Source organism: Phaethon aethereus (assembly GCF_964289735.1).
Source record: "Phaethon aethereus genome assembly, chromosome: 17".
NCBI lineage: Eukaryota > Metazoa > Chordata > Aves > Phaethontiformes > Phaethontidae > Phaethon > Phaethon aethereus.
Window position 1 is genome coordinate 3,227,202 of NC_138593.1, and position 60,333 is coordinate 3,287,534.

The 60,333-nt window shown below is 40.0% G+C and overlaps 1 protein-coding gene across 2 annotated transcripts; it reads left to right on the forward strand.

Moving 5' to 3' along the window:
• Positions 1–226: 226 nt before the first annotated feature.
• ATP2A2 (ATPase sarcoplasmic/endoplasmic reticulum Ca2+ transporting 2) lies at positions 227–43,668 on the forward strand (the record flags this gene model as incomplete). 2 transcript variants are annotated; one of them, XM_082007655.1, is made up of 20 exons in its annotated part: positions 227–1,365; positions 2,442–2,459; positions 2,556–2,638; positions 10,712–10,816; positions 13,837–13,975; positions 25,889–25,969; positions 27,815–27,900; positions 28,873–29,337; positions 31,970–32,058; positions 35,369–35,471; positions 35,999–36,130; positions 36,223–36,345; positions 36,530–36,748; positions 38,162–38,497; positions 38,723–38,943; positions 39,966–40,168; positions 41,477–41,562; positions 41,970–42,103; positions 43,163–43,280; positions 43,399–43,668. In XM_082007655.1, exons 1-20 carry the CDS (start codon positions 1,248–1,250, stop codon positions 43,666–43,668), a joined length of 3,129 nt encoding a protein of 1,042 aa, XP_081863781.1. In that variant the 5' UTR covers positions 227–1,247. The 2 variants fall into 2 exon arrangements, with proteins under 2 accessions (XP_081863781.1, XP_081863782.1); XM_082007656.1 differs by lacking the exon at positions 10,712–10,816.
• Between the last annotated feature and the right edge of the window lie 16,665 nt (positions 43,669–60,333).

The window sequence follows — 60,333 nt, forward strand, 5'->3', positions numbered from 1 at the left end:
CGCGCAGCCCGGGAGGCGGGCGGCGGGCAGCTTCCCCTCAGCCGGCGCGCGCTGCCGCCAGGGCAGGCCCGCTCCCCCCTCAGCCACCGGGCGCGAGTTGATACCGGGACAGAGAACGGCCGCAGCGGTTCACGCCGGGGCAGGGGGGCGGGAAAACGGCCACCCCACCTGCGGGCCTCTCCCACGGCGGAGCGGAAGCGCTCCCGCCGCCGCATGAGGCCTGCATCACCCGCCTCCGCCTCCTCCGAGCCGAGGGCGGGCGGGCGAGCGGCCGCGCTGCGCAGGGCCGCGCCAGGCGCCGCTGCCGCCGCCTCAGCGCCGCGGGCGGGGCCGCGCCGTACCCCCGCCCCGCGCCGTGTGCCCCGCCAATGAGCGGCGTCCACATGCCGCGGCGGCGAGAGGGGCCCGGGCGGCCCAGCTCCCCTAAGTTACATTAGAGCGGCCGCCGCCGGTGCGCGACGGGAGCGAGCGGGAGCTAGCGGCGAGGCTGGGTGCAGGGGGCGGGCGTGCGAGCAAGACCAAGTCGTGACGGCGACAGCGGCCTGGGCCGGCGAGCGGAGGATCGGGCTGCTAGAGGCGGGGGGGTGCTATTCCGACCCTTCCCGGCAGAGGCGAGGCGTGCAGCGGGGCAACTGCGCCTTTCATCCCCCCACCCTCACCCCCCCCCCCCACCTCCAGAGGCCAGCGGGGTGAGGCGTGCCGTTATCGCCCTCCGCGGGGGCGGCTCGGAGCCTGGTGAGGCGAAGGGAGAGGCCGCTTGGCCACCTGGACGCGGCCCACCCCCGCGCAGGCACCCGCCGAGCCCCCCACACGCCCTCCCGCGCCCCTGAGGCGGCAGCGGAGCCGCCGGCCCGCGCCTCTCTCCGCCCTCTCCTCAGCCGCCCGCCCGGGGCCGGGGGGCGCCTTGCAGCCCCGCTCATCCCCGCCGGAGACGCGGCTCGGCTCCCTCGGAGACCTTGTGGGGCGGGAGGGGGGGGGACTTTTTTCGGACGGCTTTACCTTCGTTTTTTCTTTTTTCTTTTTTTTTAATTTTAAATTTTTCTTCTTTTTTTCTCCCGCCTCCTTCGGGGAGAGTGAGGCGCTGAGGTGGGCTCGGGGGGCTCCTCTCGGTTGCGGGAGGGGTTCTATGGTGATAGCACGGAGGCGGTGGGAGAGAGAGCGAGGGGCTGAGGAGGGGGCTCGCCGCCGCGCCCGCCGCCGCTGAGGAGGAAGAGGCGAGGCACCATTTGCTGCTCCCTGCCCCAGCCATGGAGAACGCGCACACAAAGACTGTGGAGGAAGTTTTGGCTTATTTCGGCGTTAACGAAAGCACCGGGCTCAGCCTGGAGCAAGTGAAGAAGCTGAAGGAGAAATGGGGCTCCAACGGTAGGTGAACCGGCCCCACGCCGCCCGCCTCCCTCCGCCGCGGGGATGCTGTCGCTGGCACTCGTCGCCTTTTCCCCCCTCTGCTCCCTTTTCCACCCCTTTCTCTTTTTCGCTCATCCTTTTCGGGGCCCTGTTTCAAGGCCTAACGTGTATTTGCGAAGCCGGCATCTCTTACAGGACCCGGAATAGGAGCGAGGGAGAGAAGATGGCTGACTTGAACTCCACCTCGTGGGTTTCTTTCATACCCCAAGCTCACAGGGCTGCTTTGGGAAGGAGGATGTCACCTCCGTTTCCTTTCACCTTAACAGTGGGAGATCTTCTTCCATGCTGAAATGAAGCACTTGGGGTTGTTTTATTTTTTTGCCCGTCTTGACCTTCATTTTTCCCTGCTTTTCGGTGTTTTTCTGTCCCTTATTTTACATTCTTACCTTGAGTTGGGGCATAGAATTCAGCCGATAAGGTGTTTCTTTTATTAATCCTTGCTTGGCCTTTTAGTCCCTTTTGAACTCCCATGCCATTGTGTAAAAATGAAAACCTATGGGAAGATTATACGGTGAGGGTTTTTTTTAGCTTTAACACTGCTTTTGTGCCTCTTGAATTAATAGATCTAGTTGCGGGGAAATAAAGGGGAGAGCAGAAATAAGAAAATACTGTTAAAACGGAGGAAGGAATTTGAAGTATTTTGAACCAAGTTAGGTGGTTCGGGTTTTCTTTAAGTGGATTTGGAGGAAGGACCTTTGTCAGCGTTTGAAAAGCATTTTGAGCCTTTGACCCTTTGTGTGCAGCAACAGCAGAAGTCCCACACAGCTGGCTGGAGTGATGACTTAGCTGAATCATAACTCTTAGTACATTCTGGCTAACCTGTATGTGTCTTAAAATGCAAAACTATCGGGCCTATTCAGATGCTCTAATGAAAAGAGCCACCTTAATGGGCCTTTCAGTATGTCTGTCAGATACAACCCAGTTGAGTGTGCAGTTCAGGAACAGTCTCTGGTGAATGCCTTATAATGCTCTAATGTGTTTCTTCAACCATTTATTTTCTTTGACATGCTTCCTGGAAAACCTTTCACTGACAGAGTTACCAGCTGAGGAAGGTAAGCATGTTCATGGAATCTTATGTTAATCCTTGTTGAGAAGTCATCTTTTTTTTTTAAATGTGCATAACTAAATGGCTTTGTTACATATTGCAGGAAAAACCTTACTCGAGCTTGTGATTGAACAATTTGAAGACTTACTAGTTAGAATTTTGTTGCTGGCAGCTTGCATATCTTTTGTAAGTATGATTTTTTTTTTTTTTATTTCATAGGCTTCTGTATTGCCGAATGACATATGTTCCAATGTGTCATAACAGTACATACTGAAGTTATTCTCTTGCTCAAAAGGTAGAAGTATAAGATGCAAAGTAAACTGCTATCTGTTAAACTAGTTGCCTTGTGAAGAGGTTTTTGTATGCCAGAAAACAGAATTTCAGGGTATCTGTCATTGCATGAGTCATAAGTACGTAACTACACTAAACGGGTATTTTAAAAAGTGCTGCTCATTCAGCCCAGTTTGCTTATTTGAGGTGGGATTTCCCAATGCTTTTGTTGGCTTCGAAAACTAACCTTGAGTAAGTAAGTGTTTAACTGGACATTCTTCTTGCCTTTGAGTTAATCGTTATCAAGCTCAATGTATAATCATTGGAAGACATTTTTGGATGCAATGCAGACTGTAAATAGAATTTACATGGCAAATATTGCAGTTGCCTTCCCTTCCTGATAATAGCAAGGTGACAGTTGTTGCTTTTGACAGTGACAAGAATGATGACAGCAGTGATGGCACCACTGTTGACCAAATTTGGTAACTGACCTTTGGATAGTCTAGTCATTAAATGGACATCTTGCTTTGCATACAGGGTTAAAAGAGCAAGAACACTTTTAACTTCATTTTTTTTAAAAAGCATGTTTAGGCGATCTTTTTACATAATGTGTAACGGGTATGTGTTTGCTGAAACTGGAAAACTGACGAAAGGCTAAGTATAGAAGAAAGATGAAGGCTGTATGTCTTGAGGAGCTAGACAATGGAAACAAAAGTGTGCAGAATATTAAATTGTTCAGGTAGGAGTAAAAGTTTGTAGTAGACTTTGCCCTGGAGTTGTCATTAACTACTTTTAAAAAAAAAATAATGCTGCAGGTCTTGGGGGGAGTGGAACTGTGGTGACTATTTAGCTAAGGGCAAGCTAATTACAATGGGCAGAGGAGAGTGTGCTCTGAAGCGGTTCTGTTTGATGAGGGAAGGATTGTCTTCTTGTTGTGGCTGCTGCAGTATGTTGCTGATCCTCCACCAAGAGAGGCTTCATTCTATCCCCACACTGACACCTTCTTCCCAACTGCTTTGGGTTTCAGTATGCATATACCATTACCAGCTCAGCAATGATTGGTAGCATTGATCTTGATCATGGAGACAGATGCACTTTACTGGCTTTTCTGTTTCTTGGGGAGGAAATCAGGCTGGCTATAGAAAATTGAATAAATGGGTCATTCAGAAGCTTTTTCTTCCGCTGTTCTTTCCCATTTTCTCCTTCCAGAGGGTGAGAAGGGGATGTATTTTCGTTCCTGAAAAGTCGGGAGTGTTTCTCTCATCTTATGAGATGAATGACAGTACAGAAATTCGTTAGCCTTTCATGTCAAGGTGCATTTTTTGGTGTTGTTATAACCAAGTAAGTGAAAAAATCATATTCACCAAACTTTAAGCTTTCACTGCTGAATCTAAGTATGATATCAGCCTGACAGAGGTCATATAGTATGCACTGCCAAGCCCTCTTTGAAAACTTGATTAGTAACTGGATTCAGTTTCTTTTTTCAGTATGCTTAATTTTCCTATCTAATTAAGAGGGGACTTAATGGAGTGTGGGATAGATCTGGGATCTCTGCTACTGTGCAACTGGCATGGTATATGACCTTGGGCTACTGCTGTCTTTTCTGTCTCTTACTTAGGAGTTATGGATACCGGCCATAAATTATGTTAGTAGTAGAGATTTTCTCTTTTTAATGAAATGTAAAAGAAAAACCTAGATATATTAATTTTGGTACTTTAAAAGCACTTCCCCTTTGTGTTTGTTTCTGGCTTTTTCCTTGCTCAGAGGGTTGTCGTCTGTTACCTGTTTTTCTTAGGTTTTAACACTTTTTTTGGATGAAAGCATGCTAAAGATTTTTGTAGTAGCTGTAAAAAACTGTTCAGTATGTTGATAGAAAGACTGTATTGCTGCAAAAATTGGATGTAATTAACATCACCTAAATTCTGGTGTGCCTGAAAATGTTTGAATAGAGTATGTAGCTGTGTTAGGCTTGTGGACAGTAATTGTTCCATGAGAACACTTGAAAATATTACATTAAAAACTGGAATTGTACATAATGCTGATCTTATAAATTATGCTAAGTCATTCTTCTGGTAGAACAACTTAATGCTAGAGCTTAACTTCAGTGTGTTTATAATGCTATCTTTTACAAGCCTTAGAAGTTCAGTTTTTCCATTTGTACTGTTGCAAGGCATGCAAAACTCCCAGTACCTTAGACATCTGGAAATGGATAATCAGACTTAAAATGGAGTCAGTTGAATTACGTTGGTTTTGGATGTTGAGTAATACTGTTGAGAGCTGCTCTTTAATGAGTCAAGACTTCTGGCTTTCTGGGGGGCAGTGTCAGATCCCACAGAATCATACTGTGGAACTTGGTGCTGATTCTCGCTTCAGTGACTGTTTTGTACGATGATTTATTATTTGATAGACTGTAAACTGTAGCACTCAAGTAGAAAGGACATGATATAGCATACCAACAGAAGCAAGGTTGGATATGGGCTCCTGTTTGAAATAACTTTCAGCTGAAGACTTCTGGGCTTGGTGTAAGTCCCAAAGGGAATTTTCGTCGAGATGCTCAAATAAGTAGTTTGCTTTGAATGACAAGAGATGGGAAAGGTGGCTTACCAAGGACGAGAACAAATGACCCCAAAAGTCCCCAAGTCTCTGAGTTACTAGTGGGGGCGCTGACTGTTGGAATTGGGCGTGAATGTATAGCTTTAAGGGTTTTTTGTTTTGTTGTTTGTATTTGTTTGGGGTTTTTTTAGTGTGTCACTGAAAACTTACCCTACTTTGAATTTGGGTTTTCTGAAGATCAAATGGAGTATGTATTTTGTGCTAGTGGCAGCAGATTCATAACGTGTTCTTCCAGGAAAAGCATAGGTGCTGTTCGGGCAGTGAATGTAGCGGAGTTCTTCACCAGCTGTACATTGTCAATTTAAAAAAAAAAACAACTGAAGATTCAGGTGTGAGAGGGCATCTTGAGGTATATAGATTATTGTTTTGTGTCGTGGAAGTTTTTCTGGTAATTGTGTTGTGATCGTAAATCGTATTAGATTCTTACTATCATGACTCCACAGAACCAGCTGTCTTTTAACATTGAGATCTGCAGTAGATTTTTTTTTTTCAGAAACATCTCCCCCTTATGTACAATATAAACTTATGTGTTCAAAGTGCCTTTTGTGTCCTCTACTCCCACAGCCCTTGTCAGGTATGTGTCAGTAAAATAAATCAGACTAACAGCTGAATCTGTGTCACCCTAGCTGATTGTAGGGGTCATATGCTGCCTGTTTGTTGGCTGTAGGTACAACAATTCCACATCAGAACTGCTGTTACAGATGTGACTAGTTAGTAACAGCTTAAATTCTTACACTGTTACTTTTTCAGTATTTTTACTGGCCTTAAGTATGGCTTTTGAAGAGAAACCATAGAAATAATTTCTGATGGGGAGTAAATGGGTCTATATATAGCCTTGGACCTTGTCTTGGCATTCTGTTGAATCTGTGAAGCCTATGCAGAAATAAACCTGTAGAGTGTATCTCAGTAGTTCAGGGGCCTTCATAGCCTGACTTCCTAGGTGCAGGAAAGAGGATGTTTAATTTTCCATGAACTGTGGCTTTTAATTCTTGCTACTTTGGTAGCATGTACTCCGATCTACAGTATTTACATAAAAGCTTTGCTGTATAAATGGCTTTGATAAGTTGCAAGATGTTAACTGTGCATCTAATGTAGAATAATTCTTTGGTAAATCATATGATGCTTTAAACAGTGATGTATGCTTAACCATGCAATCTTACCTTTGCATCACACTTAACAGTGAATTTTCTTCTACAAGATTATAGATCTTGCAGCATAGATTATAAACTCTACCAAAAACTTAAGTATTAATTCAGCATCCTAAGAGCACACCCCCCCCGTTATTACTTTGATTCTTAAGCTGACTTAGAAATGAATGTTCTGGGAATGTTTTCTACTAGCAGATACCCACATTTAGATTAAAACAATATGTTGTGATTTAGTCCAGAGATTGTCGCAGCCTGTAAATTAGCATGAGCATAACGTAATCTGTGTTAAAGGGTAAGCAAAGCTACTCTTGGAGGAAGTAAGATGTACAAGTAAAAATGTTTCAGGCTTTGCCCTGAAATCCTCCCAAAAGCTACCTGTTGGGGTCAGTAGCAATGAGTATGTGGCACAAGATAAGGATTGCTGTAGAACATTACACTGGTATGCTTTTAGCTGAACTCTGATTACTCAATAGCACCCAAGATACAAACTGATGGATAGGGGTGATAAAACTGTAAGAAGTAATTGTGATTCCATTTTACTTTGTAGAAATTAAACTGTGGGTGCTATCTATCTTTTTTTCCTTATTGCTACACTAAACAGAGAAATGTGTTTATTTTCAGAAATGTGGACTAGCATATCTGAGTGCTAACAATCTGCTAACTCAGTAAAATTCTTCATTTTGTGCTTTTATGTGTGGTCAAGATCTGTTTTGGGGTTTTGGTTGGGTTTTTTCCCTCCCCTGTCCTTGGGTAGCAAATAAAAAAAATAAATCTCTATTGAATAATGGATTTAAAATTGGGAGGTTTTTCTTTAGTGTTTCCTGGTGTTCAGTATAACTGACATGGAACAAGTATCAGGACTACTAAAATTAATTAATTTTACAATATTTTTTATTGAAAAGAGAAATCGCTAAAAGAGGGTTTTCTGAGTTAGTACTCTGTCCAAAGTGTATTAAATCTTAATTCACAGTCTCCTGTGAGAAGAAAGCGGGCTTAAAAGTAGTCTGTAGTTTTACATGGCCTGCTTTAATTAGTCCAGGGCTTCTTTTTGTTAGGATGAGATCTTACTCTCCCAGCTTGCTTCTAAGTTTCCATTGTCAAAATGAAAAACAAACAAAAAACCTTGTTAGGTTGCTGACAACAAACTGTTTGCTTTTCCTCTGTTAATGGTAAGCGAGTACAGCTTGCTGGGCAACAAAATTCTATCTTGAAACTTCCATTCTTTACTCTGTAATTCTGGTTTTGTTGTTTAATGATAAATAGTCACTTGAGACTACTTGCCTCCATAACTTACCTTACAATACAGAGATAATTAACTTGTGGAAATGCAAAAAGCTGTAAGGACATTTCTGTGCTTTTAACTGTTTTCACCAGTAGTCACTCCATTGCTGTCTGACTTCTGTATTGTACCTCTGCCCCCTTTTTACAAATAACCATGAAAACTAAGTCCTATTTGTCTGTCACTGTGTATTTTTTGACTTAGTGTCCTGCAGGTCCACCCCATCAGGCTTTGATTAAAATAGGCTTCTGCAAGCCATAGCTCTTAGCAGCTGTAAAGCAAATATGCCAAATGAAAGTTGTCCTTTAAGCTGCTTACATTGACTGTTAATACGAGACTTTTATGTCTTGCTATTAATTTTCCTTATATTTTCACACTTGCATTTCTCTTGAGCAATTTTTTTTTTTCTCCCTGCTCTTTTAAGCTTCTTAAATACATAGTAACTTTACTTATTGGCCATACTGCCTGAATAGTACACTGGAGATCAATGGCCTGGAAATTAAGCTGTTCTCCATGTGAGTCTTAAACTGATTAGGGCTGAAATATGGTGGGGCCCTTTTGAGTAGTAGTCAAATAAAAGATCTCTCGTCGTAAACCTCTCCAAGGTCTTAACAGTGTGCTAGGGGAAACTTTCTGACAAGGACTAAATGCCTTGGACAAGAATTGTCTAGTCTCTACCAGGCTTCAGCATATGATTTGTTGCTACTAAAAATGCCTAGTGAAATACTTGTATTCCTTGTTCTACTTTCTCTTTGTTTTTTTACCATGCTTTTGTTTTTACTTCAGACTACTATCAAATAATAAACCTGATCTGTTACAGCATGTGTTGTGTATCACAGGTGTCCTAAATGGAGTGTTAATATAGCTGCAGTCTGCTATAGCAAAACCAAGAACTTGCAATGCATTCTGTTACTTATATGTCTGTATCTACTAAAATGTTCTAGAACTAGAGCTTAGACCTGTTATACTCCTAGTAATCATGTGGAAATGTTTTTGGGGAGAAACGGGTGTTGCCAGCTTCCAGGATTAACTAGATACTTCATTTTAATCTAGTCACAGATTGGTAATTTTTCCCAAAAAACAGCAGTGAAGATCTAAAACATCAGATCTGTACTGTTAGGATCTCTAATCTGAGTTCATCTGCTCTTTTTGAAATAACGGTGTATTGAAAGAAAGGATTCCTTGAAAACTTAATTTTGGTTCTCCTTGACATACTTGGATCTTGCTGTCCTTGTAGCTACTTTCCTTACCTCTTAAAGTTGCAGTCTTTCTCAATGTTATTTTACAACACACGTGGCTTTCAATCTGAAAAGATTACGGGTTAGCATTGTGTAAAGCACATGTTTTATTCCAGTTAACCTTGTAGGTGCCTGCTCTGTTAAGGACATCACAAAATGATTGAATTTACTTGCTTTGTTGGAAGCAAAGTGGACTCTACAGGATTCCAGTAAAGAAAGGGAGGGAAGAAGCACATACTAAGCAGCTTTTCTGATGGCAGCGTGCGACCACATATACGCTAAGAAAAATGGAGATACGCCATTAGCCATTTTTGTAGTTCCACTGGAGGCAGCAGTGCTGGTGCAGAATAAAAGCTGTCCATGATAAAAGGGGTAACGTGTGGAGTGAAGACCACAATGTAGACTGTATGATGGCTCTAACAGGTCAAATGGCAGAAGTTGTCACTGGGGACTGGAGATGAGAAATACCGAGATGTAGAGACTGTAAGAGATCCTAACCAAGTCTCTTCTCCAGAGGGGTTACACAGACCCTTAAAATGTTGTGTTGCCAGTTGGACTGTTTCAGACTTATTAATCATAACCTGGATCTTATAAGTTTATCCTTTTGTAATAAAATTTGTTGTTGCATTGGATTTGCTTGACAGTCTGTTTTCTGCTTGAGGCTTTCCTGCCGCTGCTCCTTCCTTTTAACATCCTGGAGTGTTTCACAATTGAGCAATAGCTCTGAGCAGCATGTTGGTGGAGTTACAGTGATTGCTTTAGTAACGGTTTGCTCGCTGCAGTCTTCCAGTGATTCAGAGTGCTGTTGCCTGACTACCAGCCCTAATTATCTCAATGCGTTGTTCCTATTTACTGTCACTTTCCAGGCTTCCTGTTGCTCAACATGTTGACGAAAAAGCTCTTCCTCTCTGGTCATGTTAGCTTGACTTTTCTTCAGTAACTACAGAACTCTGCAAAGGCCCTGACGTACACCAGTTCAATTCAAGTGAATGGCAGAAGCCTAAAACTAGAGTGTAATTCTGAAGCAAATGAATTTAAGTAAAATCTATATGGAGCCTTTTGAGCAAGTCCTCAAGTTGATTTACTCATAAAAATTCAGTTTTGAGTTTTATCAGCTACTCAGCTCAGAATTCAACTTCAGATGTAACTGTACAATTCACTTAGATGCTTCAGTAAGACACTACTTGCATTTAAATAAGTAGATGCTTATTTTTCACATCTACTCACTGAAAACTTGTAAAGCTGTTTTCATTTGTGTGTCTAAGGTATTGGCAAAGAACAATTAACTTGGTTAAAATTCAGATTCTGGCAAAGCTTTAGTGTTCTGAGTAATCAAACTAATCTGTCTGCATCCTGTTTTAGACAGTAATGAAAAATTTTCTGAAACTTTTCACTGCTGTAGCTGTTGTCACAAGTTTTGCTTTCATTTGTGAAGCAAAAGTAACAATATGTTTCCCAAATAAATAGTTTGCTCCTTTAAAAGAAGAGCAGCCTTGGAAATGAACTTTGTACTACTTCAGTAAATATTTTCTTCTTTTCCATTGCTTATTGCCAACTCATTCATGAACTGCAAAACTACACCTTGGAAGGTTGAGGGGTTTCAAAAATTGCTCAGGTCTAAAGTTGAACCTCAAGCTGAAACTTACTGGGTCTTAAGATTGCAAGGTGTCTGTGTAAATCGGTAATTTAAATCACTGTGTTTCTCTTGCAGGTCCTGGCCTGGTTTGAAGAAGGTGAAGAAACAATCACAGCATTTGTAGAGCCTTTTGTGATCTTACTTATATTAGTAGCCAATGCAATTGTGGGAGTGTGGCAGGTATGCAGATATTTTTACATCGAGTCACAAATGTTTTGGGTGTTTTTTGGCTTAAGAGGAAGAACTGTATAGTGTAACACAGATGCTTCATACAATGCAAGTAATATGTGTTGCTAACCTTAGATTCCTGAGAGTCAACATACCATAAAACTTCTGAACAGAAAGTGTTGACTTAAAAGGTAAAATAAAAGATTCAGAAGTATTGCCAAAAAGGCAAAGTGCCCATCAGTATGTTTGCCCGTATGCTGGTAAACATATGAATTAGGCAGTCCAGAATGAAGGCATAAATTTGGGAAATAAATCAAATCTTGCAAAGCTGAGAAACAATCAGTTGCATCAGCTTGCAAAAAAAAGGGGTTTTGTCCCAACTAAGGAACAAAGGATGGAACACTTGTAATCTAGTTTTTCTGTTTCCTCTTGAGACAAATGCTATGTTTTAGTACATCTATTAATATGTTTAATACAGTATTAATTCTTCCTATTCAATTACTGTAGTACCCATTAAGTGTACATCTGAAGACTGCCTGTCAAAATGCAGAAGTTTCTTCTGCAAACACCTAAATGTCATGAAATTTTTCCTACATTATCAGCGATGAGATTAATTAGATGGCTTTTTCTAAATTGTATTGGCAGTAATATTCGTGACATATTCTAACACTTCTTGAGATGCCAAACTAAAATTGTTCTTATAACTTTAGTTTACTAATTTGATCAGTTCAGGCAGGGCATGTTTTATTAGAATTGTTTTTCTGCAGATGAAAAGCATTGTAGATTTTTAGGGTAATTTAAGTTCTTTGTAAAGTTGGCTTTGTTTTGCTGTTTGGTGTGTTTTTTTTTTTTTTTTTTTTAAGGGATGGTGTTAATGTGACACAATTACTTGCTATCTTAGCATGTTAGGTTTCAGGCTTAAAAAAAAGGCAAACCTGTTCAAAATAGCAGAAATTAAGAGGAGGAGCCCTCTTAACAGGTGGAAACATGTTATAGAGAAGCCTACATGTTGGAAGCCACCAGAAATTGAATGGCATTGCTGCACATTCCTGCGCTCTGCTTTGTGCTAGCCCAAGTAAGCTGGCTGAAGACTAAGCCTCGAAAAATTCAATTTTTATCAGTACCCAGCTTGCTATGCAACTGCTAGAGCTGGTACAGAGGGAAGAGATAATGTCAATCAAAGGATGACAGCGTTGCCCCCTTCACTGTCATTTTCTCTTCAAATCTTCATAAAGAAATTGTGCAAGAATTAATCTTTAACTTGAAACTTTTGAGTTAGTTCTGCATGTACTAATTTTAACCATGAAATGTAAAGTAAAGCTATCTGTATAGTTTGGGGATTTTCTTGTGTAGTTGTATATCCTGTTGTAGGAAATAAACCATTTTTTCAGATGTGACAGTGTGCAAAGAATACATATATATATATATATATATCTATACATGCAGTGAACTTAATTGTGAAACAGAATTACTGTAGAGATTAAATGACTCATTCCTTTGTTTTAATGGGCATGGAAAATAAATCACAGTACATAGTCTCCACCCATACATGTATCTGTTTCTACAGGTACTAGATGTGAGCAACTGAGTCATTGCCTTAGCTCTGCCCTCCTCAACCTTTCCTCTTAGATGCACTTTTCCCAAAGTGCCATCTGCTAGTACGTGAACGGTTGGCAAGATAGACTACCTACCATAACTTAAAGCTAACTGGGAACAAAGAGATATAGTCTAACACTATGAGCTGGTTGTCCTAGCTGAATCATGTTTAATTCTTTCTTATTTCTCCTTTTCGAGGGAAAAGTTACATTTAACTAATGTCCCGTTTGTGGGACTTTCTTTTGTACCTTTAGGGTTTTACCCAGTGTTAACTCTTAGTTAATCCACAGAAAAGCACTGTCAGCATTATTGTGCTGAGGAGCAGAATTAATTTACCTGGTGGAATATGAGGCTAGTATTAATTATAGCTTGATAGGTCTGTGCTGGTGTCTCTGCACTGCCTCGCACTGAGCTGTACCATGCAAATGTTAGTCCTTCAAGGTAGTTTTGGTAATACTGATTTTCAGCTGCATTGTTTTGTGGAAGTACCTAGTACCTCAACCTTGATTTTCTGAAGATCAGGTTTCTACTTTGATACATGCAGGAGGAAGTTTTATTATCTGGAAAGACTGGTATATATTTGAAGGGCAAACATTCTAAAAACTATGTGTACCCTTATAATCATCATGACTATATGTCATTTGTACTTGTCAGTAGGCTGGAAAATAAGTTACTTCTCCAAGAGCTAGAGAAGGACTATTGATAAGCTGTTGGTTTCTTATGTGGTTCTTTGTCTAGGTGACATCACGATGTTGATATCACTCTCTGGTAGTGCTTAGCTGGGAGAACTGCACTTGAGATAGGAAAGCTATTGTGCTTGTGTTAGTGGAAATGCAAAGGTTGTCATGTCGGATTCATCTAAGTTTGTAAATTGTTAAGAGGTCTGGGGAAGCTTCTAGACTGTACGCTTTAATTTCACTTTAGTGTGACTTGATTTGCTGAAATTAAGTTGTTAATATGCTGTTCTAGCTTTGTCTTAACTTGACCCTTGATTTCTCTCAGTAAGTGAAATTCAGTAGTGTTAGTCCACTCCAGTCTGAGCCTAAACTGCTCCAGCTTGTAAGGTACAGCTATGACAAGACTATATCCCTGAGTCTTATTTCTGCTTAGTGCTTTTTTTGTATCAAAAAGCATCCATATGTTACACAGAACTCTGTGTGGCCTACCTGTAACAAGACACAGTGGATATTGTTGATGGGAAATGCTGCAGGGTTTGAATAAACAACTTCTAGGTTCTAAATGCCCACTAGTATCTGAATTATGATGTAATGGTTTCCAGTCAGCAACCTCATAAGGGGAGGAGTCACATAATTTTCTGTATTCATAAATGTAGCTGAGCAGAGTATTCATATGATAGTGCATTTGAAAGGTCAGATTTGACATACGTATTTTTTCCTTGAGGGCTTCTAAAATTACACATTTTTTCTCTCTTTTAGGAAAGAAATGCTGAAAATGCTATTGAAGCTCTTAAAGAATATGAACCAGAAATGGGCAAAGTTTATCGACAAGACCGAAAAAGCGTACAGAGGATTAAAGCAAGAGACATTGTCCCAGGTGACATTGTAGAAGTGGCAGGTAAGATTCATCTATGTAGTACATACATATATTAGCATATTATTGTAAAATTGTTGTGGGGGCCTTGTCTTTAATGATTTGAGGCCCTGGGGGGAGTTTTCAATGATGCCTAAGTATATGCTTCATTTACGAACGATCTTGCTTCTGTTCATCTGTAATTACCTTAAATGTGCATTTGCACTGAGGGGATTGTTTTTCAAATTGCCACTTAGTTTAATTGGTAGGTCTAAAAGCAAAGCACCTTAATTGGAGTACAGGTTTTAACACTTGTCACAACTCTAAAATTTTATTGTCTTCAGTTTCCTTAGGTTCTGGGGTGCAGTCTTTTTTTTTTTTTTGTCACGCTCTGTTCTTTATCTAAGGAAAGATAATTTCATCTGAAGGTTTTTTCCAACTCTTTGACTTCCGTAGTCGCAGTGCCTTTCAACTTGACTTCACAGAGGTCTTCCTCTCTCCTCTCAGCTAGTATGGCTGGCATGTGACATCATTGTTTTCTCATCTTTCATAATTTTTTATTGCTTCTTTTGCCTATTGCTGTATAGGAGACTGCAGATGTAGAGATAACTATACAAAGTAGAGCTTCGTATTTCTCTGGTGTAAGCATTTGAAGTACCAGTCTTTAAAGATTGGACTTTAGCATCGAGCTTTCTAATCACTTAGATTTGCCCTAAAAGGGGTATCTTTATTTGGGAGGAGTGCAAAAATACAAGTATCATGTACTTACAGCTAAAATTCCTTCATTTTGGCGTTAATGCCATACCAATAACTCATTCTAAACTGGACCTCATTCTAAACGTGACTTCAACGTTTCCTGTTCCTTCCCAGATAAAACTAGGTGGTTCTTGTTCAGTGTCAGGAGTGATTGCATACCCATATTTTGTAGGTCATTGTCAACTTAGGGGACAATGTTCCTTTGGGAACAACTTAGGGTATACATCAAACTTTCTTTCCACTAGTGTCACTTTGCTTTTAGAGGTGGTAGCTGTCTCAAGAGGAGATAAATATATACCCGTAAACTTCGCTATCCTTCTATTTTAATTATCAGGCAGAGAGAGTATGCACTCAAAACGAAGTTGGTGTTGGCTGTTTGCCCAGCTTTCATTCCTTGAGAAACTTTAATGTTCGTGGAGCCCTGTCTCAAGCCTCCGTTTTGTGCATAGGATGATTCAACTTGCAGCAGCCCTGGCTAGGGTAATTCAGAGTGTGAATCTCATGAAGGCTGAAGCTAGTTCCCTCTTAGCATCTGATGGTGAAGAACAAGTACAATACAAAGTGCTGATAGCTGAAATAAAGGGTGAATTACGATACCTTGTCACTTACTCTGCTGTTTTGACTCACTACTACTGCACTGTACAGTCAAATCCATGAGTTCTGCAATGAGATTTTGTTTCAGCAGCTGATGTTTTCTGCGTCCTTTTGAGGCAAACAGAACTGTATAAATTGCAGATTCTGCAGTAGGTGTCTAGTCCAAATCTTGATCCTGTTTTTGTCAGCAATAGAATGGTAGTTTTGGAAGCAGTTTGTATCATGGGAATACATTGGAGTTGTGTTTTTTGGTGCTTTAAAGCAGTATTGGTAGAATTGCAAGTTGACTATGTATTGTGTACTGGTTTGAGATATCTCGCTAAGGAAAAAATCCTGGATTTTGCTGCTCTGCCAGGTGTCTAGAGCACAGAAAGTTTTCTGCTTGATTCTTTACTATTTTGGAAGAGGTGGAGATTGCATTTTCATCTTACAGAAAAAGACAAAGCTAAATTTGTATGTGAAACACCTGGGGGATGTGTGGGCTTTTACTTACCTTGCTGTATATTGTCAGTATTAATAAAAACAATTACTTGTGCCATCTCTTTAAAAGGCCTATGTCTGAAGGAGAGAAATGAATTGGAAATAAACTGCTGACTGGCGTACCTATAACACTAGGCTGTCTTTAACAACATGGAACCTTATGAAAAATAGGCTACTTATTGCATTATTTTAAAATCTACTTGTCGAACAGTGTCTGGTAGTCCAACACTAGTCTTAAGCACTCACCATATTTTTCTTATATTGGCGACTACAGTTAACTGCAGCTTCGAGTGAAGGTAAGTGTAAGTCATGTGGATGTTTAATACAGAAATTAGTGCTGCAGTGTAATATGAACTCTGATACTGAACAAGAAATTCTAACTTGTAGATAGACAATGATGAAATTTTAATTGTAATCAAACTCAGAAAAAGCTACCAAGCAAGTAGAGAAGAGCAATACACTATGTACCAGTGTTAGTGTCAAGACCTGGAGGTGAGAGAGACTCTGTGCATGCCTGTGCCTCAAGTGTAAGAGTACTGTGATGGCCTTTGACATGGTGTTTGCAAAAAGATGACCATGTAGGGAAGTGACAGAGCACTTCATACTAGGATACATATCTGGGTATGGAATTCTAGGCGAAGTGCCAATGACATTTGTGTGTCCAGGCAAATATCTTTCAACCGAGTGGCGTAAATAACCAGGTGATAGGTTTCTCCCCTATGCTGATAGCTCATTTTGAACAACTTTCTACAGGTCTTCCATTACAAAATATTTGTATTTAATGCTGTAACAGCTTTGTTAATTTGAAGTAGCTATATGTGGGCCTGACACAGAGGTAACTCTTCATTGCAGGAATAGATAGGTTGGCATTGCAGTTCGGGGGAAGTGATGGAATATATTTGCCTCTTTACATTGCAAGAGTTGTCCGAGAATAAGTAGCATTGAACCACTTCCAAAATCATTTGGTATTTTCAGTAGTTTTGAACCCATTAAAGATAACCTGGTCGGCTTAGTGTAACACAAAGACAGTGCAGTAATGGTTTACACTACTGCTTTTTATTCTGGCTCCTGAGGCTATTTGTAGACTTTGACTGTGTTCATTATATAGACTGTTCAGGCTGCCTCGAGGCCTTCTAAAATAAAGTTCCTGAAAGATACTTTCTTTGATTGATCTGTCAAGAGACAAAAGGGATGCTGCTTTATTTGACTTGAAGTAATAGGGAGAAACTGCAGGGAGTAACCTGAACTAGATTGTCCCTCAAGTGGTAGATAACGTACTGTCTTATGTGTCTCTTGGATCAGTATGCAAACAGATACTGCAGAACACTGTATGAGCAATTACTGGTCCTTACGCCTTGTAGCTAACAAATTGAATGTAAATGCTACACTAAAATTTTGCAGGTATACTAGCAGGCACTGTAGTCCATGTTTGCTTAGAGACGCTGCAGACCTTAATTTCTTAACTGTATATGTTGGCAAGACTTTCTTCCATGTCCACTTGATGAGAGATGGTGGAAAAGATGCTGTAGTACAATCAACAGGAACTCTTTGGGATGAAGTGGGGGTCACAGGTTTGGGACGTGTGCCTTAAATTTGCTTGCAGACCTCTGATGGGCATAGTTCTCAGAACTGTAGTGTATAAGGGTTACTAAGCTGCACTGTTTGTTTCTTAGAATTGATGAACTGAAAAAAAATCCAGATGCTGCCCTTAAATGGCTTTTCAGTTTGCCTGTGTTAAAATGGATTATTGCGCTGCTATAAAAGCCTAAGTTTATCGGAGGAAGCACTCTTAACTTTGTAACTAGTGACTATCTTTAAGATGTCCTTTGTTTTAGTTGAGTTTTTGTTTGCCTTGTTTTTAAGGCATTTAACATTTTTTAAGAGAAACTTAAAACAGCATGGCCTTAGTTCTTAGAAGTTTTGTATGAAGTCCAGTCTGACAAATTGGGATAAACGGGTTGCAAATAATTTATTTTTAAAGGAGGGCATTTGGGAACGGAAATGAGCTTTGTTCACTTCCATTGTATTTTCCTCTGTAACATGTTCTATTTTAGATACAGCATATCTGACTTTCTATAACTGCAACAAATGACCATTCATTCATTAAATCCGTAAGTGACCAAACTGGAGTCACAGGTAGTTCCTCTTTTCCCTGAAGTGCTGAATGATGGTTCTTGTCATCTGTTATTATATTTGTAAGTACTCAACAGCTAAAAAATACACATGGAGTTCCCAGAAGCTGTTGCTTATTAAATTAGTGTATATTCCAGAGGACTTAGTTTTAAGTTTATACCTGGCATTAAGTATGCAAGAACTATTTTCTGAGGCTTTTAATTCTAACTGCAGAGCACTTTAAGGCTCTTCCTAAAGCACAGATGCCTTATAATTGAGGGAAGATAAATTTTGGGTGGAAGAAGATTGGGAAGGAAATTTCTTAAGATGAATTACTTCAAACTCTAGTGTGGTTATGAAGGGCTACCTGTTCTCTCTGATAGTATAAGCAACAAACATTGACGTTGCAGATCTTACTCCAAAACATCTGGGTCCTCATGCCTCTGGTGCTTTTCTAATAAGTAGAATTTATTTTCAGACTCGATGCTAGAGATGCACGTTTACTTTTTTTTTTAAGTATTGAGATTGGGAAAAAAATAAAGACAAGCATGGAGTAAGATTGAAGTCCAGAATGTTCACCTAGTGTCCTAAAAGCATACTGCCAAGAGCATCTCTTGATATGGAAAAAAGTTGACTGCAACTATTTTTTTCTTACCTAGTGCAAGTTGTTGGGTTTGGTTTTTAAAGGTTAAGCACATATTTAGCTTTTTCCATAAGGTGCTGCTTTTGAACCAGAAATAATACGGAAGTAAGATCAATGGTGAATAAATACACAAGTAGTGCATAAATCTGTGGGCTTCAGTGAGCATTTTGGCTGTCAAACTCTTAACACATCACAGGCTGTTTTGAGATAACCAGACGCAATCCAAACTCCATTCCATACTCCACTAGGGAGTTATGCAAGGTTCAAGTCAGGGCACAGCCTAAACTTGTGTCACTTTCAACACACATTTGAAAACGTAGGAAATTAATCTCCAATTTATTTCCAGTTCTTGTGGCTTTTTCCTCCAGAGTTGCCAAACTCTGTTAAGTAAAAATAGTGAAACTAGCTCTGTTTCAGTTGTTAGAATTCAGAGCGTATCTGATGTTCTATACTCTGATTAGAACTGATACTGCAGCGGGGTTTTATTATAAGCACAAATAGTACTGAACAAAATTCTTGAACATCAAGATAATGTTCTGCTAATACCATATTGCCCTGGCAAAGCAAGGATTTTTTTTAAGGCTAAAGGAAATCTGCACTTGGAGTTATACTGCATTTCCAGAATTCTTACTGTTTGTTTTTGTGTTACCCAAGTGCAGCCTAACTTGGAAATGAGACTTCAGCTTTGGTGTGAAGATGTTGTTCTCTACCTGATGTGGCAAAAGTTGAAGCTTAGCTTACCAGTTTCTTTCCGATATTAGGTATTTTTACAGGCTGATCACAGGAGTTTTCAATCTGGAAGACAGTGATATGAGTAGATCCACTGATAAAAAGCTAGAGCTAGACAAATTCAGATTAGAAATAGGTGTAGACTTACAGACAGGGTACCTGTCCATTGGCACATCCTACTTAATGTTCTGGTGATTCAGAACAGAGAATGATACTCAGAGAGAATGATACTCAGAAGTATGTTCTTAAAGAATGAGAAGAAATAAAATAGGAATAGTGAAAGTCTTATGTACTGTTTAATACACTGTATCAATTTTTTCAATATAACCCACGTTTCCAACCTTAAAAAATTTTGCTCCCAGAAAGCTAAGCTTTTTCTGTATTTTTTTGTTTTTATTAATAAGAATGCAATATGTATAAGTGTTTTGTCTGAAATCTTTTTAACTTCTGCCTCTCACAGTTCATAGGTTGGGATAATCACACTTCTGCATATGCTGCACAGTAAGCTCTGTTGATATTTTCTGTCTGTCCAGAATGCAGAACAGCGTATGATAGAGAAGGCTATTTCATGAATGTTGTCTTATCTGTAGCATGCATCCTAAATGCAAAGAATGAATGTATTCAAATGTATTGTTCTGTCATCTTGGCAGTAAAAGAAAATGCTGTCTTGCTATTATGGTTAAAACTGAATGGACCAGTGCTGTTATCTTCGTCTTGGTGGAAAATAAATCTATCTTACTGGTTTAGAGTGGAAACTCAGACCTAAAATATATTTCGTAGTCGCTTCCAATTTTGACAGTTTGACACTCTTGGCCTTGCATGAAAGCATAGACTGACTTAATAAGCTTCCTGTTTTGTAGAGCTTCTGATTTTTGGTAGCATATTATTATACCCTGTTCAGGAAGTGTTAAATACTTAAAACCTATTACTACGGAAGAAAATTTAAGTTTCTGATGGTCTAAGGAAATCAAACACAATAGGAAGACAAGATTGAATGCATGCAAGGGGGGGAAGAGGAATGAAGCTGAGCTCGTGTTAAGGAAGTTTAATATAAAAAAAACCGTTGCACTGCAACAGCTGTACTTCTAAATAGAAGCAATCTATTCTGCTCAGGTGTAAGTTTTAACTATTACTGTCCCCCTGCAGAAACAATATTCAGTTCTGGTTGATCTAAGTATGTAGCATCCCATATGTATTATTTTAAGCCTGCTCGTTTCAATTTTTAAACCTTAAGGTGATACCTATACTTCATGTAGGAAGCTTCAGTTGGCTCAGTTTATTAGTAAATATTCACATAATGGTGTGTCCTCTAATTTACGAGGATAAGAAACTTATTTTTGGGCAAAGGAGGGAGCTTTGAAATAACTGACTCTTAAAGAGGCTAAAGATGTCATTCGGAAAAGTTGTTTAAATAACTGTACCCGTAATAATACGTAATTTTGAAACAGTTAAAGAAAATAGTTGCTAACACTTAATGTTTTTTCCTTTTCCATTTTGATGTATTTTGAATCAGAGGTGTTTTAATAGCAGTGTGGTAGGTTGTATCTGCTGAATTTGATAGTATTTCTGCCCTAGCCTGATGAAATTAGAGCTAAGTAGGAGAAAGACTGTAGTGTCTTAAAAATAAAAATATATGGAATGTGTCAACAATGATCCTTAATTTATTAAGACACTTTAAAAGGGGGGAAAACACAATTTTATACTGTTGTCTCCCCCCTCCCCTCCCCCCCCTTGGTGTTTTATGGAAATTGTTCTGGGGATGTTCTTACTTTCAGGAACTGTTGTTTGTGTTCTCAAATTGTTCAACCATATGTTGAAATAGTATCCCAGTTCTTCACAACTTGTCAGAGTCTGTAACTTTTTTTTAGGCAACGGGCAGAATAGTTTAGAGCTGTACTGATACTCTTTATTGCAAAAGTCCAGTTCCAACCCATGGATAGCAGATACAGGTCAACACTAGCTTTGGTTAATGATAAACATAAATAAGAAAGTGTTAGGTACATGTATATGAAGAACCATTCTAACTTTTACAGGAAAAATAACTTTTTACTGTGACCACGTACATTGGCTTTTTACAAACAGATCACTTTCTTTGCTAAGAAAGTGAATTGCTCTTGTAATGCTTATATTAACATAAAAAGGAAGCAAAACTTTGAACTTTTTATGAAGTACCTGTCTGTAAACCTCCTCTTAGCAAGTCTGCTGCTGCGGGAGGGGTCAGAGGCAGTTAACTGTTGATAGCAGTGTTCAAAGTACGCATTCAAAGTAATAGTTTTGTTTCGAGGACTCTTTATATCATAGTGGCTTTTTGCGGTTAAAGCTAATACTGCTTCCTGAGCCTACAGTCACCAATAATTTTGATTAGAAGATCTGGAATATCATTTGAGATTTGGAAGATAAGTACAGTCCTGTTGCAGTCTAAAGTTCTGTGTTGATATCCAGATGTAGCTGAAAATGTAACAGGGACTGAAATCCACACGGTTGTAATAGTTCATTTTCCCTCCAGCTTCATTGTTCATAGAACATGTGCCCCATCACATCTGCCCGTCTCCCTGGGCTGCTTAAACCACAGGCTGATCTAGTCTGCAACACACTAATAGTGCATTTTGGCTGCAGAGGTCTCCCAGTGAGTGTCTCAGACCATGTTCGGACAGAATGATGAAGTTAAATGTTTAGTAGTATTGTGATCCTGGAAACTGGTAAACTAAAAGGGATATCAGTGCTCATATGAAATACCTAGATAATGAGTTGATCATTTCAGTCTAGGACTTGGTCACTGCTGAGTATTAAATTGGGACTAGCACTACTTCATGTATTGTATATTTGAAGTCGATTTGGAGACTTGAATCATCTTCTTTTTCAAGGCAACTTTGCAAATTGAATAGGGCAGTCTGTATGCTGGATTGGCCTTTAAAGACTTCTGTTCATGAGGAGGTCCCTTCATGCGGAACTGCAATCATTTCTGCAAATGCACACCTGTATTACTTGATGTGCTCTGTTGATAAATAGGGTTGTACTGCACTTAAAATCAAACACACATGTACATACAGAGTGAAAATTGACACTGGGAGGAGTAAGATAAGATGTGGGGAGCTTTGAACTTGAGAAGAAAGGCTAGAGTGTTAGATGTAATCAGTGGGAATCTTGACAAGATAACATTGCTAGATAGACAGCCAAAGAACCCAGTATTTTCAGATGTTAAATTGAATTGTTCATATTTTCAGTGAAGGCATATGGCTTAAAACAATTGACATAAACTTTAAATTCATACTGCAACTAAATATAACTCTGGTTTCTATCAAGGAGTGGGAATTGTAAATTGTCTGATTCAGTATAGACTCATGCACAGCTAAATAAAATCGATTTTTTTTTTTTTTTTTTTTTTTACTTCCTACAGGGACCAGATTGTTTTTAAACAGATTCCTTTATTATGTGCTGAAGCTTAGTATTAAAATTCTAAAATAGTATTCTGTGCATGAATAAAAGGATTCTATGAATAAAGCTGTGATGATTTGAACCAAACCCTACTCTTGCTCTTCCAAGAAACAGTGAATTTTATAGTTAGGAGGGCTGTTTTAATCATTAGTTAATGTTTGGCTACACTACACTTTGAGAACATGTATCTGGGCAGTTTTGAAAGCAGCTGATTTGATTTCTTCAGAGCTGTTGCAGAAATCAAGTGACTATTTAGGATTAAAAACTTTGGTTAAAATAATAGATGAAAGTACTTCTGCAGCTGACTTACCATAGTTTTACATCTAAAATAGTATTATATCCATTTAGAATGTAGCAACTCTGTTCTGAGTAATGCAAATAGATACTCACCTTCTAATTTCTTGTCATCTTTCAAGCCTTGGGTAATACTTTTACTTGTTCTGTGGACTGAAATGAAATTGAATTTAAAAAGCCGCCCCAAAACAAGAAAACCCCTATTTCTTTCCTCTCTTACAGTATATGGAAAAAAAACCTTCTACTTGCAGATGAGATCTGCACTAGAGTGCTCACTAAAAATTTCCTGTGGGTTCCTATCTATCATAGCATGATTTCCTATCTATATTCCATTTCTTTCCTCTCTTACAGTATATGGAAAAAAAACCTTCTACTTGCAGATGAGATCTGCACTAGAGTGCTCACTAAAAATTTCCTGTGGGTTCCTATCTATCATAGCATGATTTCCTATCTATATTCCATTTCAGTTATGCTCATGAAAGTATATTCAAGACTATAAATGACTTAGTGTCATAGCTGTTATTTTGCAAAGAGCTGCTTAAAATAGTTCTGTAATTGATCCTGATATACAGCTTTCCTGCCTATTGGAAATGCCTTGAATATTTTACTACAGCCTTCTCAAATGGAGATGGTGAGTGAATAATGTGTCTTATCTTAAATTGTTGAGATAAACTTAAAAAGCTGTAGTGTCATAATAAATTTAACACTTCAGTTCCCGTGATTTGGGCAATTGATAATGATAGTAGCGGTTTTCATGGAAATACTGATGCTCAAATATCAGTACTATGCGAGAGCAGGGGTCTCTTCTAGTACTTCAGATCTTGTGAATATTGTGTTTGAGCTTGAATAACTTAGAGCTGTTCAGAGGGAGCAGGTTGGGAAATGACTTGTAAACTTTGCCTTATGTTCTATCCAGTTACTTGAACGTTTTAAGATTTTTTTTTTAAATCTTTTTTTTTTAAAAATCTCTTTAAAAGCCTCTTTTTTGTGTTACAGAGTGATTAAGTCTTTAGGAGTGCTGTCGAATGTGGCGGTGTACTTGAGTTGGCTGTAGTTTTCCCGCTGCTTTAAGTACTTTGAAAATATTTATGCAGATTGACGGGCGTTATACCACATTGCACTGAGTTATTGGCCTGTTGTTAGTGATATCTGAAAACCAGCTGCTATTGTATGTCTGCATATAAACCTTATGACATCAGGAGAGCATATTGAATAGTTTTGCCATTTTTGGCCTAGGTCACTGTTTGTCTAATGCTATTTTCTCTTGCTGCTCAAGGGCATTGTGGCTTAAATTAGCCTTCACATGCTATAATGATACAAAAAGGGAATTTGGCTATTTATTGGATCCCTTCATATACATATGCTTACAAAAACATGCTTCTAAGTCTACAAGCAAAACTACACAATCTTTTGCTAGTTTTAATGGTTGGGGGTCTCTTTGACCTTAGAAAAGTCACATGGTGCAACTTTATTTAATGTTTGAAGTAGCACTTAATTCTCCTTTTCAGCCTTCTGTTTCATGGCTTTCCTGTGTGAGTGGCTGTACGCCCTAAGGCTGTAACACCACTGCGGAGTTTTTCGTTGTATTATTTGTAAGCGTGCATTATTGCTATTAGTTGCATAAGCAGTTCCTGCAGGAATTGCAGCTTGTTTTAATTTTACTGCAGGGACACAGAGTCCATCCACTGAGAAGATCAGCTCTTTTTAGATAGTTATTGTCCCTTCTTTGTTTCTTTGCATTATTTTATAATAAAAAAGAAGTTGACACTTGAATGCTTGCAGTGTTAAGTTACATTAGGAATAAGTTTGATATGTATTCATTAGAAATGTTGACATTGAATATAGACACACACACCCCCCGTGAGTCGGAAATACGACTTTCATTAATATGCTTTAGCAAGTTAATTTGCATGCAGCCATTTATTTGCAGTAGTCATAAAATGGTGGAGCTTTAGTTTTCTTAAAAAGAAGGTGGAAGAGTTAATTCTGGGATGATAGAGATGCTGGAGCTAAATGGGCCACACAGCTCTGGCAACTGAATTCATCACACTCTGCCATCTTCAGGAGTGTCCTGTTAACCTCTTGTATCATCTCCTGCCTTGGTGTCTCAAACACTTGCTAGTGGAGCTTTTTTGGTTTGTGGGTTGTTTTTTTGTTTTTCTCCAGTGTTGTCTTCTGCAAGTAGACATATATATGACAAGATAAACATAGCATAGAGTTCTGCAAAACTTTTAACTAGGGTATGGTATATTTTATAGAGTAGCGTTACTGAAAAGTGAAGCTAGTGTATGATCTGAAATTAACTTCCAGCTCTGAATCATCTGGCAGTATTCAAAGTATAACATTAAAAGAACAAATTTGGAGAAGCATATTATTCTCACAATTGGTGCCAAAGGGAAAAAAAGGTACAACTTCTTTTAGTTTCTAAATAAATAAGCATGGGTAACATTCTGATTGTTGGAGAGCAAAAGGCTTACTTTGGGCATAGAGAAAACAACCAGAAGACTTTCCAAGGCAGTTGTTCTGGAAAGGAAGTTTGGTTCACCTTAGCCAAGGGTTTTGGTTACTTACAAATATGTATTCTGAAATTGATATCTTTTTCTTGAGAATGTTTTCCCTGTGCTATCAAGTGGTAGTCATGTGATTAGAAAAACAATCCAGTGATTTACAACTTCGTTCTTTGAGGTTAGGTGGGGTAGAGATCCTGAAGACTGATCTAAATTGCCAAAATATATTGGATACTCAGAAAATTGGAGTACTGCAAACCAGAAAAGCAGTAATAAGCTGTTAGTAATCTTAGTCATATGAACAGTTACTGGAAAATAATTTTCTTGGCTGATAAAGGTAATAGTACGCTTGGTTAGAACTCTGTCAAATAACAAAATTCTAACTTTGTCTTGTTCATTTCTTTGTAGTTGGAGACAAAGTTCCTGCTGATATAAGAATTACTTCTATCAAATCTACAACACTACGGGTAGACCAGTCAATTCTCACAGGTATAATTGCTGTGAATTTTGGATAATAATGTGCATAACTGAACGTGCCTTTTCACTGTCTGTTTAGAATAATCCATTAGAAACAAGCCTGTAGCTATTCAAGCACTGTGTTGCATTCAAGTGCAGTAAATTTCTGATCTAGTAACTTAACTCTCAGCGTAACTGAATGCATTGCTTCATCATTGGCTTTACATGTTTGCTTTAGTGGGATGAACATTCTTACTGAGACTTGTAATGCTTTTTTGGTCCCTGACCGTGTCCCGTCCGTCGTCGTCCTCCCCCTCCCACCAAGAGATGCACACAAGTAACTTGTGGGAAACTGCATTTTTAATTTTTTTATTTTAGTCTTCTAGGTTTGAACATCTTGTCACTGCTCAAATATGAAAGCATGGATATCTTAGTAAACATCTTCTGTAATAGTTATCCATTTTCTCTCACAAGAGAGAATTTTTTTTTTTAATGCAGGCAGCTTTTAAACTGCTGTTACTAAAGATTGGTATACTAAAGCCTTATTTGCTGAAATTCTGTGCATGCACATTCATGTGTTTTCTCATACCACCTCTCAAGTGCAGGAGCTATATTTAGAGCAGCTTTTTGTTGAAAACAAAACAAAGTAGCAGTACTTCTGAATATAGGAAAGAAGCTAGGAATCAACCAAGCATGCTATAACATTTTTCTCTGAGCTGGAACATGAAGATCTGTCTGCCTGTTTCGGTAGCATAAATTAATGTTAACTAGCCCTGAAGTTTAAAACAGTAAAGTATTCATAAGAAACCTATTTTTGATCCTCGAATCTGTCTTGAAACAGGCCCCAAAGTTTCTCAGCACAGATCCTGAATAGCACAGAACTGATCAAACTTGCTTAGGTTTAGCATAAGAAAATGTAGGCACTCCATGTTTGTCAAGCTATCAGAACTGAAATAAGTAGAAGAAATAATCCACCAGAAGTCTATATAAAGAGAATAATTCCTCACTATTGTTTAAATAACAGATTTATTTTTTAAAAGAAAACTTTTTCTGTTTTCAGCCTATTTTAAGTTAATGCTTGAGTCTCTTAGCTAATAAAGTAGGACTGAAGTGTAAGATGCTACTTAAAGCTTCTAAAAGTAGGAAGCTTTGGCTCTCTTGAGCTTACAAGAAGTAGTGTGCTCTTAGCTTCAATCACTGAGTTACCACCTTGTGAAATCTGCTGTAGTAATTAACACTATTTTTCTAGAAAATAAACCTTTCTGTACCTGTGTGACATGTTTATAGAAATTGAGACATTTAAGGTTTTTATGGAAGAGTTCTCTGAAGACTTCCAGCTAGAGTTAATTAACAGATGGCTGCATGACATCTAATTTTTCTGTATTTTTTAAGGTCTGCCAGTATAACTGTGATGTATACCATCACAGATGTATAACTGTGGTAAGACCTAATTATTTAAATGAGAACACACCTCTTACAGTGCATAGAGAACAGAAATGCTCATTACTGCATGAGAAGCATGCAAAAAAACATCTAATTCATGCAGTAGATCTTGCCACACTAAAAGGAGTGGAGTACCAGCTGCTTATTTGACCACTTTTCATGTTCCTTAAAAGACATGGTATATGCTTTATTAAATCTAACTGTATAAAATGCTTACGTAAATCCTTTCCTATATTCATTAAAAGCCAACCATTCAATTTTTTTGGTCAACTGAAATATTTCCTATTTCACTTAAGCAATTACATAAAATCATTTGAGGAAAAAAGTTTGGCATCCTGAAAAATTTTAGGACTGAAGATTATAACTTTTTGATTCCCTACAGGGCTCAAGATGATACATACATATATTCTCTTAAGACTATTATCTTCATTTTAGGTGAATCCGTGTCTGTTATTAAGCATACTGACCCTGTGCCTGATCCTCGTGCTGTAAACCAAGACAAGAAGAATATGCTTTTCTCTGTAAGTTACTACTTCTTTTTAATTTTCAGAACTTCTATAAAATAATACTGAAGCTGATAAACAAATGTACAGAACTTCATTCAGGTCTTCACCACAAAGCTGTATGACTTCTCTGCTCTTTTCTCTATTTGTATCTGCATGTGTGTCTCCAGGTACATCAACCTAAATGAATTAAAACATAGAAGTAACTTTTACTAAAAGCTGTCCTCAAGGAGGATGCTTGTTGAAACAAGTTTATAGGAGGAAACTGATTTTTTCGTGCTTCACAAGAAAGACTTGAAGGCTGGAGTACATGCACTTTTAAAGTGCTTCTGCACTACTTTTCTAAAGTAATAGTTCTTAAGGCTGATAAGAATGCCCACACAAATTGCGGTATTGTGTGGCTAAAATTGACAACTAGCTTTCTATATAGGAATGAAACTGTTTATTCGAATTTGTTTACAGGAAGCATTGAATGCCTTTCAGACAACAACATAACAGTTCTGTTATTGTTGGTAGACTCCTTGTAGAAAATCTAACTGTTCTTTCTTGTATTAAGTATGTTCACACAGGGAGCCTCACGGAACAGATCTATGACAGTAAATATCATTAAATCTGGCAAAACAAAATCCTTATTAAAAAAGGAAAAACACACTTAAGATTCCAGTTAAATACATACTGCTTACTCAGCAGATGAGTTTGACAATGCTGCGTACAATAGATCAGTACTGATTCATGTTGAGCCCATTCTGTAAGCAGAAATTCTACACTGGAGTATTCTCTTACAGATACTGGGGGAATGTCATTCTCTTCCTCTTCACCTTTTTCCATTTCCTAACTGAAATGCAGTCTGGACTTGTATAAGGTGTTTGTTTTGTTCTTGTAATTAAAAAAAAGGCCAAAACAAAACACAACAAAAACAAACAAAAAGCTTGCCATCAAAACATGTTTATAGATTGACCACAAGTTTTCTCCTCTCTTTATTTACATAAGGGTACTAATATTGCTGCTGGTAAAGCTATGGGAGTGGTTATTGCAACAGGCGTAAACACTGAAATTGGCAAAATTCGTGATGAGATGGTGGCAACGGAACAAGAGAGAACCCCGCTCCAACAGAAACTGGATGAGTTTGGAGAGCAGCTGTCTAAAGTCATCTCGCTTATCTGCATCGCTGTTTGGATAATAAACATTGGTCACTTCAATGATCCGGTTCACGGTGGCTCCTGGATTCGAGGTGCTATCTATTACTTTAAAATTGCTGTTGCTCTTGCTGTTGCTGCTATTCCTGAGGGTCTGCCTGCTGTCATTACCACCTGCTTGGCTCTTGGAACTCGGAGAATGGCCAAGAAGAATGCTATTGTTAGAAGTCTTCCCTCTGTGGAAACCTTGGGTTGCACCTCAGTTATTTGTTCTGACAAGACCGGTACTCTGACCACGAATCAGATGTCAGTCTGCAGGGTATGTTGAACTATCTTCTTCTATTTTTCTTTTTCTCCTCAGCCACTCTGAATAGTCAGCATTGCTTGAATTCTTTTGATCGCAAGTCTTTTGGTTCTCATATCATCAAAATCTTGTTTTATTTTCCTAAGATAAGCTTCCACTTTGAATTCAGTTTTCCACTGTGTAGTGTTTAAGGCTTTATCTCTTCCCTTATTTAGTCATGGCCAAAAATAGCTGTACCCGCACTCGATGGAAGTGAAAGTTGTTCGCAAGCAGCTTTCCATTGACTTGTCTGTAAGCCATTCAGTCTACTGGTAATCGTTTAGCGTGATTTATCCCCTGTTTCAGAAAGGTAGGATAGTTGCAGTGTAGAAGCAAGATGTGTGTAAAACACTTATGTCTTTAATTTATCAAGATGACAATGGTGGAGAAACTTAGCAATGAGAAAAAGGTGGAAGATTTACTACAGTAACTTGGATAGTCTTAAGATATTTTCACTACCGAGTGGTTCCACCTTTATTTGGTTACCTTATCTTCAATAGCTCCTGTTGGTCTGACGTAGAACACTGTAGTGTTCTCAGTGTGCAGTATAGTATGACTAATCTGGCAACTTTGGAGGTGCAGTTGATCCTGTAACCAGCATTGCAGGGTCATCTTCAATGTATGGCATAATTTTAGCTAAGTGTAAGTTACGTGCCCCTCCTCCCTTCCCCCCATGTTCTTTCTAGTGTTGATTATTTGGGACTTTTATAGCTAGTCACTTAACATAATGCATGTTCAGTTGCCAGTTCTCTGTGCTTCCCCTGTACTTGATATTCTGTGTAGGAGTTTTACGGAGAAAACATGAAGTTCTTCTGTTTAATAATTGTAGATGTTCAGTGGCATAGCAACTCTATGACATCAAATGTTCAGAGTCATTACATTGGGTTAGAATTACAAATGTGTAAATGTTGAGCACTACACGTCAGTGTTTTTTTGGCAAAAGTTTGTAAGCCTTAAGCACTTTATTGTCATGTGATTGATGGCTTTTTCTTTTTAATTGGTGGTTGACTTGTTCTGCTTCCGCAAGTATTGTAGTATTTATACTTAAGAGACACAAAGCAGCTGCTCATCAGTATTCTAGAGGAGGTTACTTGCAGTAGACTTGCATAACTGCCCTAGTCTTTGCAGGGTTTTTTCGTCATGCAGACACCAAAAGCAGAGGGCTTCCTAGTTAACTCATCATTTAAGTTGTGTTTATTTAAAAGCTCAGAATGCTCTACTCATATTTAGAGGGCTAAGTGTTTTAGATCTTGTGCAGTACAACTTACTTGGTTCCTTGTTAATCTCTGACAGCTACAGAATAACTTTAATTGCAGAATTTTGAAAAACATAGCAAAATCCTAATACATGTAAACAATATGCTTATTCTTGGTTTCACTCTAAGCAGACAGATTGCTTAGTTTTTTTAAGAAGTCTGGTTTACATAATGTCCTCCAGTGGTATCTCCCTCTGAGAATGCATGTACTCTGCTTTGTGGGCTTTTAATTTGTCAATTTGTCCAGCTTTTTGATTTTTAAAATCATTTTGCAGATTATAGGGTTTCCAGACATTGATGCAGATCAATTGCAGAAGACCTAATTATTAGGCTGTATTTTGTGAAGGTGCTTGCCTAAAACATAAGGCAGCACAATGAGGGGAAATAAAGACGTTGCTAAAATATGGTGTGACAAAATGGCTTATACTAACCAACAGGTAAAAAGTTCCATTAAGATATACTATCAATCAGTGAGAAATTATTTTCTTCTCTATTACCACTCCAGCAAGTTGTGATAAGAGTATGACAGCTTCAGGCACTATGTCTTTTATCTCCATCTTCCCACATTTGATTCTGCCTGCAGCTCTTCTAGAAAGGAAACAGAAACAAAGGAAAGACTGAGATGCAGGTGTCTTATGGGGTACAACTGCATCCTTCAAATTGGTGTCTTTATTTGAAGATAACATTTCAGCCTGTGCTACAAGGGCACTTGAGCTGCCTGAATGTTCTTAAGTTACTAGTGTACTGGATTGTAAGATGACTTACAACTGAAAAACCAGGACAGGAAGCACTTGCACTTAGTGGCTGGTGGTAAGGGAAACTGGCCATAGTCTGGTTCTTGCCTAAAGTGTCACCTCATAACTAGAAGCTTCTTCTATTTGTAGATGCTTTTATTTTTACTTTGGGAAGAATTGTCAGATTCTAAGCTGCACTGTGCTGCTTTTGATTGGAACTGCTGTTTCAAACATATGCATGAGAATTAATTTACAAGTTTTTGAAGCCTAGGAGGAGCTTGGGTATAGTCAGAACTGTCAAGCGGATGTGTGAGTAGTCTTCCCAGCTGAAGTTAAGTGTACACAGTTTGTGTTTTCAACTGTTTGATGTATTTGTGCCACAATTCTGTTTTCAAATGAGATCTGTTAAGCAGAAGAGCTGTTTTCTGTACTTCATGCTTCAGTATAGGGAGCCGTTCAAACATCTATGGGATCGAAGTTCAGAGTGTCGTATCTGGCTGTGTCTAGTTTGTTTATTCAACCTGAACTTGCCTCTTGTACCTGCTTGCTTAAGGCCAGTTTAAATCTCTTGCATTAATTATTGTTCAAAGATAGTAACACTTCTAACTCTTAATTTCAGATGTTTGTCCTGGACAGAGTAGAAGGAGATAGCTGTTCTCTGAATGAATTTACTGTAACTGGTTCAACATATGCTCCTATGGGAGAAGTGTAAGTGTTCTATTGAAGTTAAATATTTGTCTATTTTATGCATTGATTGTTAGTTCAGTCTTGAAAAGTGATGTATGTGATATTCAATAGTGATTGTTAATAAATGAAAGCTCAACCAGTGAGAATGCAGACTGAAGGGCTGGTGGGAAAAGTAATTAACAGTAAACAAGTTACGTTTCATGAAGGTTTACTTTTCCAGAATTTATTTAATAGAGTCTCCAATATTGCAGTGTTCCTTTGATAATCTGAAAATAAATTAGGAGTAGGTTGAGAGGATTTATTTTACTGAAATCTTGCTGGACGAAGATTAGCTATCCCAGTGCTTCAAAATGAGGGTTACTTTTGTGGGGTTTGGTTTTTTTTTTTTTTTTAATTAAAAAAACCCCTGCATAAATCTGAAGAGGTGAGCCTCTGTTAATCTGTAAACTCAATGTTTCCAATTCCCCTGCCTCAGAGAAGGCAGAAGATTTTCTTCTAAACCATCTTATGAATGTGTTGAAGTTAATTCTTAAATTCTTGTATATACTGTAAATTCCTGTCCCCTACCCTCAGAAGTTTATTGAACTCGGTGCATCTGTACTTGAGTAGGTGTGTATGTTTGTCTCCAGCCTTTGGTATTTGAGCTGGTATTAAACCCACTCCCTTAGGAAAGGAATGGTAAGTTTGGTTTACTTTCTCAGTTGCAAGTCTCTGCTAGTGGAAAGGTGGTTCATCCTGACAACTTTAGAATTCTTGGGGTTCTGCTTCCAGAAGGGGAGCTTCTTCTTACTGGATTGTTACAGCTCCTTTTACTTGGCCAATCTTTTCATGTGTTTTTAATCTTACCACTTCAGGTTTATTTGTGGAATAGAATTCTACTATGTATGAAGTAGAATTGAGATTCAGTTATTGCAAACATCTCAACCTTGTGGAGTTTCACATGCATGCCTCTGACTCCATGCAGTCTTCATCGATCTCTGTTTAATTTTCGTATCAGTTAAGACCATAGTGTTATCGGCAGCTGGAAATCTTAATTCCCCAATTCTCTTTCGTTTCAAAACTGATTGCTGTCAAAAGCTTATGCTTTCATTTCAGCAGACTGCATTTACTTAGGCAAGGTGACATTCTAGATCTGGTAAAGCATCCAGCTATTATGCTTTAGCTGGTCTCGCAAGAGCTGTAGATAAACAAAATAATAAAATACAGTGTGGTGACAGATGTCGAGTACAATAAGACAGTCATCAATGTATGTTAATGTTCTATTTTTACTTGCTGAAATTGGGGAAATGTGAATAAGCATGTTAATTGCTCTGCATTCGCATAGATAAAGAACATTCTGTGAAAGCGAAATTACCACAGAAGGGCTGTTATTGGACCATAAGGAACAAATACCTAAATTCTCAAACCTTTAGGGCCGGTTTATTTCTGAATTTATGGAATTTTTTTTTTTTTTGAAGTCGATGACTTTAAAGCAAGGTGACTGACTTCACCTCGGATTACAAACTATCACTGAAAACAAAGGTTGATGGAGACCTTAAGAGGCAGTCTAGTCCGTTGCACTGCCCCAAAGCAGGACATGCTCTAGATATGAACCCAGTTCTGACAGATGTTTCTTTGTTGTAATTAACTTCACATACTGTTGTCTTCCACAGCTCTATAGACAGCCTACTCTATTTCATAACCTTTAAGCATTTTTGCAATAAATCAATTTTTTACTCAGTCTTAAAGTACTTGATACATAACTTCCCCTAAGATGCATTGGGAATATAAGATTACAAATATTTCTTACTGAAAAACTAAAATTTTGTAGTGACTTATTTCCCAGGGGTGTTGGGAGATTGTCAAACAGTAGTTTTGTCGGGTCTCAGCATGCACAATGTGCATGCTTGCTTGCAAACTGAGAGCATAAAACTAAAAATAATTAAGAACTGCAGCAAAAGCTAGCAGATTGCATTTGACCTTCAAACGAGTTCATCTTTAGCTAATCAAAAAGCTTGAAGTTTTAAGAAAGAAACCAAAAAACTTTATGCAGAACTGACCCCAGCAACTTAGACTCCATGTGCACTTGCCATTCTTCAGAAACTGTTGACAAGGAACACACAGGCAAGGGAAAAAAAAACAACCTGGTATAACAAGTTGTGGATATTCAAGTGTGCTCGTTTTCTTCAAGTTCAGAACAGGTGAAAGCAGGAAGTATTAGCTGTGATAGATGAGGTGACAAACAGAGAGCTGCTGGGAATTTTAGAGAGTTGAGAGTTTAAAACCACTCTTACGGCTGTAGAATTATATGCAAAATGAAACTTTAAAAACATATTTTTTTTTTTTAAGATGTAGTTTCTTCACATTCTGCGTTATACAACATCGGAATTTATTTGCAGTACAAGAGACTGAACAAAAGCTTACATAATCAGATGTGTCATAGTCTTATGTTTTGAATTCTTGTGGAGTAGTGATCCATGTCTTCCTACCACCAGACCTTTTCTTTTTCCTTCTCGAGAGCTATATTAGTTATGTCTTGCTAATTGGGGGGGGGGGGGAGTAAATAACAGTATTGGACGCTATCTTGGTTCTTTCATGCTTACTTGAGAAGTATACTAATGTTCCAGAAAATGAATTAATTTATTGTCTATTTCCAAATGTGAAAACAAAGTTGCTTCTTACTTGTGATGTCTAAATGGTGCATCTTTAGGAAAATGTACCTTCCCTCTTTCTAAAGACTTCAGATATTCATCATTAAGTGGATATGACTACTAGAAAAGAGTGTTTCTTTCCTAGTGGAATTTGTATTGTGAAATGACTTAGCTTTTCATGGGTTTTGGAGGTTCACATATAACACAAATCAGTTCTTAGGAAATTAAAGAGGCTGAATCTGCTTTTATGCCTGCCCATATCATGCATGCAGTAAATGTGTAGAATATGCAGTAAGACTAAAGAAGCTAAGCTCATAGGTATCGAAGTATATAATTTTCCTACTTGGAACTCCCCTCCACATCCTGTGTGTACTCTAATACTGCTTTCATATGCCTCTTCACTGAGCTCTTTACTCCTCTTCTACGTTGCTGTGCGACTGTCACTGGAGGAAACAAGGTTTTGTAGTTCAGGTAGTGATTTCATTGATAATCATGTCATTCTGTTCATGACTGATGTAAACTTCAGACCTTGCCTTTATCAAACCTGCTCCTCAACAATTTCTGGTTCTGTACTTCCAAGTCCGTAACTAATAAGCGTTGTACTAAATGGAAATACAGTAAAGGGATTAAAGAAGGGATAAAGGCGAGATGCTAATACTAAATAACTAACTTAAATTTCCCCCTTTTCTTCCTTTGGAAAGGCATAAAGATGACAAACTTATTAAATGTAGCCAGTATGATGGCCTTGTGGAACTTGCAACGATCTGTGCACTCTGTAATGATTCCTCTTTGGATTACAATGAAGTAAGTACATACCCTAGAACAGAGGAGAGTGTGAGAATAAATGTTTGTTCTCATCTGTCTATGTAATACCTTTTAGTGGTAAATCCCCTTCTAGCCAAGGGGGAGAGTATTTGGGTCCTCTTAAGTATTAATTCTGGGAGTTACTTGCTTGTTGAACATTGAGAAAACTAAAGCCAGGCAGCAAGTCTAATCTGGAATTTAGAGATCTCTTGCTGTATAGAATGCGCTGCTACTTTCTTGCTTTGCATTGCCTCCTTAAGGTTGCTACATCTCATAATGACCTAAATGCTTGATGACAAAGTACTGACATCCTTCTCAGCTGTTCTTGAGGGTAAAGGCTTGAAATCTCCTACAAGTCGTACTTTTCAAAGTTGCTTTTTAAAAAATAGTTTTGCTTGTTTCATAAGCCATGGTCAGTCTTGTTAGCTTTTTTTCCCTTGTGAAACTTGGAACTTTTGTCTCTGGTAGCTTCCAGGTGAGGTTTAAAGTAAACTCCTGTGTTTTTGTTTGCTTTGTGTTAACTAAAGGCTAAGGGAGTGTATGAAAAAGTTGGTGAAGCCACAGAAACGGCACTTACCTGCCTGGTTGAAAAGATGAATGTATTTGATACAGACTTGAAAGGACTTTCTAGAATTGAACGTGCAAATGCTTGCAACTCGGTCAGTATTTTTTTATTTGGAATTCTTTGGGGAGTGAGTTTTGTAGTGCTTACTATCTAAATGCACTTTTATGCTATTTTTTTTTTAATAAGGTGATAAAACAACTCATGAAGAAAGAATTCACTCTGGAATTCTCAAGAGACAGGAAGTCTATGTCTGTCTATTGTACACCAAACAAACCAAGCCGCACATCCATGAGTAAGATGTTTGTTAAGGTCAGTTCATCACTTGAGAAAGTGTAGTTATGGAATGGCTGCAAAGGCAGCATGACACTTAAATTATGGCACAACTAGCTACAGCTTGAAGATGAAGGAAGGACTTTAATTTCAGCAAGTGTTGCAATGGAAAGGGATTAATTAGGCTAAATTAATTTTTTTTTTTTTTTTTTTGCCTCTGCAGGGTGCTCCTGAAGGTGTAATTGACAGATGTACCCATGTCCGTGTTGGAAATGCCAAAATACCATTAACCGGAGGAATTAAGCAGAAAATAATGTCTGTCATTAGAGAATGGGGAACTGGTAGAGACACATTGCGTTGCTTGGCTCTGGCAACCCATGACAATCCACCCAGAAAAGAGGAGATGAATCTTGAGGACTCCTCAAATTTCATTAACTATGAGGTAAGTTTAGTAAAACAGCCTTTTAACACTTCTCCCTTTCCCAAACTGGAGAATAGCAACTCCTTATGTTTGACTCTTCCTTGAGGAAGTTGTGCCTGAGAATTTTCTCTTTCTGGGTATTTTTTTATGTTGGATGCAATAGTTAGCCACATGTGTGGAAAGAATGCTCAGTTTAAGAAGGGTCTATATATCTCTCTCAAGAAACTTAAGGGATAAAACCTGGACTACTCTGTGGTTTATGATACCTGTCACTCCTGCTTAATTCCCCCAGTTTATTTTGGGTTTAAAAGAATAACACTTCGCTTGTGTTCTTGGTGGCTGGTATATATGCTGCTGCTTGGATAAAAGTATAAGAAAAAAATAAGTTAAACAGCCACCTGCAAATAGCATTATTTTACGTATATATACATAAGGTCCTCAAGATCATAACACCTTAAACTGTTTTCAGAGACTGACTCTGAAAAATATTCCAAAAACTGCATTGTGGTTTCAGCTTTAATGGTTTTCAGTTTGACATTGCTCAACTGCACAGCCTCCTTGGGGATTTTGTGATGAAACATACCTGCCATTTTGTGCTCTGAGGGTCACATTCACTTCCCTTACTCCATACTGTCAGCTGCAAAAGCTCTGTCCATGATGATCATCTTGGCTACTCTGTAATTTTCCAATGAAATCTGTATCTAGGATTTAGCAAGGGGGAAATGACAAACAGTTGCATGAGAGTTACTGGCTTGTGCTCTTGTGCTCCTGGCACTGATGACAAAAAAGACAGACTTGACTGCTTGCAGGTTGAATCTGCAACGCTGACAACTAGAGCGCATTTTAACTAATAAAATGAGTGCATTTGAAGCAAGGTATGTTTGGAAAGGTAGGATCCCATTTCAGAGTGTGGTCATGCTCTGGGAATTAACTATGTCCTCCCATATGCTCATCATGTAGATGGTACCGTGTAGCATTGTGATTCCAAAAGGATTAAATTCTTACTTATCTCCTCATACTTCTTAATGTGCGTATAGATTTGTGGCTTTTCAGTTCTTCTCCAGCTGTCTCCATTCGGTGTCAGCGCTAAAGTGCTGCAAACACTTCACATAGTGAAACAGCCCTCTGAAGTAACCTTTGTGGGGGGGGAAAGGGGTGGGGGGGAACAAGCAAAACACCAACCAAAAAAAAACCCTGACGTAAGAGCCAAGTGTATCATTCATAATACGCTGGTTTTGACCAAATGGTGGGATGACGTAGGCCTCAGTGTCTTAATTGCTCAATGTAGAACCACAGGATATTGTGAACAAAGAGTAAAAACAAATGTCACTACGCTGAGAGATAATTAGCATGCAAAAAAGAAGATTGTTTTGCTAATGTCAGATGAGAAGTCTACAGGATCTTGCACTAAAACTTGGTGCTGTCTTGTTTCAGACCAACTTGACCTTTGTTGGCTGTGTGGGTATGCTGGATCCCCCAAGAATTGAAGTAGCTTCATCTATAAAGTTATGCAAACAAGCTGGTATTAGAGTTATTATGATTACTGGTGATAATAAAGGCACAGCAGTAGCTATTTGCCGTCGCATTGGTATCTTCGTGGAAGATGAAGATGTTACTACAAAAGCCTTTACTGGTCGTGAATTTGATGAACTCTCACTCGCTGCCCAGAGGGATGCTTGCCACCACGCACGTTGCTTTGCTCGTGTAGAGCCTTCCCACAAATCTAAAATTGTTGAGTTCCTTCAGTCTTTTGATGAGATTACCGCTATGGTGAGTAATTGAATTTTCACTTGGTTTGAAAGGCAGACACTGTGTTTAAACCCAAATTATGCCTTGTCAGAACTCAAAGCCTCAGAATAGTTCTGCACTTAAGTGTTGTTTTGTGGTGTTTTTTTTTAAAGATCCAAAACCACACCCAGTACAAAACTCCTTTCTAGTCCTATATGTAAGTGCCCACCTTACCTTTTTTTCCCCAACTTCAAATTCTTGTTTTAGACTGGTGATGGTGTCAATGATGCTCCTGCATTGAAGAAAGCAGAAATTGGAATTGCTATGGGTTCTGGTACTGCAGTGGCTAAAACTGCTTCTGAAATGGTTTTAGCAGATGATAATTTCTCAACTATTGTAGCTGCTGTGGAAGAAGGACGTGCAATTTATAACAACATGAAACAGTTCATCCGTTACTTGATCTCCTCCAATGTTGGAGAAGTTGTTTGGTAGGTTTAAAATGTTTGGTTTTTTTCTTTGAACCAGAGTAGTGATGATGGAGTCTTGTTAGTTATTTACTTCCAGTATTTCTCACTAAAACCAGAGAAACAAGTTCTCCAGGTAATTGATCACTGTAGTGGTGCGGAAGTCTGCATGCTTCTAGCCTAGTCTTTATGCAGAATTTTAGCATACCACAAAAGATGCACGTTGCATTCCAGCTCAGTAGGTGGCTAAATGCTTTACAATTATTTCTGTGATTGGAATAATTCTCTAGGAAAGGACAAATATTATAAGATCTGGTATCAGATAACTTAGCCACAGATACAACTTGGATGTTTGTTTAACCTCAAGTTACAGAAGAATGGGTCTTCTGTGTCTTTGGAAGGAATGGTGACCCAATGCCACAGAATGCGTTTCTGGTAACAGAATGTAAATATTGATCTTCTAACAGTTGCTTATATCAAAGCATACTTTCTCCCAGAGTGGAATATAACACAGCAATTGTCTTGTCTTGTTTCTTGCAAACTTAAAGCTGTCCTTCATATGGCTCTTGCTGCAGCCCCTGTTTCTGTTCTATTTATTCACACAGGCGTGGAGCCATGAAAGCTACATGCTTATTAATTTTTTTGCAGGGACTAGCAGTAATCTAGCTAAATGAAGCTTGGTCATTTGGGCTAAAATGCTGTTGTGTCTGCAGAAGTTTTAGTGTCTTTAGAAAGTGGCTTGTGAGCCTTTATGCATGTATAATATATTTACCTATACAGGCAAGTAGAATGGGGAAAAAACACAACTAAAGCATAAACTCTTCAGTTTCTGAAGTTACCAGAAGAAGATAATGCTTAAAAACTGACATGCCAGTGGTTAGAAGTGTTTGCTTTTGGATATATTTTTAGTTTTCTGAATGTGCATATTCAGCTTGTGATACAAAATGGATAACTCTGTATGAGAGAAGTGATGCTACAGGCTTAGGCTTAAGTGTTAAAAACTTACATGCACAAGAATAAGCTTATAACTGGTGGGTTTTTTATAGTATCTTCTTGACTGCTGCCCTGGGTTTTCCTGAAGCTCTAATTCCTGTCCAACTGTTATGGGTAAACCTTGTGACGGATGGTCTCCCTGCTACTGCTCTGGGCTTTAATCCTCCCGATCTTGATATCATGAATAAGCCACCACGCAACCCTAAAGAGCCACTGATCAGTGGATGGCTCTTCTTCCGTTACCTAGCTATTGGATGTAAGTAGTAAAAGCTTTTTTATTTTTTTAAGTAAACTTAAGCAGGTAAACTTTTTTTGAGATCCACTTGAAAGCAGTTTGTCTAATTAATATCCTTGTATGCTGAAATCTTGAAAGCTAGCAATAGATGTTCTGTGGAACTGGTATTCTTCCTTTATTTTGTTTTGAGATTCACACTTTGTTTTGCACATTTGCAGGCAGTGCTGTGATCGGAACAGTAAAGTTTTGGCTTGTTTTTGTGGGTTTTTTTGTTTTTTTCCCACCCCATTGGTAGCAACTGAGGCACGAAAAGACCTAGATGCGTAACAGCAGTATGACATTCACCACTTTGTTAGAATCTCTTGATTTGGGCAACTAGGAAACGATTAGAAATTTTATATACTGCCATACTGGATTAGACCTTCAAAATTGTCTGATAGTGGGTGATGGTACAGTCCTCAAAGAGAGAGAAGCCCTTCAGGAGTAGATGAACTTAGGGCCGAGTCCGACCTCTGTTCTCAAGCAGCCACCTACTTGCCTTTTCCCATTTGACTCATTCCAGGCTGAAATACTTCTAGCTCAAAGCATTGAGACGGCAGACTTCAGCTTGTCCATGCAATAATTCTAAGCCTTAGGAAGATGAGCATGTTGAGAGCTTGGGATTGAAGAGCCAAGACCAATGACTAGTGAATGTGCACCCACATTAGCTGTTGAGGTTGTACGTAGAATTACTTCCAAGTCTGAAAATGACAACTGTCAAGTATCTAATGTACTAATTTTGTGCTTAAGTAGCGCACAAGAGGTTTGTTGGCATGGTTATAATCAGGGAAAATAAAGGAGTATCAATTAATGAAATCAGTGGATGTAGATTTAAACCTTAAATATAGCTATACTACTATAAAGCTAGAATAAGTATTTACACGGATACTTAATGCACACTGTCTTCATGCCAGAAGTTGTGACCTTAATTTTCCTAACTGACTTCATAGATCTTAAAGTAAACCTCAGTAGTAGTTAATGTAAGTACAGACAGATTGGGTTCTGAGAGGAAAAAAGAAAAATTTCAGGTTGATTACTCCAAGTGATATCCTTGTTTGCCTTAAGTGTCAGCTTCCATAAGCAGATACTAGGATCTGTCCAACAGTACGATATTTAATGGTTACTTAATTTACAACCAGTGGAACAGATCTCTTGCATAGGAGGTAGATGAATTACGGTCCATTTCTTTACAGTACTGGAGGTCTCAAGGTAGAGGTTCAAGTGTGACAAGTAAGATCATTTCTTGCATACAGTTCACAACACTGAAAAAAGCACTTTGTTTTCTTTAAGGTTATGTTGGCGCTGCCACCGTGGGTGCTGCTGCTTGGTGGTTTATTGCTGCTGATGGTGGTCCAAGAGTCACCTTTTATCAGCTGGTATTTGCTCAGTTTAATATCTTTGGGGGGAGAGGGGAGGTACATGCTTCTTTAATACTTGTTACTTGAAATGACTGTAGAAAAACAGTAGGTTACAGAAACTTGTATAATGAGACGTTTTCACACTTGTTACTGTAAGACTTCATCATGATTAATGAGTCTTAGTGCTAAAGCTCAAAGACGGGATACCTGAGGTTCTAGACAACTTGAAGGACTAATTGTTGTCTTGTTACTAAAAGACTAATGGGTCTTTTTCTACAGCTGGCAAAAGTTTAAAATGAGAGCTTATAGGAGTTGTATTTGAACGTTTTGTTTTCATAATTCTCACTGTTTTATTTCATAATTGCCTGTTCTACATTTTAAAAGTTAACAAGCTGTGGAAGTGAGTTCACGTTGTTCTGTTCTAGAGCCATTTTCTGCAGTGCAAAGAGGACAATCCAGATTTCTCTGGTGTTGACTGTGTGGTTTTTGAGTCTCCATATCCAATGACAATGGCTCTTTCTGTGCTTGTCACCATAGAGATGTGCAATGCGCTCAACAGGTTCGTATGTCCAAATAGGAAAGCAAAGTTTCTGCATAGCTTACCCAAAATCCTACCTTCTGTGCCATTTTTGATTCTTCCTGTATGGACAGCTCAACTAATGAAGAATGAGTCACATTTTCTTTCTGAATCCTGGCAGTGCAAACAAAGTAACTCTCTTAAATAACATTTGAGATCTCTTACCATGAGGTATATTTTTAAGTCTGCCAATTCACTCTGGTATTTTACTAAGCATGAGCAACTGAAATATTTTCCATTATTTCTAATCTAAGCTTAATCAATCAGATTATCCCTCATCTGTTGGTATAAAGTGATATCAAGGAGAACTAAAATAAGAATGCTGAAGATATGGAAAATAGTTTTTCCTGCCCTAAGGGAATGTGGGTTTAGCCAATTAATATTAGATTATAAATGGAAACTACGAAATAGCACAATGTCAAGGGTATTTTTCTTCAAATAGCTTAGAGGTCAGTTAATTTAAAAACAAATAAACTTTAAATACAAGTGTACTGCAGTAGTCCTACATAGTAAGATATTGCTCTATATCTGATGTTCTGGATCTTGGCCTCTTCTGCAGCGTAGCCTAAATGCAGATTGAATCTGAAGAGCAAAATTAAAGAACAAGCATTAAGAAGGTGCAAGAACTTGACCCTCTGTATCCAGTGCTTAAGTGAACTTCAGAAGAAGTGGGTGCACTAGTGGGTGTACAATAGGCTGGGGAGGATTCTGTCCCACGCTGCCATGCCCATCTTTCCCTTACCCCTGCCATGCAGAGGATGTCGGGGCCTTAGTGAAAAAGGTAGACTAGATCAGGAATGAGCAGAACACACAAAAACTTTGAAAATAAACGTGACTCTGAACTGTGACTGCTTTGCTAAGCAGGCTTCCAAGGTAGTTTAAAGTTGCAGCATATATAAACCATATCTTGGTATCTTTCTTTCCTTCATGACTGGGATAATTGTGGCTTGCCATGGTGCTTTTCTTTCCAGCTAGTTTTCTGATTCATTGAATTTCTTACTTGTGTCTTATGTACACGTATGTACCATGTTTCTATTGCAGTCTATCAGAAAATCAGTCCTTGATGAGGATGCCCCCATGGGAAAATATCTGGCTGGTGGGCGCAATTTGCTTGTCCATGTCACTCCACTTCCTTATCCTTTATGTGGAACCGCTGCCAGTAAGTGCGTGTATCTTTCTCCAAGTTCAGGGACGGGCATTTAGAGCAAAAACTTGTCTGGAGCTTAAGGCAAGGGATGGAGAGGGAGAAAAGATGTAACACTTGGCTTTTCTTTCAGATTATCTTCCAGATCACACCTTTGAATGTGACGCAATGGCTGATGGTATTGAAAATCTCACTACCTGTCATTCTGCTGGATGAAACACTTAAATATGTGGCCCGTAACTACCTGGAACCTGGTAAAGATAGTTTGCGGCCTGCCACCAAACCATGTTCTTTGTCAGCATGCACCGAAGGAGTTTCCTGGCCATTTGTGTTCATTACTATGCCCTTGGTTATCTGGCTTTACAGCACAGACACTAACTTTAGTGATATGTTCTGGTCTTGACTGACATGGTGACAAGTTTTACATTCAAAGAAAAAGTTTAACTTAATTTTTTTATTGTTTAGAGCAACTGTCTATTTCTGCTGAATTTTCACATGAACATATTTGCCGGTGATGGAGGTTTCATAATCTAGATTTTGGTTTTTTGCTTTTTCTGACTTCAGTGGGGGCAATATATTCCTCTTTTATACACAGTTAAAGTGTCCATTGACATGTACAGAGAACTAACACTATTTTATGCAAATATTTTTTTGTAGATGAAAAGCATGTACAGTGTTCTGTTCAATAGTCTATTCATCATGTAAAAAAAGCAAATTTTTTTTGAGCCAGCGGACACTATTAAACTAAATTGGCAGCAGATTTTAGGGAATGAATGTGTGTTGTCTAAAACTAAAAAAGCATGTAACTGTTCGTCTTCTGCATGACCATCCAAACTTAATTTGTCAAAGTCAGGTTTTATTCATAAGCAGAACTTTCTGCACTGGGTAGAGAGTACTGCTACCTCGGTCAGGATTTCTTCTCGGTTTCCCCTCTTCGTATTCCCTCACTCTTGGTTCTTGACTGTCCTTGTTTACACCAGTTTCTGTATGAGGTATGTCTAATCTTGCTCGTGCAGAAAATACCATTCCAGGTGCAGCCTGCTGGGGTTTTTCCATAATCTTAACACACATAGGGTTGTTTTTTTAAGATTATTTATTTAAGTGTCTATTGTATTTTTGTTGTAACACACCTTATTTTGCCAGTGTTGCCCATTATGCAGGGGTAGGGAGGACTAGTTCTGACTATTTAAATCTAAAGCAAGCCTTTTTAACAAACACAATCAGTTTTAATTCCAGAAGAGGGTTTAAATTGGGTTTTAATACCTTATTTACATGTGTCAGATCCTCCCCCCCCATTCCTCCCTCTTAAGATCAAAAGTTGTAATGAGACCTGGAGAAATAACTTGCACTGCATAGCTAGAAATTGGATTTCCTACACTTAAGGCACTAATGATCAGTTGTATACGTGGAGTTACTCTGCTGGCCTGTTGTTAGCCTGACTTGAAGTAACAAGCTCGTGTGTGTTTTTTGTAAAATCTGTAAATAGCACATGACCAAATTGAACATATTGTATAGAACTATTTTTATTTTAATGTGGCACTAACCACCTTCATTATTACGGTAAATGTTAAAGCATGTTTTCAGATTCAGTCCTGTATCAACAATGTGTAAGTCATTAACAGTCCTAACTGTGGTGTTTTTCTCCAATGCCTTCCAACTTTCATCGACTAAAGTGAGTATTTCTCTTCCATTTCACCATGCCAGTGGTGACTTGCTGTAAAATAGCATATGCTGTATACGTGTTGAAGAATAAATAGTAATTTCCTTCATTCCCATGCCGTGTTTTGTCAAACTCTGCTGTGCTACATTATTATCACCACTTTAGACTCTTTGTTTTGTGGTCTGAAGCTCAAATTACTGATTCCAAAGGCAAAGAGCACTCGCTTTTGGTTTAGTGTATTTTAGGTTTTGTCTTCCGGCACTCAGGAGCCTTAGTGCCCCAAGATCTTACAGTATTTGGTCTTAAGTTCGAGATAAAATTGGACAAATCTGTAACTTCAGACAGTGACAGCTGTTCACATGAATGTTTAGTGTCCAAAACACTCTGGTACTTGTGGTCAGGTGCTGGTTTACTCCAGAGCTTTTTCCTGCTCTGAAATAGGGGATGCACCTCTGAGCTGACCATCTTTCCCTAGTCTCTGGTATCTGCGGTGCTCAAAGTGCAGGCACTCCTCTTTGCAAAAACAGCTTATTGTTTCCAGTAAGTGGAAACACTTTGTACAGTGGTCATATGAAAATACAAAAGAACAGTCTCAGCTTAATAGGATAGTCTTTGAAAATTGTACTGGGGTCACTATGTCTTTGTAGAGTAGCAGGTGCTGTGGTATCTTGTGCTGGCTCAGTCTGCTTTAACAGCCAAATTCAGACAGCTTTCTGATTCCTCATAGAGGAAAATGATAGTTAAAAGCTATGTTCTCTTGGTGCCAGCTGGAATCCAGTGAGCACAGATAATTCTCTTAAGTTTCAAGCGCTCAAATACAGATGCTAACCTCAAAATACACAGATCCTATCTGAAGTTCCGTAGCATTGTGAGTATTCACTGTTCATATGGACTTTGACTTGTTTAAATTGATGCAGAAGTGACTGAGGAGCTGGACCTGATGATGTAGTAGGTGTGTTGCCAAACTGTAAGCATTTAAATCCTGTTGAATGCCGTCTTTAGTGTGGAAGAACCTGTCTCTGCCAAACTGAGGTCTTGCATACCACAAAAACAATGGCAGATCAGTAATAAATCAGCACTATGAGACTTGTCCCTGTTTCTTGAAACAGAAGGATAAAAGGTCATGTGAATTAGGACTCTTTGAGATTAAGATATGTACAAGTATGTTATTTGTTGGAAACAAATACTACCAACTTCTGTGTGCTCCCAACATTACTGACAGACATTTTCCAGGGCAGGAATGCCACTGAATCTTTTGAATGGTAGTTTTGTGTGAACCTTCAGAGCACCGTGTTGGTGGGCTCCTTAAAGCCATGTATCTGACTGTTGTCATGAACGATTCTGCTTCTTGGACAATCCTATTCCTGTCTATTATGCCAAATAATCCTGCTATACACCCCCATTTTCCCTGTCTCTAAGAAGCTGAAGGGGAAAATGACTGTTGATGAGTAGAATTCAGTCTTCAACAACTTCGTTGTTGGATCTCTGTCTGTGTTGAAGATGAATCTTACTGCTTGTGTCATGGATTTCCATACTGGCATCTGAGAGCTCATTCATATCACACATCCTGGGAGCACTTGCAATAGAGCCTTGTGTTCCTTGGATTTTGCCTTTGAAAGCTGGATGACTGGTGGGTAAATGGAGTAGCATTCATCCCTACAGGCTCCTGAGGTTATGGGAACAGTCAGGTTTTATGAAGTGCTCCTAAAGATCCCAAGCAATCTTAAATCTATCCTGTTTTTATTTCTCCCAGTCTTGCTGTCCAAATTTTCCTGTAGGAGTAGAGGAATAGGGTTCCCAAGGTTCCCTAAGATCGACACTTAACATATCTCAGGTTCAATGGCAACTGTTGCTATGCTTTCAGTACTTCTGTTTTCCAAGTGTTCAATATAAGTGTAAAATACACTATGTGGTAAATACCAGCCCTGTGTGGCCTGGACTGGGCAAATATTAAGACCTTCCTAGGCAGTGAAGCACCCTGCCCTGAAACCACTGTCTGCTGTGAGCTTCCTTGTAATCTTGGAGCTGGAGTGCTGTGGATCTGGTCTCAACCCTTCTCAGTTGAGTAGGCTGTGGGAGGTTCCTCAAGTGTGCTTTTGGGATTAGAATAGCATAAGGCAGCTGATGGCTTGGCTTTTCAATTAAAGAAACTATAGAAATACAGTGCAAGGTTAGTAATGCACTGCAAAAAAAGTGTTAATTTAAATGCTTATCGTTAATTGTGTAGATCCTCTTATTCTTTAGCTATCAGTCCTTTCATCTGGAGAAGCCAAGAAGGGAGGACGTTTCCATTTAGAATAGACTTACTTGCCAACTTCTCAAAGTTAAAACTCACTTAATTTCTTTGTTCCCTACATATTTCTTCTCCAGCCTCCTCACTGTACTAAGGTCATCTGGGGATAGAATAGGTAACTCCTATTTTAATGCATTAGCTCTGTGAATATATAAATGGAAGCACTTATTTAAGCAGAAATAACTGAAAGTTACCCAGGCTTTATCTCCCACCCTGTTTTTAGAAAATCGCTTCATACTTTTTGTTTCCATTTTTCTCTCCTCTCACTGAACTTTTTCATCTCTGCTGTTTTCTGGATTCCTTAGTAACCTCACATACTGCTACTCGTTTGCTAGTGGGAGAGGTGTGTAAGACTAGTATCGATTGTGTGATTGATGCTGCCTTATGCTAGGAACACCAGGAAGGATATCAGCTTATGCTGGGAAACCAGTGGGGTTTGTTATTAATTCAGTCTTCTATAGCCTGGTCCAAATCAGAGCAACGAAAGTGGTCAGGCCACTGCAGGCATACGTCAAATATTTAGACGGGGGCTTTTCTCTTTGTAGTGCCTCAGGCCCTCTCTGCTTTCAAATGTGAGTGATTCAAAGTACTGTTTGTGAATTACACGACGAGTTGCTCCTTTGCTGGCATCCAAGCAATAAAAATAGTTCATACTTGGTTTCCCCAAAGTATTACTGCAAATAAGTAAGTATGAGAGAAGGCTGCAGAAAAATATATACCAGTCTGTCAAAATGCTGTGAGGCTTACATTTGTAGGGAGTCCATTTTGGAGAAGGCTAATGGTAAGAAAATGAGTTTTTAATCTGATGATAAAATGCAGTACAGCAGTCCTCTGTCAGTGTTGCAAGAACACAGCCGATGCACAGAATACACATGGTAAACGGCTTAAAGATGGTTGATTTTGCTGAGATGAAGGGAGGTAAAACTGATAGAAAGTTGTCTGTCTGTTGCACCTGTCTTGTTTACTTTTTTGCACTTCTAACCATTAACTGTTTCCCTAATCTCTGCTAATTACATCCTTAATTACATTAATATGCATTTTCAAATCTTAGCAGGAGAGCCTAAATTTTACAGTGTTGAAGCAGTGTTTTGAAGAGCCACCATCAAGTTCTAGGAAATCAGAGTACACTGTTCTTCTCTCCTAGATGCAAGGCTAACCTTACGCTGTATTTTAGGGGTAAAGTACAGTGGTAGCTTTATTACATTGTACTCTACCCTTTGTCTACGCATTAATCTGTGTAGTTTAATGACTTCTTCAAAGCTTTCCTCCTGCTTCCCAGAATAAGCTGCTTAACTTGGAAAAGGGACATTGTTAGGTCACTTTGGGGCCAAACTTGCAATATAATGCCTTGATTAGAAAAACACCCTTAAAGCTCTTAAAAACTTGAGCTCAAACTGTGCAGTATGGAACTTGAAAGTAAAAAATTAGAAATAAGTGAGACTTGTCTATTGTCACTAGTCGGGCAGAGAAAGGCAGAAGCTATCTAAATGTGTCCTAACTCTTTCTCACTGCAGTCTTCTGTAGGAAGTGCTGGCTTTGCTGGTGACAAAGGGAGCTCTGCTGCATTCAGAAGAGCTGGGCCATAATCCAGAGGGTTCTAGGCTTTAAGAACAAAGTAACCTGAGAGTGTCCCTTCAAGGACAGAGCAGCCAGTTACCAAACTTAACGTTCTCTCTCCTGTCACTGTTGATCTTAGTCTTGCTTGTATAATGATACTTAGCATTCATCCTTTCATTAACTGATGCCTTTTCTTTCTTTCCTTTTCAGCAATACTGGAGTAATCACTTCCTAAACAATTTTGCAGAAATGTAAGGTTGTTTCGTTGCGTGCATGTGTTTTTAGCAACACATCTACCAAAACTTCTGCATGTATCATGTGTAAAGATTCTTTGCTTTCCCTAAAACAAAACTCATTGTGTTCTCTGTGGAAGAAATGTGTGGTACCATTAGGACTTCATTATACAGATGTACAAATGTGCAATATAGCTTACCGAATTGGAAACTCTCTCCAGAGAAGTTTGGTTTCTGTGCTGCATGGAGAAGAGTTTGTTTATCCTTGAGCAAGAATCGTGGAGCTGTCAGCCAATTTTCCACAGTTCTGTATGTAAAATGTCAGTTTATAAAATGTACAATATCAGAATAATGCATGCCTTCGGTTGTAGACAAATCTTTCTCTGTATTGTATCATCCAAGCAAACTACTCTATAACAGCTTATGTACAATGCTATCTTATTTATAAAATTCATTGAAAAGATTACAGATGAATGTTTAACCATAAGCCTCCAGTTCATAACTTTGGATTTTTATCATGTGTGCAAATGAACTTACTTTGCACTGTAATGTAACTTATTTAAATCTAAGGCAGTAAGACATGTTGGTGCAATACAAAATATTGTGATGCGTTTATCTAAAAAGCAACGACTTAGCCAGTTACCACAACTGCATGTATGACTTTCAGAAGTTGTAAATACGATCAATTGTCTATTTACATGCTGACAGCAAGAAGCATCACACCTAGTTTCATTTGTATCAGGTAAATAAATTTATTCTATAATACATACTTTGCGTGTTATTTTATGCACTTTGTTTTCTGCAGGTACATGCGTACATACTTCAGCGCTCTCTTATATTAAGGCCAGGATGACACTTACTAGCACCAACACCATTGCAGTCTTTCCTCCTAGAACTATGCAGATGCCAGCTGCTCCTCCGGCAGTATTGACCTCCTCGCTGGTGTGATTTCCTCTGTCCAGGGGCTTGTGTGTGTGTTTAAGGGACACTGTCAAGTACTTTGATCACTCAATTTTTTTAAAATGCTCCATTGTTTGTAAAATCCCTCTGAGAAATTTAAAATAAACATTTCTTTCCCAACTACATCTTTATTTTTTGTCCTTTTCTGTTTTCTAAATTGCCCCAGCCTGGAGTAGCTGTTGGTCTCTTCCCCTTCTGTAGGCAAAAAGGAAGATTAACCAACTGCGTTTGGTACAAAGCGCACGGCATGAGTAGCCTGCCGGGAGTGCTGCTGAGGGTTATGGCTTACTCCGGTCCCCAAACCAGGGTCTTTGCAGCAGTGTGCTCCTGCGACAAGCTCACAATGCAGGAGTCTCTGTTAAGCATTAGGTGAGCCTAAAGCACTCCAAGGGTAAAAGCTGGATTTTCCAAGTGTCCTGTAATGCTCTGCTCCAAAGCCCAAAAACTAAATCCTGTTTGGAGCAAGAGGAGGGGGAGCTTCTTCAGTAATGTGTTTGAAATTAAATGTAATGCCTCTTAACCTCCAGCCTGTGATACCAGCACACTGCTAGCAAACAGCATTATCCAAACGAGGTGAGACATGTCTGAGGCCCTTCAAACACAACAGCATGAGGTTTAAAAATACTAGGGTTGAATTCCGTTCTTCAGCTGGACTATAAGATGGTGGAGGATGCATTTATCGCGTTTTCAGCATAGGGCTGAACTGCTCGTGGCTGCTTCCTACTATGGTAGTGTTGTTCTGGGCAAGCTGAGCTCTGCTCCTAACCTCTGGGCTGAGGCTGTCAGAACCGAGTTCAGCACTCTGCCGTTATCTACAACTGCAGCTCTTCCTGCCATCTTATTTATAGCCTGTCTTCAGCCTGCGCCAGCAGCACTGTCACCAGCAAACCTTTAGGCTGGGCCAGCGTGGGCGCAGGGAGCAGCAGTGGCAGGTGCCCCAGTAACGCTTCACAGGCGCCTGAGCGAAATGATTCAAGTCATTTGGCCAGAACACGGTGGAAGTAACCGCCCCATTAGCACCCCTCCCCTTGTCATAACCCCAGCCTTGCTTTAATTAGGAAGCACCAAGAGGAAAATAAGGCTTGCTTCTTTCTCAGCAGCAGGTGCCTGAAGTCTTATTTTCTCACACCTACGTACTCGTGTGGCACCACCAACACATCTGTGTAAAAGCTACTTCTGCTGCCCAGCTGATCTGCTGCCCATTTTTTTCAACTCGCAGAAATTCTTGGTACCAGCGCTGATACCAAACATAAAGATTAATGGTGACACAAAGTCATTATTCAGAAACCGGCACTTGCTCCCGGTCTGCGCTGCTGTCACAGCGAGTTACGTTCCACAGCTGGCTTCAGCATTTCTGCATTCAGACAGCGCCTCGCCGGTGAGCACGCTGAGACCAAACTCATAACTTATTTTTCAACATTTCTTTAAATTATGATCTGCAAGATTAACTCGTTAACTAGTCACCCAAATGACCTGCAAGCAGCACTTTGGAGCACACAGCCATATGAAGAAAACGCGATGCTCGGTGGGTTGCTAGGTGCTCGAGTGCAAGAGTATGTGCTAAAAGATGATGAGATAAACAGCTTCATCTTCCCTCCTCCTCTTCCTCCCACTGCAAACCCCTGGCTCTAAAGCGTTGCATGGATGAGCCCACCGATAGCCTGAGCTATTAGGCATTATAGACATATTACATCAAGCACTAAATAGAGGGCAGAAAATAGCCCCAGTTTTAGATTGAGGTGAATTGGTGTAGGATTAGAACCCACATCCTCCCCCAGGAGGGTGGGCGAGAACTGAGAAAAGCCTGTGGGGGGAGAAGATGGCAAACGTGCTTCGCAACCTCAGCCAGGAACCAAAGCTGCAGGAAAATTCGCCACAGAACTGTAGAAGACAGCAATCCACCCTCCGCTCAGCCTGCAGAGCTCCGAGCACCTGAAGAGTTCTTCTAAAGTATTTCATCCCAGCAACTGAACCACGTGGAAGTGCAGAGGAGCCTTCAGACATCAGTTTAGCAGGCTCAGGCTCTTTTCCTAATCGGGTCAAGCTCCTGCTGTTTGGGACTGAATCTATAAGGGTTATCCCCTTATGGCTGAATCTATAAGGGTTATCCCCTTCCCCCTCTGCGGGGGGCTGGTGGGAACCTGCAGTGTGAGGGGAGCACCCCAACACTTGCAGTTGAATTGGTGCTTTTGGGGCAGTGCCAACTTGCACGTAAGCCGGACGCAGGGTTTTGCTGACATCACCAACGTTAAGAGAGAAACTTAACCGGTCTGGTGCTTCGGGCATGGCAAAGGAAAGGACGTTTAGGCCGATTTTACACGTGTAGCTTCAGGAGCCCAAGGGAAGCAGCCGAGAGGCATGGAGCTTTCCACACGTGCAGTGGGAGCTGCCCTTCACGCGTCCCTCAGCCCAGAGGGGCTGTCCGTGTCCCTGCAGACTCGGTGGCTCTGAACCTCCAAGAACCACTTGGTGCGTCCTGGTCAGCCTTGCTTTGAGGCGGAGTGGTTACCATGAATAGAAAAACTACCATAATTACCCAAAATAAAGTTCATAAACAACAACAAAAGCCCAAAACCCCATAAGCCCAGGCTGCTCTAAATCCCCTGCTAATTATGCAGGCGGCAGAGTCAATTTTTCCTACAGAGGCAGGCAAGGAACGCCGCTTTACCGCCGGCGTAAGATAGCATCAGCGGCTAACAACAATCAAGCTGCAACCAGCTCAGGCCTTCGTAACCAAGTCACGCAGCTCCAGCGCACCGTGACTGCAAAACATCGAGCGTTTTGATCTTGCGCTTGCTGCTGCCCCGCGTCTTCACGCGGGACAGAAGTCGTGATTTAAAAGAGGTTTCTTTTGTCACTGCCCTTCGCCATGACTTAAGCACAAACACAGACCTTCAGTTTAGGTACGAGACTGACCTGCAGCAGGCAAACCACGGGCGGGAAAGCTCCCATGACCCCTTAGCTCATCAAATCTGTGTCCTTTCCCTTGCTGGAAGAACAACCTGACTGTCCACAGCCAGGCCGACTTGGGGCTGCCATGCCAACAACTATTCAAGGTGGAGCTCTTCAGCTTTCCAGGGATTCCTGCCAAATATCCATCATCTCACCATGCTGCAACCAGCAATTCTAGTCCTGTTTTGCAGTGGCCGCTTTGCTGTGGACACAGTTCACCTCAAGCTATAACTTACGGGTAACCAAATCCCGTACCATCATAAAATCTAAGCCTCTGGTTTGTGGGCACTATCAGTTCCCTCTCGGGACATCCCACCAAGGGGCTTCAGTGAACTGATAGCACAAGAACCCAAGCCACAGCCGCCCACCCGTGCTCACAAACCAGCCGTCAGGTGCTGGAAATTTCAGCCTCAACCAGAGAGTATGGACTCATGATGCGCTGCTTCCCAAAGCCCACGGCTGCTCCAGTTCACAGCTCCCAAGCCTCTCACAGATCAAAAAAAAAACCCACAAAAAACCAGAAGGAAATCACTATAGCATCAACTCAATCTCCACTCTGTCAGGCGAGGCACGCAAACTGCAGGTGGCCTGTCAGAAACCAAGGCCAAGTTTCCAAAGCACCCAGAACCTGCTTTAACAAGTCCTCCGCCTCCAGGACTTACAGAACCTCCCCGAGCAGCACCGCTGACATTTCTACCCACATCCCAGCATTGTGTCAACCAGATTCCGCAATAAAACAGCAAAAAAGCTGTACGCGACATGCCAAAACGAGTCTGAAGAATGAACGTGTGTGCTGCACAACACCAGAGCTACATCAGCACGTGTAACTAAACCGGAGAAAGGCTACCGCTGCTGGTGGCTGGCTACCACAGCGGGGAACCAGGCGCTCGTTCCCTTCGTCCAGGTTGAAGGACAGAGCGAACAAAGGTGTTGAAGTGAAATTCAAACGCCTGAAATTGAAGTCCTGAATTCCTTTCTCAAGTTGACGCTGAGCCTGGAGCACACAGACTTCTCTTGTCTTCCTGGAAATGACGCTGAAGTCGCTTTTCTGCATCTACTCAACGCTGCAATGGTAGGACCAGCTCATCCTTTAGCTCTTCCCTACACCTCAATCAGGTTCCACGTGCTCATTAGGGAGGTCCCTGCCTAAACCAGAAGGGCTTTTATCCAACAGATGTACTTTGAAAGACTAACAACATCCAACCTTTCACAAAATGGAGCTGCTGACGCTCTGATCTTAAAGCCTAATGGGATTAAGAGCTCTCCCCTCACCAGCTGCACGGCAGGCGTTGGCTTTTGAAGTCTTCACCAAGACACTTCCATCTTGGTGAAAGCCCCGCTAGCAGCGTCCCACCTAGCTACTTGGTCGCTAACAGCCCAGCGGAAAGGCGATCCTCACCGGCTTGGCACTGGGACTGGCCTGGGGTTAGGAACACGCCGTAGGCTTTCCCCTCCCCTCAGGGCAGGGGAGAGGGAACGGCTGAGTCCTGCCTGCAACAGGCAATGCTTCCCTTCATGCCGTGGCTGCACGCCCAGCAGCTTAGTGTCCTACCCAAGGAATCCCTGTAGCAAGTTGTAAATGTCTCTACACCTACTTAAGGCCAGATGATGCATGTTCTTCCTTCCACCATGTAAAGCCTCTGAATTTATAGCATGGATGGTAAATCATAGCACAAAAGGAGAAGAAACTCATCTGTTTCCTAATCACCCTTTTCAGGCAATAGAGGCAGCAGGAACAAAAGCAGAAATCAAAGCACAGCACAGGAAGGGTTAAACACCTTTTGCAAAAACTCAAGCATTTCCAGCGTTACTGGGTGGAAGGTCCTTAAAACTTCTCAGAGCCCAGTATTTCTGCAAGGGGAGCAAACACTTGACCTCCAGCCTTATCGAATTGGCTGAGTTTCAGTGTGACATTATCCTCCACAGAACAGACACCGAAAGGTTAGCTGGAGCCACCACCTCCTCTCCTACCTATTAAAAGCCGTCCTGGCAAGCTGAGGAAAGGTTAAAGTCTGTCTCCATACCCTGTTCCTCCTCCTGTAACAGCCAGCAGCAACACCAGAATCCAGTAGCTGCCCAGGCCAGGTAGAACTTCGGCGAATACAAGAATTATTGGGTTTTTTCAGAGTAATGCCAATTTTTCCCTATGTTAGCTAAACAGATACCTGCATTCCTGGCCACGCGGGACTACCAGATCGACAGAGACAATTCAATCTACGAACATTGCCCCCATCTCACTTTCACTATGGACCTCAGCAGGAAAACCAGGAGCTGAGGTTACGGCGCCTTCCCACTCGGTCACTGGTTAACCAGGACCCTGTCAAGTTTTACAAGGCAAAAAAGCTCCTCGGTCGCAGATCGCAGCTTTTTACTGGCTTCCCGACAGACAAACGTTTATCTCAAGAGCCATACGGACAGCAGCTTACACAGATCAGTCTGAGGAAGATGCGTATCCACAGATGGCTGTTCTTGCTCTGCTGATGTCATCACGCTTAAGTTTCCTGGAAAACTACTTAGTATTCCAAGAGGATGAAGCCAAGTTACCAGCTTCAACTCATCAAACCATATTGCATGTCAAGGAGTAACACAATATATTATACATTAAATGTAAGGAAAAAAAAAAAGCAGAAACAACAAAAATTCAGGGAATTTTTAAATAGTTGAATAGTTCAGGGAAAGAGCTGGCATCTTAACGGCTTTTACAGCAAAGCGCGGGGCAACGCGCCGCCTCTCCAGCACAGTAACAGGCCCTTTTGTGCTGCCAGGTCAGCCCAAGTTCTTGGATCCACTGCCAATATAAGTAGCTCACTTCTGCCAACCATTAAACTCTCCCAGCCCAGGGAACCCAACTGGGACATGATCCAAGTCACCGAACTCCCCATTAGCTAAGCAAAGTCTGCTGCTGCTGCCTGCCCGTCCAGCCACTTCGATGTAATTGGACTTTTTGTTCTCTGTAAATATTTAAGAAATTTATATCAAGTCCAAGTCTCAGGACGTGGGATTTTTTCTCCCCCCCTTTGTCCTCTAGACAAGGCTCACGGCGCTCTGGAACACACAGCTGACAGCTGAAAAAAAGATAGCTGAAGCATCCACAGGCACATGTTCAGAATGCAAGGTCAGCGTTCCCTGCCACGCTCTGGGCAAACACACCGCGGGCAGGACACGCCGCAGGGCAGGCAGCTCAGTCGACGGCATCTGTCGACCTCTACGAAATGGTACTGTCAACAGCCAGATGTAGAAAATTCAACCCCTTTTAAAATGCTTAAGTCAGGAACTGTACTGCTCTTGTTAGATCCCCAAACCATCACTCTATTTGCGCGCATCGGTGTTTTGATGGGGTGATAAAGGGAAAGGAGGAAAAGGAATCTGTTCTCCAAACTTACGAAGTCCTTGGCCTCTCTGGGGAAGCTATTTGAAATAGAGGCTTTTGCAGGGTAAACAGCCGTCAGTGACCCACCGCAGCGGAGGCTTCCCCTGCACATTCCATACCCAGCATTACACAACCATTAAGGTTCACACAAGGCTCAAGCCACTAAGTGAAAACAGATCATTCTTTCTGTTTTGTTGTTGTCATCAACAGTGAGAGACATGGACGAGCCAGAGGACTTGACTTTATATGTTAATTGTTACACTGAAGTTGCCCACGTGAACATTTTACTTTTCCCTGAGCTGTGTTTGCACCAGAATAACTATTTTTTTTTTTTTTTTTCCACCCAAATACCGAGCCCCAGGCATCTCCCTGCCTCCTCTTGGCCGGCTTCCAAATGCCATTTTTAACAGGCCCGCCGGTCCCAGGAACGCGGCAGGAATTGCAGCGGCAGCCCCCTTCTCCTCCTTTCCAGGCCAGCGTTCCTCCCATCCCGATACCCTTCCCTCCCAGATCTGGTTACTGGACCGACACGAACTTGTTAATTATCACCAAGGCCTTAGGCCAGGGCTCCAGCAATTCAACAGCAGCTTTACAGTTCTTGCCCTCTCCTCCTCAACATGCTTCAACCAACGAACCAACCAACCAACAGGGCTATGAAGAAGCGAACGGGTAAAAGATTTTTTAAATAGGAAAAAAAAAAAAAAAAAGGCAGCAAGAAGGTTTGCAGAGTTAAAAAGGAAAGGAAGGATGGGAGAGGAGTGGGAATATTTTTGAGGTAGGTTCAAGCACCAATTCACAGCATTACTTTTCAAACTGTCACTCTGGCAGTACAGGAATGTAACGGGTAGGGGAATCATTCTTTCGGCCCACACTGGATCCTTTTGATGAAGAAACTACAGCAAAATCCACTGCAAAAAACTTGAGTTTTGCTGGGTACTACATAAAGCTGTAGCAATTTACTGATGGGCAGCACTGCATACACATTGTCTAGAATATGTGACTTTAAGACCTGCCTAAGGCTATTTAGTTTGAAATCCCAGGTGTATACTGAGTTTAAGCCCACCCGAGGTCACTAAATTTAAGACCCCTGGAGACTGCACTAATTTAGATCTGTTTTTTAAAAGATATGGTTATGGTGTATTTGTGTAACTTGAAATTACAATGGCAGACACAGCTTTTGAGATTTCCTTACAGCTGAGATCTAATTGGGGAAATAAGAGTTTGCTGAATAAGAAATACTCCCTGCTTCTGCCCTGGATGGATCAGTTTCCACATCACTGAGCTCCTGAAAAGCAAGGGCGGGGAGGAAGAATCACTACACAAAAACAGGCCTAATGAGGAAGACAGTTATTGAAAGGGCGGGGGGAGCGTCCTAGTTAATCAGAAATGTCTCTGTAATCAGCAGTAACAGAAAAGGAAGAAGCACCTCAGTTAGACAGAAAACATTTATATTGGCCAGCAGTCCTCAGCTCCTTCTATTACCTCTGCTTCACAACTCTTGGATTCCCAAGGTCTGGAAATCAGCATTAGAAATACCGCCAATATTTCAGGCGTTATCAACGCATTACAGAATAAAGCATGGGCAAATCTCTTGCTAGGGACCATGCGTTATTTAGATAATTCCTGGCCACATCACACATGTGCTGCTTTTAGACTCCGATAAATTAAGAACTTTAGCCTTTACCCAAGTCTATGTAAGGTTTGAAGAAATTCTGTCCTTTTGCATCACTTCTGTCTTTCCTGTTGCAAAGTGGGAAAGAATTAAAACTTACTCATGATACCTGTGATTTAAATTCAAGGATTATCAAGCAAACAGGGGCACTCTATCCTTACCCAGCGCCACAGACTAGCACTTGCAGATGTGCCAGTGCTGTACAACACAGCTGGATGGCCGCGGCTTTCTTGCCTCACCTACAACTTGCTTCACTTTTGGGTGCTTACATCATGGATTTGTCAGTCTGAACTTCAGAGTTTGGCTTTATCATCTTTTCTTCTAGGGTGCTCAGCACATGATTAAGGGATGGAATGAGGTCAGCTGCTTATTATGGGCTAATTGTTATATTCCCTAAACTGGAACGCCAGTAACTGAATTTAAGAGTACAAGATCTCTGCAAAACCAGGGATGACGTTCTAAAATTAGAGCGCTAATGAAAGCTCATTAATAGGCAAGAAAAATCCCTCTAGAATTCTGAAGCTAGTGCTAAATATACCCATCTATATAATCTCAAAAGCACACGACACGTATGGCATCTTAAAAGTTCCTTACTCACTTACTGTACAACCGTTAGCAAAGACTATACCCAAGCTATAAACCCCCCAATACCTCAGGTACCGGCAGATGTATTATTTGCAGGATCAGACTGAACTTTTCACTTTCAATAAGGAGCCAAGTTCTCAGAACAACAAAGCAGCGAGGATACAACTGTGTTTTGACAGCTATCTTAAGGTATTCTTGGGTGTACCTGGACTTGTTTGCTAAAGCTGCACGTAAGCACATTGATATTTTCTTTACAGCACACTCACCTCGAAGTAGGTTTAGTTTCCCGTCTGCTCTAAAAGGAGAGATTATCAGATTATCTCCAAACATACTACAGAACGGTTTCAGTAAGACTGTGGTTCTCCGATTTCCTGTTCTGTGTAAATGTTTCAGAGAAATGCGTTAAGGCCAGCAGTTTCCATCTGCGATTAATGACCTATTTAAAGGAATAAAGCCACTAGAATAAAAAAGGCTAAGCAGCTTGCAAAATATATACATCACATACCTCGTATGCTTCTCTCAACAAAATTAAATGTGTCCTTCCCTTAGCTCAGTAACATCAAGAACTCCATTCTTTCATCCATGAGAGGTTTGGAATACAACTAGGAAGCTAATGAAGCTACCCAGCTTTCAGATGCAGAATACAATCTGATGAATGCTCGACTGTGAGGAGAAAACAAAGCAGTTTAAAAAGAGATGCTCTGAATTTCCTTGTACGTGTGTATTTCCTTCCATTATGAAAGACATGCAATGAGCTGAAATCTATTCACTGCCTCACGCCGCAATGGCACAGATTCTTCATAAAAGCAGCACAGGATCAGGCCTCCAGATGACCACCAGAATGCAGTTAACAAAATGTTTGCTCTAACTGAAATAGAGCCATTTGGTGCATTTGCTTAATGAAAAAGCAGGAACAGCTTATGCCAATTCAATCACCAGGAGAGCAGCACACACTTTTCTGTTCTTCCCATATAGTCTTCAAATAGCCATAATTCAGTTTGAAATTTTGGAAAGTCTAAAGCCCACAAAATGCCAGAGAGAACAGATACCCAGCTGTTTTCTTTTTTTAAAGTGGATCAACTATTAGACTCATCCTTTGTAAGATGTGACATACTGAAATATTTCCAAAATAGACTATAATAGAAGTAATCTGCTTACTCTTTTTGTTGTGCATTTTTCTAATTGATGTGATGCACATCACAGAGAGATATTTTATCCTCATCTGCATTATGCATCTGCAGCTAGGGGGAAGCTTGTTTTCTGTGTATGCCATGTATTTGCATCAAGCAGCCATTTTTCCTCCAACTGATATTCAAAACTGGGTTTTAGCTTTGTAAAAAAAAGGTCTGTGTACTCCAGCATACCTGTGGTAACAAATACAAAAAGGAATCAAATTTCCAATATAAAGGTAAAAATGCATGTTTTAGTAAAGAGTAAGGAAATCAGAACTGTAAGAAAAATAAGAGCAAGAAGTAATTCCACCTCCCACAGATCAAGTCCCCAGAATTGAAATGATTTCTAAATTACACGGAGCAGCTCACCCTTGAAACGCTGATGTTGAGAATTTGTACATGAAGCAATGCAACTTTTCCCTCACCTTTTGAAGCACACAGACATGAATTCAAATATTACCTAACAAGAACATGAAATACATAAACATGGCAAAAACAAGACAGTATGTGTATTTGCATAATTTATCATTTCTACAGCAATGCAAGTGAAGAGGGATGAATTCTTTTTATATCATTTTAAATGTCAGTGCTGTATACAGAATGTGAAGTGCTTT